Source organism: Impatiens glandulifera, chromosome 9 (genome assembly GCF_907164915.1).
Source record: "Impatiens glandulifera chromosome 9, dImpGla2.1, whole genome shotgun sequence".
NCBI lineage: Eukaryota > Viridiplantae > Streptophyta > Magnoliopsida > Ericales > Balsaminaceae > Impatiens > Impatiens glandulifera.
In genome coordinates this window covers 19,264,616-19,336,704 of record NC_061870.1, presented here as the reverse complement: position 1 = coordinate 19,336,704, position 72,089 = coordinate 19,264,616, and the positions used below count along the sequence as shown (strand labels likewise).

The following is a 72,089-nucleotide window of genomic DNA, read 5'->3' as shown; positions in this document are numbered from 1 at the left end:
GGGATGACTAGTGGCGATGCAGCTTGTGCTCCAGCAGGTGAAGAGGTTTCCGTCTTCAGAGCTTGTTTAGTTTTGATATTCGTACTTCATCCTTGAGGCATGACTGGTACTATACACTCTGTCTTTTTCGGTTCTTCAATAACAACTTTCTTCCCTTCTCAGTACTGTTTTAGCCTTAGTATCTCAAGAGCGGCTTCTTAAGTTTTCTCGTCATCTGAGGCATACCATTATTCTACCAGCACCTCATCTTTGGGTCACGTGTCATAAGAGTGGCAGATACATTGGGCTCAATTGAGTTAGTGGGTCTACTAGTAGCCCCGAATAAAGGGTATGTTTGGCTAGTGGGTGGATTAAGTAACTGCCTCATATAGTCTAGTAGTAAAGACATCTTCTCATTGAGACTATCTACTTGGATCCCTGAGATAACGCCAGAGGTAGTTTACTCATCAACCCTTAGTCTAAGAGGAATAGTGGGTGATGCAGATTGCTATGTTGGTTCTGTATCAGACATTTTTCGGATGAAGCGTCTAGTGGTGAGATCTCATGTGCGACCCGTGGTGAAAATATTTAGTCTGTGGAACCATCAAGAAGAGTGAATTCAAAACAAGTAATGGGGACAAGCGGTGTCACCCTTATGCACGTATGTGTCCTAATCGTAATAGGCATCTAATTTCCGATTCATTTTAAAACGTGTTGTATTTCGATGTGAGATAAACGTTAATAACTCAAAAGGGAAAATAACATAAGAAACAATTTAGTTTAGGTCCTTCATTGTTCGTTTGCCCCTCCGTTTCTAGTTCTGCCTGCTTTTGTGTTATTTTCTTCATAAAATTCCCCAGATTGTTAGCCTTCTTGCTTTCCTCGCAGATACTTGAATCTCTAGTCTTTGCGGCTAACGATCTTATATTTGTGTAATAAATACTCAAAGACAACAACTCGTAATGTTATGCTCTTTTATTTTCAAACATATTTAAAACGTACTTTTGGACGCTTATCTCATCTATATGCATACATGTATTTAATATATATTAGACACATAATATGCTCTTCGACGTGGTTTTGTTGCTTGGGAACGACAAGTCAACGGCTTGGTAGAAATTGTTTTTTGGATTTTTATTCTAAAGTTAGAAATGGATTAAGAGAGATTTGTTCCACCGACAATGATACTATCCCAAAAAGAATCTCTCGATGTAAAAGGAGCTCTCAATTGGACGTACCCCTCACCACTATTTCAAAATCCCTCATTTTCAATCTTCAGAAATGCGACCGACGTTGGCGTTTCTTCTAGAAGCCATATTTTCGCCTACAACCATCCTCGTCCCTCCAAAATTTAACCATATGCACATCTTCTCCTTTCCATCATTTCCCTTAGACGGCGAAGTCAAAACCTATCCCATAGCTAGGCTGTTAAAGTTAAAACATAAACGGGGAAGAACAACTTTAAGGAAAATTCGAAATTGAATTCGACCTCCACAACCGACCTAACTTAGTATAAATAGTCTTTATATGTTAGGCTTTCAATCCATCAAAAAATAATCACATATTACGGTCTAAATCGAAGAATCGAGAATTCTGGCGAAACTAGTTTTTTGTAAAAAAAATTCTCCAGCCATCAAAGCTTCGATCCAGGCTTTGGGAAAACTTCTCACACACCACTAGAGTGTTCTCCAATTGCTGGTAAGCTTTCAGATCCACTGTAATTCAAATTGTGATTGAAAATTGATTTTTTTTTCAAGTTTGATCGGATTGATCATTTTTAAGGCTCAATTTCGTATTTTCTTTGTTTAGAATCACTCCCTAGATGATTTATAAACTTTCTGTTTGAAGAGATTTGATCAAATCAGCCTAAAACGATAAAAATAAAAAATTAGTTTGAAAATTTGGATTTTTGAATTTGATGTTCTTGAGCTTTTAAATTGAAATTTTGGTTCAATTATTTGTCTAACATGTTTGTAAATATATTTGGATGATTTACAAACCATAATATCAACATCTCGATCATGTTTGATCCAACTATTTTTTTTTTAAAATAGATTTGAATTTTGGTTTTAAAAGTTATTACAAATCTTGAATGCTATTCTTGTCTTAGTTGTGTTCGACTATGTTCATAATTTTAAAGCTGTTGGAACAAGAATTAGGCCATGAGATGACTTATTCAAAAGATCCTTAATTTGGCCCTATAAACAGTTTTAAGAAATTGATCCTTGTAAAGATCAATTGATTGGGATTAGGGTTAGGGGTTTTAATCCCCACAATCATATGAGTCATTTGCAACTTACCGTTCATGTTTTTATGAGTTGTATCAAAAGATATGGCACCTGCAATTTTTTACCAGTTCAATAACATTCGGTCCTCTTGGACCAAGGTAAAGGATGGAGGTCCTTAGCTTAGGACCGAGAACGAGGACTGAGGATCTTAACCGGGACCAAGAAAACTGACCGAGAAAACTAACCTGGGTCTGAGACCAAGGACCGATGTTCTTGAGTCAAGACCAAGAGCAATGACCGATGTTCTTGAGTTAGAATTAAACCCGAGGACTGGTGTTCTTAGCTGGGATCGAGAAATACGACCAGGTTTTCTAACTTAGGACCGAGCATTCCCTTTAGCCTGGGACCAATTTTTATAACCTAGGACCGAGGACCCCTTAACCTAGGACCAAAGAGCTAGACCGGTAAACTTAGCATGGGACTAACCCTCTCAGACTCACAACCGAGCAGTTCGAGTTCGAGACCGAGCCTCCTGAACCCATGACCGAGCCATTTAGATCCATGGACCCATGCTCCTGAGCCCTGATCCAGACAACCCGGGTCTAGACCAAGCCCGTCCGAGCCCAGATCGGAAAAAACGGACCCAAGCCCTAGGACTCCGGTCATAAGGCCTGTTTGGTTCCACTTTTCAAAATCCAAAGTTATTTTATAATTTTAGAACCCAATTCATTTTCAAATAATCATGACATTTAAATATTTTTGGGATATTTCCTAAATAAATATTTTGGCTAAGTCCCCGTTTGGATTTATTTTTAAATTCTAACACTTTTATGATATTTTCAGGTTTTTACTCAATCTTATATCAACGCAATCGTATTTACGCCCTTTTAAATAATTTTGTACAATTATTTATGTAATATAAACATATCCTTTTTTAGGACCTCTAAATTACTAATTAAAGGAAATAAATGTTATAAATAAATCTTTCAATAGTTAGACTTTTATTTAAAAAATAAAACCGTATTTTGACGGGCGCGGAGGACATAGCGTGAAAGCTCTTTCCCGAGCGTAACTTAGAAACAACTCCTTATAGAAACTCTAGTATAAAGTACGTTTATTCACGTATTTGCCGTCTTTGTTTTTAAAAAATAATCTTTTAAATTAAGTATGTTTGTGTTGGGTTTTGCAATAGCAAAGCTACGGATCTTCTTAGAAATCAAACCTGTAACAAATCAGTTTCCAAATTGTATATGACGAACAACAGATTTACCAAGAACTGAAATAGAACAAAGCAATAAACGACAACACAATATACGTGGTTCGGTCAAAATCGACCTACGTCCACGGGAGGGATAAGTTTCACTAAATCAAAGAAATGTCAATAGTATAAACTTACATGCCTTGCTCTCAAATGAAAGAAGTGATTACACTAGGAATGATTGGAATCCTCCACAATTAAAAGCTCCCCCAACCTCTCACTCTGGATCAGCCAAAGAACAAGAAGAAGTAGAAAAACCCTAGATTTGTTCACTCTCTCTCAACCTTACTGTGTTATGAGAAAAATTTCTAAAAAAAGTATTTATATTCTAACCCATTTTCATAACAGAAAACCCAGACCCGTTTACCTGGAATTTAAAACCCGCCCGCAATGGCAAGGAACACCTCAACAATTCTCCCCCTTCCGAGCCATGGGAGAATGTTGCTATAAATAGTCATCATCGTGACGTTCCTGCCAGAACTATTCTGGATTTGGCACAACATATCTCATGCTTGCCTCTTGGAAAGCCCTTTATCATCATATATGACCCGTTCTCATCTGTATGCACTTTCTCCAAGTATAACTCCTTCTTCTCGAGAACTTCACAGATCTAATGGTACCTTCTTTGGATGTGTTTTGAACGTGAATGGAAACTTGGATTCTTGCTCACATGTATAGCACTTTGTGAATCACTAAAAACCACAAACATGTCTTGTGTAATGCTTATTTCTTTCCGCAATTCTTTCATCCATCTCATTTCCTTACAACATTTAGTAATGGTAATATATTCATATTATGTAGTAGACAAAACAATACATTTCTGTAGACGAGACTGCCATGATACAGCTCCTCCTCCAAAAGTAAACAAATACCCTGAAGTTGATCTCATTGTGTCAATATCACCACTCATATCTGAATTAGAAAACCCTTCAACATGTGGCTTTCCAGTACCATAACACAAAGCGTATTTGGAGGTCCCTTGAAGATATCTCATTAGCCACTTAACCGCTTTCCATTGTGTCTTACCGAGATTTGAAAGGAAATGACTAACTACTCCAACCGCATGAGCTATATCCGGTATTGTACAGACCATTGTATACATCAGACTGCCTATTGCTGAAGCATATGGAACACTGCACATTTCTTGTTTTTCCTCTTCATCCTTGGGAGACATTGTCTTGTTTATTTTCAAGTGTGTGGCCAATGGACAAGCAACTGGATTTGCCTTGTCCATACAGAATCGTTGTAGAATCTTCTTAATATATCTCTCTTGAGACAGTCATATCATTTTCTTCACCCGATCACGAATGACCTGCATTCCAAGAATTTGACTTGCTTGACCCAAGTCTTTCATCTCAAAAGACTTAGCCAAATCTTTTTTCAACTTGGCAATCTTGAGCTTGTCTTTTCCTACAATCAGAATGTCATCAACATATAGGAGAAATATAATAAAATCATTAGAAGCAAACTTTTTCTCAAAGACACAGTGATCTGTATACGTCTTCATGTACCCATGGATGGTCATAAACGACTCAAACTTAAGATACCACTTCCTTGGTGCTTGCTTCAAATCGTAGAGACTTTTGACAAGTCTGTACACCTTGCTTTCCTCACCTTTCTTATTGTAACCTTCAGGTTGCTCCATATAAACATCTTCATCCAAATCACCATGGAGAAATGCAGTCTTGACATCAAGTTGTTCAACATCAAGATCCATACAAGCAGCTAAACCTAATACCACCCGGATAGAAGTCATCTTCACTACCGGTGAGAAAATCTCATCATAATCGATTCCATGCCTCTAGCCAAAACCTTTGACAACCAGCCTAGCCTTGTATCTTGGCTTGCTATCATCACCTTCTTGTTTGATCTTGTACACTCATTTATTTTGTAATACTTTTCTGTTCTTTGGTCTTTTAATAAGTTCATATGTGTCATTTTTCAGGAATGACTTCATCTCTTCATTCATGGCAGCTAGCCATTCTTTCTTATGAGTATCCTCAAGAGCCTACTTATAGCATATAGGCTTCCCACAATCAGTTAAAAGGACATACTTAGTAGCACGGTACTTAGAACTTGATCTTTTTTCCCTAGTAAACCTCCTCAGTACCTCTGTTTGTTGATTCTGTTGATTTCCATCTTCTTGTTGAACTTCAAAATCAGCCTCAATATTATCACCAAGATTAGTTGTTGTATCATTTCCATAGCCTATAGCTTGACCCTGAGGAACATCTTCATCACTATCCGAGTCTGAAGCTACATGTGGCCTTGTCTCCTCAACATCATGAGACAACTCAAGACCAGAAAGACCACGTATGTATGCATCAAGTTTTTCACCATCTTCAAAATTCTCAATAGTCTGATCTTCAAGGAATATGTTAGGGTCTACAAATCAAGGTCTCGGTCCTAGAATATTTCCAACACCCTTTTCTCGGTCCTAGTGTGCACATGGGCCAGTTTATGTTTTTTGTTTAATAATTATGTTTTGTTTCTCTTCTCTAATATTTCTCTCAAACCGAATTCTGTTATTTCTAAAGTTGTTGTAACAAGTTTGTAACCGAATACTCTTGGGTAATTCACCCACTATAAATGCTGATGCCCAACTCACTTTTTGGCCTATGAATGATAGCTTGTGAAAGTTGTTACTCTAAATTATTCTCTCGTTATTGGACCTCTATCTTGGACTACTAGGTGTATTCTAGTAGTATTCTCTTCTCACATTTGGTTCTTCTCTCCTTAACCTCGAATTCTCTTCTCACATTATATCTGTTGCGCTTGATTACAGAATTCCATACTCGTTCCCATTAATCAAGAACACGTTTCTTAAATTAAAGAACTCATAAGGCTAAGTTATAGTCTCAAGCTTAACATATTGGTATTAGAGCTGATCGATTCTCGGAATGGTAGAAACTCGTCAGCAGTCAGAAATGGATGCGCTTAAGGCCCTTATTGAAAATCTGTCCCAACAAACAGTTGCGATGCAAGCTGCTATAGACCAAAGATTAGATGCGGCTGAAGAACGAATGGCAGCCTTTGAGAGCGGAGCATTTGAAAATATGCAAGAACCCCGCCACAGACCTTACGATGATAATTCTTGCCACGGTCCTTCCCCGTTTAGGCCTCAACACCCTGGCCATAATCGTGACACACACTATGCTCCTCCAACCTAGCTAACCAAGGTCGATTTTCCTCGGTTTAATGGGTCGGATGTGGAGGGCTAACTAATATCCGCCGAGCAATTCTTCAAGGTGGACAAAACTAGGGATGCCACGAAACTAGAAATTGCACTCATTCACTTTTCTGGCGAAGCAAGAATGTGGTATGGACCTTATCTCCAGAATCGCAACCATATGGAGGCCTTATCTTGGGACGTGTTCAAGAGAGACCTTATGACGCAATTCGGGCCCTCTATACACGACACTCCAATGAGACAACTGATGAATTTAAAATAGGTTGGGTCGGTTCAAGAATATAATATGCGATACATATCGATCTCTCAAAAACTCTACAACATGCCAAGGGAATACGTCATAGATTGCTACTTGTCCGGTCTAAGTGAGGAAATTGCAAACTACATCAGGTAACGATTTCCCGACTCTCTAAACGAAGCCATGTCCATAGATAAGGTCCAAGAAGCAATGTATCGGTCCCTAATGTGCAGTGGGAACCTGTACAGCGCTGAAGCACCGTTGCTGCCCAAGTCATCCAATATTAACACATCCTGGTCGAGCACCAATACCGACATCAAGATTCATCATATGGGTCCTCTTCAAGTGCAAACCAGGGCCATATTAAACAATTAGACCCGGTCTCAATGGATGAAAAGCGAAAGAAGGGTCTATGCTACACTTGCAATGAAAAATGGCAACCAAACCATAGGTATAAATCAAAGTTATTCATGGTATCGGCCAATCATCAAGAAGACCAAGAACCCGTTCAAGAACCTGTTTTTGATGATCTAATTTTGTTGCTCGGGGTAGTGGAAGAACCAGCCATATCCTTACATGCATTGACCGATTCTAAAGCTTTTCAACCTCTCTAGATTCTTCGAAAAGTCGAGAACCTGCCGGTAGTGATCTTGATCGATACAAGCAGCACCCACAATTTTATCAATAGCAGGATTTTGGAGAAAATAGACCACAAAAGCATAGCAACCCATGTGCAATCGATTAGAGTGGTTGATAGATCCAATATTTTATGCTCTAGCATTTGCAAAGATTTGAAATGGTCGATAGAAGGCAATGACTATCAAACGGAAATGAAGGTAATTTCCATGGACGGATATGATATTGTGTTGGGCATTGAATGGTTGATTACTTTAGGTCCCTCATCTTGGAACTTCGAAAAGCTGACCCTCTCTTATGAGAAGGAAGGCAGAACCACGGTCCTAAAGGGAATTCCTCGGTCGCAGGTCACTTTAATGCATGGTAACCAGCTGGAAAAACTTTGGAAGAACGTAGTGTTGCTGCCAAAGTGCAAATAAATAGTCAGCATGAAGGCCAAACTCTTTCCCTCGCGGCAATGACCTTGGAAGATATTTCTGAAGATCTCCAACAACTATTTAAGTGTTCAAAGCTCTATTCCAGCAACCTAAAGACCGACCACAAGATAGGAGAATAGTTAGAATCTATGGCTCTTTTGTTGCCCCTATGATGCTGGTTCGGGAAAAAGACTTGGCTTGTATTTTTGAAGACACTTTAGAGTATAATCGAAGCTGGAAGAAATTATTTTTGCACCAGGCGTTGAAGACATTGAAACAACAAAGGTCAGCTCTAAACAACGTAAAACTCGACCTTGGGTGCACAGAAATTTCTTACATGGGCGGAATGGCGAGTGACCCGACAATGCAAAAGACTACAAGGACCCGACCAGCTCCACTATTGAAATGAGTCGGCCGAAATTTTTTTAAGAAGTCCAGTCCTATGCTGCGACCCTTGCTGAACTTGTTGAAGTCCGACCGAAGCAATAGTCTTATTTGAAATTTTGAGGATGCGCATTAGAGGCTCACCAGGCCACGGTCTTTTTTGTCGAGGGCGACGAACTTTAAAGGGGGAGATAATGTTAGGGTCTACAAATCAATGCCTCGGTCCTAGAATATTTCCAGCACCCTTTTCTTGGTCTTAGTGTGCACATAGGCCAGTTTATGTTTTTTGTTTAATAATTTTGTTTTGTTTCTCTTCTCTTATATTTCTCTCAAACCGAATTCTGTTATTTCTAAAGTTGTTGTAACAAGTTTGTAACCAAATACTCTTGGGTAATTCAGTCGCTATAAATGTCAATGACCACCCCACTTTTTGGCCTATGAATGAAAGCTTGTGAAAGTTATTACTCTAAATTATTCTCTCGGTCTTGGACCTTTACCTTGGACTACTATGTGTATTCTAGTAGTATTCTCTTCTCACATTTGGTTCTTTTCTCCTTAACCTCGAATTCTCTTCTCATATTATATCCGCTGCGCTTGATTACAGAATTCCATACTCGGTCTCATCAATCAAGAACACGTTTCTTGAATTAAATAACTCATAAGGCTAAGTTATAGTCTCAAGATTAACAGAATACCACATCTCGGCTTCTCAAAACCTTCTTGTCAACTGGGTCATAACACTTGTATTCCCATTTTTTCATCACCATACCCCAAAAATATGCATTGCCTAGTTTTTGCATCTAGCTTAGACCTCTCATCTTTTGGAACATGCACAAAAGCTCTACAACCAAAAACACGTAAATAGTCGTAATTAACATCTTTACCTGACCAGACGCTTTCTGCACACTTATTATTCAATGGCTTGGAGGGAGAACGGTTGATCACATACACTGTAGTGCTCATGGCTTCAGCCCAGAAATTCTTAGCCAACTTTACATGGGAGAGCATACTCCTCATCTGTTCTAGTATTGTTCTTTTCATCCTCTCTGCCACACCATTTTGTTGTGGAGTCTTGGGCGTAGTCTGTTCATGTCGAATACCCTACTCTTTGCAATAATCATCAAATGAGCCTATGTACTCTCCCCCGTTATCTGACCGCACCCTCATCAGTTTTCTTCATGTCTCTCTTTCAACCAGCTTGTGAAAGACCTCAAACTTTACTGCAACATCATCCTTAGACTTTATAGCATAGGCCCAAACCTTTCTAGATGCATCATCTATAAAGGTTACAAAATAGGAAGCATCACATATGGATTTAATCTTCATAGGACCATAAACATCTGTATGGACCAGTTCAAGGACATTCTTTTTCAGTTCCACTTTCGACTTACTGAAGGAGACTCTATTCTACTTACCCTTCAAGCAATGCTCACAATTTTCAAGATGAGCATCCTTGAGATTCAGCAACTCATTCCTCTTGATCAAAATATTCAGCCCATTTTCACTAATGTGACCTAGTCTCTTGTGCCACAACTTAGAGGATGACTCAATCAAAACAGAATATATTGCATCATAGACAATTTTCAAATTTGTCTTGTATAAGGAACAACATTTCTTACCTCGTGCAACTACCAATGAACCCTTGCTTAGCTTCTATATTCCACCACTGAAAACATTATGGTAGCCTCCATCATCGAGCTTACCTACTGAAATCAAATTTATTCTCAAATTAGGAACATGTCTTATATCTCTCAATGTCAAGAAACAGCTCATGTTTATCTCGATTCTAACATCACCAAGACCAACTATCTTAGACACACCACTGTTACCCATGCGAACCTCACCATAATCACCATCTTTGTAGGAATGGAAGTAACCTTTGTGTGGAGTAATATGGAATGAGGCACCTGTGTCAACAATCCATGCTGTTTCATTTGAAGATGTTCTAAGACAGAAGTCTTGATAGTTAGAAGCATATGTCAGTTCACCATCTGAAGCATAAGCAGATGTATGTGCACTTTGTTCTTTCTTTTCTCTGGGCTTCACCGTAGCCTTCGCTTTATCATTTTTAAATTTCTAGCACTTGTTTTTCCAATGACCCATTTTGCCACAGTAATGGAAAGCACCATCCTTCTTTAGAGCTCTAGACTTGCTTCTAGACTTGCCCCTGCTCGAACCACTTCTTATCCTTTGATCTTCTTCTATCAGTCACCAACATATCAGACTTAGAGGGTTTATCCCCCTTTCGATTCTCCTCATCAAGTAAGAAACTGGTGACAAATGCCATGTTGACTTTACCATTTGGTGTTGAGTTGTTGAGAGTGATAATAAGTGTCTCCCAACTTGCAGGCAAAGATCCAAGGACTAAAAGTGTTTGCACCTCATCATAAAAGTTTATCTTCATACTACTCAGCTGATTCAAAATATTTTGAAATTCATTCAAGTGCTCAGCAATTGATTTATTATCAATGTATTTTAGATTCACCAATCTTCGTACCAGTGTTGCTTTATTCCCTGTTGACCTCCCAACATAGAGAGCTTCAAGTTTTCTCCACACACCATACGCCGTAGTCTCGTTCTCAACATGGTGCACAACATTTACACCAACCCAGGAACGAAAAAAGATGCATGTCTTTCTATCTGTCTTTTTCCAATCAGCTTCTTTTGTAGTCTCAGGTCTAACACCTTCATTTTCAATTGCTTCATTCAAATCATCTGAAACTAATAGATCATTAATCATCAATTTCCATTGCATGTAGTTTGTACCATTCAGACTTACCATATCAGGTCTAGATTTCTCCATTATTATTGCCTTAACAACTGACAAAAACCCCAGCAAAGAAACCAGTTGATCTCCTCTATGAACTTCGTCAAGTAACTAGCAGAGCACTCTACTCCAATGTTAAAACAGATAATCAATCAATACTGTTATGATACCACTGTTGGGTTTTGCAACAACAAAACTATAGATCTTCTTAGAAATTAAACCTATAATAAATCAATTTCCAAATCGTTGATGACGAACAACAGATTTACCAAGAACTGAAATAGAACAAAGCAATAAACGACAACACAATATACGTGGTTCGGTCAAAATCGACCTACGTCCACGGGAGGGATAAGTTTCACTAAATCAAAGAAATATCAATAGTATAAACTTACATGCCCTGCTCTCAAATGAAAGAAGTGATTACACTAGGAATGATTAGAATCCTTCACAATCAAAAGCTCCCCCAACCTCTCACTCTAGATCAGCCAAAGAACAAGAAGAAGTAGAAAAATCCTAGATCTCTTCACTCTCTCTCAACCTTACTGTGTTATGAGAAAAATACCCAAAAAAAAATTTATACTCTAACCCGTTTTCATAATAGAAAACCCTGACCCGTTTACCCGGAATTTAAAACCCGCCCGCAATGACAAGGAACACCTCAACAGTTTGATTAAATTAAACTGGGTTTTAATTAAATTATTATTTGATCCCCATATTATTAAATTTTGAATAAAATTAATTATTTCATATGATTAATTTATAAGGCTCCTAGGTATTTTCAAATATCATTTAAAATAATGTTTTCTTTTAAAAAGATGTCTAACACGCAAATCAAGGTTGAAACACATCGTACCTTGAGTCACATCAAGTCTTCTCGTATTGTCATGTGTCGTCCAAACACGTGCTAAGCTACGAGGGACCACGCTCGGAGTTACAGGTGTAGCAAAAAATTATTGAAACATTGTACCATAATAATATTTTCATAATATTTTCGGTATATAAAAACTTATAACGGTACTTTATCGAAATTTTTGTTTACTGAAATCACGGTATATCAAAATTTCGGTTTCAATAACTTCATATTTTACCGTACATCGATCATGTTTTCACCCAATTCATAATATTTGTTTCTTTTCATTGGTTTTTTTATTAATAAAATGATATCATTTCTTAAAGTTATAATAGACTATTTATCAATTTCCATAATCTAATTAAAGGGATAGAGAAAATAATAACACAATGAGAAAAAAACAAGAACATTCTCCAAAGAAGAGGACACAAATTACAGGAATCAAATGTCCCATTCATGGTCCAAATTAAAAGAAAACACAGATTAAACACCAAACCAGCTAACAAATAACCAAAAACTAAATAAAGAGATCAAAGTCTGGTACACAAAGTTTCCTATTAATCTAGGAATGTCTCCATAACATCATGATACATTCCTCCTCCATCCGAAGAACCCTTAAACTGATCCATCATTCCATTATTCGAATGATGATGATCCATCAAATTCGAAGAAGAAGCCGAACCCAAATTAAAATTCCTCTTAAACTTATCATTCTCCATTTTCCCCGAACCATCCAAGCTCAAGAACTCACTCAAATGATGATCATGTCTAGCCACCTCCGAACCATGATGATGATGATGATCCCCATCATGGTTAAACAACAGCTTCGCATCATCATTCCTACTAGTAAGTGCATTAAAGAAACTCAACCCATTTGGCCATTTAATATCGTCCACATTTTGATGATCCTGATCACCACCCATCATGTCTTGATGATGATCTGACGGCTGATGGTGGCCAAGAAACATGTGAGTAGGTCCTTCTCGGTTTTGGTATCCGAGTTGGTTGTGGAAAGTAGGAGAAGGTAAAGGGGGTGCCCGTGGGGTGCCCCAGTTGAAGAGAGCCGGCGATGGTGGACCTGCCGGAGAATGCTTGATCGGAAATGGAGAGGATAGAGATGATGAAGAAGGGTTTGTTGTTCTTGTTGATGAGAATAGTTGTGATAGATAGAATCCGGATTGGTAACCTAGTGATTCAAATGTGTGTCTCATTCTCAGCACGAAATGAAGATCTTCTGCTATCTGATTGATTATATAAACAACAATTACCAATGTGATTAGTAAAGTTTATGCATTTTTTAATTCTATGTTAAAACTCACGATCTTGCAGGATCCAAGTTGAAGGAGGCCATGTCCTGCTTGTATGACTGCAATTGTCTGTTAAGAAATTAAACACGTTTTGTTAGTGGGAATCTAACTCGAGAAACCAAATTTGAAGGGCATTTCTAAAATCAAACTAATGCAAATGACAACTAATTAGAATAGTATAAGAACATCTTTTATGGGTCTGCCCTCTATTTGAGTAGGTTCTAATGGTCTAGCACATTTCAACTTGATTTGTAACTAGTTTTTCACTTTAAACAACAAAAGAAAAAGAACATCACTACATCAAATAATAGGAAAAAAAACACATAATAACCTTTCTATGTTCAACACATATTACAACTTAATTTGTATTGATTCATTTTGTCACCAAAAAAAGTGTTATATTGAGATAGTGTCAATCATCAACCCCAAAAATATATATATATATATGATGACACTAGTTGAGGGAAAATAAACCAACTACAAATTAAGTTATTTTTATATAATAGAGTTCTTTTATATATATATATAAAAGAACTCTATTATATAAAAATAACTTAATTTGTAGTTGGTTTATTTTCCCTCAACTAGTGTCATCATAATATTGTGTCAAGTAACAAATAAAAAGTTGTTCACTTGAACAAACAAAAAGAACAACATAGCATAAATAATCCATGATAAAAATAGAATAAAAATATAATCAACTTTTCTTTGTTGGTCTGCCCTGAAATTGGGTTTGACTAGCTAACAAATCCTACCACTTGATTTGTAATTGGTTTATTTTATAGCGAAAAAGTCGGTTCAAATTCGATAACCGACTTTTCTATGTGATCTTAAAATTATGTCAATGTTAACTAACAAAAAAAGCTTTTCAATTTAGTAAAAAGAAATGGAACACCATGACAATGATAAAAACACAATAGACATTTTTTTTCAATTTGCCATGAATCCGGAGCTTGGTTTGTAATTAGTTTATTTTCACAAAAAAATGTAAAATAAAGATTGTGTCAATAGTCACAAATAAAAGAAAAATCAATTTAAACCCAAGAAAAATGAAAACTAGGATAAAAACATAATAATTTCTTCATTGTCCATTTGTGGTTGATTTGGTTCTTATAGGGTCCACACATATATTACATTACAACTTAATTTATAACTAGTTTATTTTCTCACAAAGAAACCAATATTTTGTGAACCCAATAAAAGTTTTTCACTTTAAACCCAAACAAAAAAGAAAAAGAAAAGAAGAACATAAGGACATGTTTGGAAGTAAAAGATTAAAGTGAGTTAACTAACCTGAATACCTGAGTCAAATTGATCAGTCCATTCAGGAGGAAGCTGCAAATTAAAACCTAAAAATAGTAAAAATAAATTCAAGAACAAGAGAAAAAGATAAATAATAAATTCTTACAGCATCAAAAGAACTCTGCCAATAATTAGAGATATTTGGTTCAGATTCAGTAGGTTCTTTAAAAACCCATTTATGACACTTATCTGAAGCTACTTTTCCCATCAACCTAATATAATCCAAAATCAAAAATAATTAAAACAATTAATTCAAAATTTATAAATTTATCAAGATCATATTATCTCTAATTAAAATACCTACCAAAAAAAAGTACCCACCCTTCTCCATAATTATATAATTGAATAGACATTTTACTGAATGCTTTCCTGACAGGATCTTCTCCATCAATCTCTTCCATACAATCTGCAACAACTCTTCCTTTGCAAAACCCATCTTCCCACATTAACATCCTTCAAGAAATCAAACCAAGAAATAATTTTTTTTTAAAAAAAAACAAAACCCATTCTTAATCCAACCAAGATATTCATAAAAACTCACATGCTTCCATTATCATCTCCAACTTTGCATCCATTACCTCCTCTGACTCTCCTGCAAACAAAGGTATAAAAAAGCTATCTTTTTCCATTGATGAATGAAATGGGTGGGTAAGAAATTAGAACATACGGGCGAGGACGAATTGTCCAGAAAACAGAGTAAGTCCAATCTGAGTTTAAACAGACAGTTCTAAGGGCCTCATGAAGGGCCATCATTCCAACTGCTTCTTTGCTTCTGTCTGATGATCCTGAGCCCACCATTTTTTCTCTAACCCTTGTAATGAAATTAACCTTAATCTTAGGCTGAATAATCTCTGGTTAATCTCTTTCCCATGTTTTTTTTTTCTTCTAGAAAAGTAATCGGATTGGGTGGAAAGAACAGTGAATGAGTGAGTGAGTGAGTTAGAGATGGAAAGGAAAAGGGGAGTATAGAAATCGAAATCCAGTGGGGACAGCTTTTATCCTTGTTTCTTTTCTCCCATTAAAGAAGAGACGCAAACAAACAGTGAAGAAATGGGGGACTGTTGGTGAAGGAAATACCTTTTTTATCCTTTGTCTTCATTGTTTTTGTGACCTTTTTTGGTTTGGTTGTCTTTCTTTTAACCTAACTTTGTACCATTTTTGTATTTGCTCTGTTTGGATCACAAGTTCATGAACCTAAATAGTAATATTTACTACCCTTGTTCGGTTTGGGCTTTTTCCATATTCGTTAACTAAGGATTTTTTTTTTTTTTTTTTTTTTTGGGTAAAAATAAGTTTTTTAGTTAAAATTTAAATTTCATACAAATAAATACAAATAAAGTAAAAGTATTTTAATTATTGATTTTATGGTTAAGAAAAAAAAAATCTCAAAACACCTATTCAACTAAAGCTCTTTGGGTTAAAAAATAATTACCCAACCACTTTCTCCCTATTTATAAATTAATCAAATTATATATAAAAAAAAATCCAAAATTCTCTTTTCAAAAAATGTGAAGACTAAAAAGTCATTAAAACTTAAAAGAGATGTGTTTTTGCTCTAAAAAAAACTTATATATTAATAATTTTTAATTTTTGTTTCACTAAATAATTTAATTTTTTATAGTCTTATCATAAATAATATTATTTAAACCAGCAATAAAACTAAAAGCAATATTTCTAGGACATATTTAATGTAAAAATATTTTTTTGAATTTAATATTATAAAATAATAATATTTTATTTGATGAGTTGAAATTTATTAAAAAAAACAATATTTTAATAAATTTTAAATTATTAAATTTTACCATTTATTTGCTTTTATAAATAAAATAAGGTAGCCCTTAGTCAACTATAGTAATAACAATGTGATAAAAATAATCAAATTTATATATAATAAAAGATATCAGGTTAGAAAATTGCTTTTATACTAAAATTAAATAGTAACTTTAATTTCTTTCTTATTTATCAAATTAATATATTTATTAATTAAAATACTAAAATATTATTTATTTTATATTATTATTTTTTATTTTATTTATATATATTAATACATTTGAAATCTTTTTTACTAAAAAAAATATCTTCTATTCATTCAAAATCAGACAAATTATTAATTGAGGAGTAATAGAGAAGAAAATTGGGAAGTAACAATGTATCACATCAATGTGGTTGACCGATAAAAGATAAAAATTGAGGGAAAAAAAAAGAAAAAAATTGTTATTTTTTCAGCCCATTGTCATTTCCTTCTCATTTCTTTTCTCAATTTTTATTTTCAATTATTTTTTTTTTATTAATTATCTAGAGGAGAAATAATGTTTATGATTAGTTTTAAGATGAAATCAAACAAAGACTAAGAAGGCGGCTTAAGAGAAATTCTGTTCTAAAAGTGGGCCCAGAAACGATACGGTCTGACCGGGCGGTCAAGGCGGACGGATTAATAAAATCACGATTAGCGATTAGATTGACGTACGGTTCGTTTCTTTAAGCCACACGCGCATATGTAAATACCATCCGTTGGATGTCTTTTCTACTGAGAATCAACGGTCATCATCATGCGCGTGCAAAACAAACTTAAAATATTAACGCACAACGAGGACAAAGGCAAAGGCCCGCAATTCGTGCGCTACTCCCTTTTCTTTATGAGAAACGATGCACCGACTCCCCTGCCACCCTCACGTGCACACGTGACCCTCCCTCCCTCCTCATCTCTCTCCTCTTTAGGATCTGTATTTCTTTTTAATATAATAATTATTGTATTATGTTCAAATTAAATTTAATTAAATTTAATTATATTAGTTTTAGGACTGAGGATTTATTTGTCGTAATAATTGATAATAATTTTTAAAAGGTATAATTTTATTTTTTACTTTAGTGAAAAAATTTAAAAGATATTGAGATATAATAATAAAAAAATTAAAATAAATAATATTATTTTTATATTTTAATTAATGAATTAATGAATAGAATAGTGTTTGTTGGATTTGAGTTACTAAAATAATTCAAGTTGTAGATTTAAGACTTGTTTGCTTTTTTGGGTTATTTTGATATAATATGAAATATAATAAAAGTTTGTTTGGATTCAGATTTTTTTAAAATAAATTTTTTTTTTTTTTTATAAAAATATTTAAATTGTATTAATATATAATAATAAAATAAATAATAATAATTTAAAATATAAATATTTTAAAATTTTAGTTATTAAATTAAGTAATTTAATATATATTAGAAAAGGAGTGAAATTATATTTATTATGTTTAGTTATTTAAATAATTCGGACTAAATGAACCTGAGTTTCAATTTTTAATTACAACTCAAAATGTCTATGATAATAAAAATAGTAATAACCTTATGTAAATAATAAAAATAAAACTTATAATATAACAATATTTTTTTTTGACAAATTAAGATTCAAGAATATATAGGGTAGAAAGTTAGTTTCACACTACCTATTATATATTTTTAATTAAAGCATTTTAATTAAATTTAATTTTCACATATATTCTTTTAAGAACAACTTTACACTATATTAACACTTTATATTATTTCTCAACTTATAATATGAATATAGTTAAAAGTTAAAACCAATTTATTTAATGTTTATTATAATTATGTAATTGTTTATTATAATTAAGTAATTGTTTAGAAAGAGATGAAAGACACAAATAAGTAAAGTTATAATTGAATTTATTTATTTAAATAAATAATAATTTATTTTTAAGTTGATAAATATAAATTAATTTTATTTCTTTAAACTAGTACAAGATAAAATAAAAATTACACTTAATCCACTAATAGTTATAACTCAATTTCTTAATTGTATGTTTGATTCTCACTTTTTTTTTTATATTAATAGAGAACAAAAAAAATCTAATATTTTTTTAACTCTATTCAAAAATTACACTTTGTTAAGATCATCTTTAACCCACCCTCAAACCCAAACCCATTTTGCATTTTTTCTTCCAACCCAACCTCAAATCCAAACTCAAAATGATGAAAACGTCATTTTATCTCTTTAAAATATCATATTTGGTATTACTATTATTTTTCAAAACTATAAATAAGTCCTCTTTAACTTTTAATATATAGTTAAACATTTTTTTTTAAATATACATTTATTTTATCTAAAATGTTTAATATAAAAAACACTATTGATATGAATTAATTTTATATATTCAGTTTTATAATATATAATTTATTTTATATTTTATAATTTAGTTTATATTTTTATATTATATTTTATAAATTAAATTTTATAAATTATAAATTTATAATTTTAAAATGTATTATTTTGTTGTGTATGAATTATTAATATATAATTATTTTTATTTTTTTTTATTAATAAATAAGAAAAGATTGAGGTTAAATATGTAAAGTTGATAAATATATATAATATTAATAAGGTTAAAAAGTTAGTGTAAAAAATGAATATTTTAATAATATTTTTTTGAGTTTGGAAATAGGTTTTGAATTAGAGATAAATTACTGTTTAAAAGTGGCATTTATTGTATTTTTGGTTTGGAAATAGATTTGTGAGTTGGAGATGGTCTAACTTATTTAGAATTATAAATTCTTAATATTCAAGTTTCAACTCAATTCAATGTAAATTGTTTTGTAAGTCCCTCTTTTACCATTTACACAAATACATTTTTTAAAAAATTTAAATAAAATAAATAATCAAACCAAACATGGTTTAATTTTTATTGCCAGTATAACTATATATATACTATCCCAACTTCATAATTTGTTTCACATCTCTCTTTATTTGTTTCTAAGTCAAACCATCAACAATTTGTGATCTCATTATATAAAACTAATAAAAAAAAAACTACTGTTTTCCATTTCAATTCATGATAAATAACATAATTAAAATAATAATAACTTTTCATTTCAATTCATGATAAATAATATAATTAATACAACTTTCACTATCAATATAAGATATACTAACAAATAACCATATTATTAAAAATAATAATATTTAATTTTAATTATATTTATGACTTCAAATCCAATTCTACAAAACTTATAATTATTATAATTGTAACTAAATTAAGTTATGACATCTCAGTCAAATTCAATAAAAAAAAATTTACTTTCAATTTAAAATAAATTAACAATTATATTATTATTATTATTACTATTATTAAAATAGTCCTATTATCAATTGATTGTGACTTAAAAACCATATTTTCAAACCAGCTAAGTTCTACCGACATGATAATGGCGACTTAATTTGTTTTTTTATGATAACACAATGTTTTAATAATAGTTTCTTGTCACACCCAAAACTTTAATTTTTCATGACAGTCTCGTGACATGATAATTTTTTTTATTTTAGTATTAGGTTATGATAAACAAATTTATATTATTATAATGTTACAAATTTTGAGGACCATAAAATTTTGGGTCCACATCCACGCCTAATTTCATATCATAACTATTTTGATATATGTCCTTCCCATCCAATATAAAATCTCACACGATTCCAATATGAATATTAGGGTAAAATAAATAAATTTAAACAAGAAAATTAATTCAAGTTAATTCTAAGTTAGCGCAAAATCACGAATCTATAATTACAAGTTCACAATCTTACTTGAATTCGATGTTTTTAGTATAAATCTAACTTAATCATTTTATCGACATTTTTTTAAATATTTATATCCGGTACAAATTTAAAACAATTGCTACGTCTTAAAACAATATTTCGTTTTCTATTTTTTTGATTGAATTGTATGAGATTCTTTTTTAAAAAACATATACCTAAATTTAGTTCGAAATGATTTTGTTAATCGGTTGAACAGGTTTAAGAAACTCATTTATTTGAGATCAAAAACTATACAATTTTATGGTATTTGAACTATTGGATTATAAAAAATAAAATAAAAAAGAAGAAGCAAAAGCTTTCATGGCTTCAATATATATATATATATATATATATATATATATATATATATATATATATATATATATATATATATATATATATATTCACCACACATGTTTGGTATTAAGTTCTTCAAATTTTATTAATAAATTTTTAGCTAAATATAAAACTATTCCAAACAGTCTCCGACAGCACTCTTTTTACCAAGAAAAGATTCTCAGCAAAAAATAAATAAATAAAGATTCTTTATGACTCATTTGGATTGAAGTTATTTAAATAAATTGAAATTATAAGCTAGTTAAATTCGGCTTATAAACGTGAATAAAAACGGTGATGGTTTAATAAACTATTACAATTTACAATAATTTTAGTAAATAAATGATTGTGTATAAATAAAATTAAATATACTTGAATATTTATCAAATAAGATGCATATATATAACTGATGCAAATAAAAAAACAAGTTTAAAACAATTAAACATATCAAACATATTTTAAATTACAATAAGTTAAATACCCACGAGAATCTAAAAAATATATCAGAACTAATAATCTAAATCAAACTAATCCTACAAAAAAGTAAAATCCAAATAAGATTTGCCTTGTTTTTTTTTTAATTTGAATTTGACGAAATGATCCGCCATTAAATGCATCGGTGACCCGCGCATTAATTTATTTGCGCAGAGATCACTTCAAAATATTAGGTCGAAATTACTCTGTTGCGTAACGCGAAGGACAAGATCGTCTCGCGAAGGAAAAACCTGTGAAAAATCCAGAATGATCGTGTCCTTCGCGTGACGATCGTGTCATTCGCGTGACGCGACAATGTAATTTCAAAGGCTTTCCTTTCGCGTGACGATTCTGTTTTTTGAGTTACGTGACGAGAGTAATTTCGTCAGAATATTTTGAAGTGGTCATTTCGGCAATTTACCAGTGCATTTAAGATGCTTTTTAAGGTCATTTCGTCAAATTTTCCGTTTGTTTAGAGATGAGTTATTTGAATAATCATTATATTTAAATAAACTAGCATGTATTATGTGCATTTGCACGAGTAATAATATAAAAAACCGTGAAAAAATACTACGGTAAAAATTTTATGAGCGGGTCAACCCACAATCCGACCAAGTATACATTTACTCTCACATATATCAAAATTAACCACAGCTCTCGACCCGACAATATGGACACTTTAAAAATTAAGCATCATTATATATATAGATTATCGGTCATTTTCTTACCTATATATTTTTATTTTCATTTTGATTGAGATTTAAAGTTAAAGTTAACTTTGTAAATAAATATGATTCATTACACTATTAAAAATTATAAGATTATTTTACCATTTTTAACATTATTTATGTTAAAAACAAATTTATATATAGACTCTGGCGCAATAGCACCGCTCATTTTAATTACTAAATATAGTAATTTCTATATATAACATTAAATGAATAAATTATTATAAAATTACCGACAGTTGCATTTGCCAATGTTGTAACAGGACTCTCACGTGACTCCCACTGTTTTGTTTTTGTTAATCTTTGAATAATTATTTTAAGGGGTTGTTTGGCTGACATAAATTGAATTATTAAAATGATTTCAAATCTCATCAGACAATTATTTCATTTCCTATTTAAAATATAAATGTTTTTTTACCATAAGAATTTTAAAATACACATATTGTATTAAATTAAATATTAAAGTTTGTATAATTAACTGAATATAATAATGCCATAATTATTTTAGGATAGAATAGTTTATATTAATTTATTTTTATTGCCAAAATAACAATTAAAATAATGAAACTCATTAAAAAAAAATTCAAATTATTATATCATTTATTACAAATTACAAAAACAAAAATTCAAAAAATAAACCATCATTACCCTCATTCAAAATAAATTTCTAACAATTAAACATCACATAAAAACATGAATAAAGGATAAAGGACTATTCATTTAGAAGATAATAATAAAATGTTAAAATTCGGTAAAATATTTTAATATATTAAGATATAACTCAAGAGAAATGATGGTAACAATGAAAGATCACATTCAACCATGAACATTTGAGAGATTAGACTATCGAACCCAACAAATTATACATACATTTTTTGTAATATTATATTTTTACTTTTTGAGTGTAGTTAGTGCCGCTACAAATTCTTTAACATTAAAACGCACATTATGCTAGTTTTATTTCATTTTCAACTTGCTTGATTTGATTTTCTCCATAGTATTTGAAACACATAAATAAATGACGTTATAAATCATTAACAAGTTTCTTGATGTTACATACAAACCATGCCTCAAATTTCATTTCATTGCTCTAAGTGTAGACACAAACTCAATACTCGAAATAATTTACTATATTTAATTTATCTCTTCTTCCTATTAAAGTCTTTTGCAATAAAATTTTCAAATTACTAAATTAGTGCCTGATAATCATCCTCATCCACCATCACAAAGCTCTCTTAGTCAACTCATGGGCCATTCGAATCATTTTGGGCCTCATTTGAACATGTAAGTTTTACTTTTGAGTCTTTGACTATACAAACAACAAGGAAAATATCTATATATTTGTTTACTATACAATTTTTGTATTTGTGATTGAATGAATAATGTTTGCCTTATTTATTTTATAAGATTACATATTTAAATGAAATAGTATAATTCTTGGTACATGGTCTAATTATCAAAAATAATTGACCAAAAATCATAAACCTAATATATATTACTATACCACATAAAAAAAAATATTTTTTACACATTATTTACCAAATAAAATTGTGAGCATATAAGAATGTCTTAGTTTGTCCATCTTGTATTACTAGAGTTCAAACTTGAAGGTATATATGGATTATCGAAAATTTTGTAGCAAAAATGTAATGAATGAGATAAAAAGGTGATTAAGATTGATTACTAAACCTAATTTAAAATATTTATTTATCCTCTTCTTTTTATTAATAATTTATCACTCTTCTCTTATTTATATATATATTTTTGTTTTTATCTATTAAGGTGTAATTATATATTTATATATTTAAATTAATTAATTAATTTATATATTTTTAAGAATAATAACTGGAAAAATTAATAAATCAATAAATATATATTACATTTAATATATATATATATATATATATATATATATATATATATATATATATATATATATATATATAAAAAGAGAGAATAAGTAGTTAAATATAAAAATTATTAATTGTTTTTTAATTTAATTAATTATTTTTTTATCTATTAATTTTTTACGTTAATAATTAATTAATTAATTTATGTATTTTAAAAAATAATAATAATAAGGAGAAGGAATAAATCAAATTAATAAAAATATAAAAATATATATTTAATATATATATATATATATAATTATATATATTGATAAACTGTTATTTTTCTTTTTTTTTTTTTTAATTTTTTATCTTATTTCTCTTTAAAAATATTTTTTTATTTTATTATAAAATTTATTAAAAATTTAATTCAACTATCACATAATATTAGGACATCTCTTTTTATATTATAGGGTTTTATTTTCATCTAGGTTAAATATTAGTAATTTGAGTTCTATTAATTTTGAATATTAGTAATTTATAATTTAAGTTAAATCATCTTAGTAATTAATAATTTATCTCAGAATATCTAATTGTAAATGAAGTAAATATTTATATTAATTTAAATAATAAAAAATTGAAGAAAGAAAAAATATTAAATGCTTTAGATGTAATGTACAATTTAAAATTAAAGAATTAATAATTTGAGTTATATTTTTAAGGTTATATGTGCATTGCGACATCATTACCGTCCTCATTATCTATAAATTTTTCCTCTATCATTATCATCTGTTTTGTTTACTTTCCTTCTAACAATATTGGAGACACTATATATGTGTCGAATATATCATAATTTTAAGAGGTATGATAGGGACATCATAAGGTTGTTAAAATCAAGAATTTACGTAAAATTATTAATAAGTTGTAAACTCATATAATCTAGAGTTTACTTAAAATCGTAAAAGTTTAATTTGAAAGAAATAATAGTTATATATTATTATTATTATTATTATTTATATATATATAATTATATATATTTAACTAAATTTAAAATTTTATATATTTAAATATAAAATTAATTAAAAATTAATAATAAATAAATAACACTATACAAAAAATTATACAAAAATTATGCTTACAAAATTAATTATGTTAATTTATTTATTTGAATAAATAATAATTTTATTTTTTAAATACAAATTTATTTTTTAATGTAAAATCATATTAAATCGTAAAATCCAAATTATTTATAAACTCATAAAATATTATTATTGTAAATTTAAAATTATAAGAGTTTATCTATTTAAGAGTTCACTTAAAATGAGACTAATTAACTTGAGTGAAATTGTAAAATATTAAAATTTTAAGAATTAACTCAAGATTTTAACGGTCTTGATACTCGCAACATACTCTATAATATTTCAAAGTAAGAATTTATTTAAAAAAAAAAATGAAAATGAAAATTTTATTCAAACCAATAAATACAAATGTCCCTCCCTTGATCTAGGTACATAGGAATAATACTAAATATGTGCATGGGTTCAAGAATTTGATATTGACAATTGAATAATTTCAGCAAAGAAATCTCAAAATCCATAACAAGATCTTCAATATACGGTTGTTGTATTTATTTAGTCAAAACAGAGGACCTTGAGAAAAAATAATTCAAATTCTTATTCTTGAGAACATTCTTCATGCATCAACTTTTTATATGGGCATTTTTATTGATTGACCTTAATTTGCAACTAGAGATTTACTTGGGAAAATTGGTAACATGGTAAATTAATTTTTGTAAAATTGGCTTTTGCCCCCTACAAAAGACCAATTTACCCCCTCATAAAAATCTTCTTATTTCCCTTGGTTTCCCCCTCATTTCATTTCTCTTATTTCTTTCTTCTTCTCCCCCGGCCTTTGGTATCCTTCCACTCTTCTTTTTCTCTTCTTCTCCCCCGACCAACGAAGTCGATCAACGAAGCAACTCCTCGATCAACGAAGCAACCCCGACTCCCCAATCAACGTAGGAAGCAAATCCTAGTGAACCCAACAACTCCCAATGCTGGAACGCCAACGACGACGTCTTCATCATTTCATGTGAGTTTTTCGTCGTTTTCCTCTTGCATTCATGCTGAGTATAAATGATTTTAGGGTTTAGGGTTTTAAGAGGTGAAGAATTATTTTGTGAATGCTGAATGGTTTGAAATTGATTTAGGGTTAGAATATGTATATTACGTCTACGCAAATGTATTTTGCGTATGTTGCGCAGACGCAAAATGTCTTATTTTCTTTATTAAGTATTTTCATTAGTCTAACATAATGTTTCTTTACAGATGACACCAACAAAAACTAAAACCAAAACCAAATCCGTTATTGAGAAGTTTCCTGGCTGTGTTTCATGGAAATCCGCCAGCACTTGCTTGTCAAAGATAAATGAGAGGTTTAATAACCTTGATCTTATGGATAGGGCTTTATAGACTCAATTCCAATATATATTGAAAGTCCCGACTATATTTTTCTTAGGAACAATAATCCATCAAATGTTGATGAGAAAAAGAAGCTCCAATTCGAAGGATATAAGGTTCCTGGTCAATGGTCAGGAGCTCTGCTGGGAAAGATTTCATGTGGTGGAAAACAGGCACGTTGAAAAATGTCCACCCATAGTTCGCAAATATTTTGGGGGCAAAATGATTGTTAGAGTGAATGAGGTTCAAGCAAGTTTCCTCCGATGCTATGATAAGGAGGATGCATGAAAGATGAGGCTCATAAACCTAATTTACCAGTATCTTTTCCGATCTGATAATAGGAGGAGGGTAAGTTTGGAAATCTTCAGCATAGTGGAGGATATGGAGATGTTCCTCCAATTTCCATGGGGAAATGTGTCATTCAGTGGAACCCTGAAGGGTATTGACAAAGACATAAAACATCTCTAGGAGGTATATCTGGCCAAGAGGGAAACCTACAAGGGAAAAACGAATGTGATGTCGCTTATACTATTCATGGGTTCGCACTAGCCTTCCAACTGTGGACCTATGAGGTTATCAAGACATTTGTCCCTAAATTTGCGGATAGGACCGTGCAGAAAGAGCCTATATGCCCAAGGATATTACTCTATACAACCTCCAGGAGTAACATCACCATTGTCTAAGAGGTATCCACTGCCCTCCTGAAGTGCAATGTGTTCACCAAGATTGATGAGTCTGAGGAGGAGAAGAGGAAGTACTGTGGGGGAGAACTTTAAAGATATGGGAGGCTACATTTATGATGAATTCTTTGAACTGAATGGTAGGAAGAGAAAGAATGAAGATGATAGTACTCCCAAAGATGAAAGGACTCCCAAACCGGCGCCCAAGAGGAGAAGACTACTTAAAATCACACTAGCCAAGAGGATCGAGAGGTCATTTAGTGACGAATCTAGCCAAGACACCTCTCGGTCTACTACTGATGAATCTAGCCAAGACATCACCTCTCGGTCTACTCGGCAAGTCCTTTCTACGATGACTCCTTAAACCAACCAAAACAATTCTCCATCTAGCCAAGATAATTGAGTGACTCAAGCCCAGACTGATGTCAAACTTTATGAGCTGACAAATGATTTAAAGAAGTTGACAAATGATGTAAATGAGCTTAAAACTGAAACAAAGTTTATATATATATATATAATTGTTACTCATATCAATTATATAAATATATATACTTAGATATCAACACCTTAAGTGGTGTGGTGATAAGTACTCTTGCTTGTCATGTCGGTGACCCGAGTTCAAATCTTACCAGATGCAAATTTATAATAATTGTAGTTTTATTATTTTAGGCATAGCTCAAAGTCAAAGGGAAGTGAGCAAACGTCTCAAAGTCAAAGAAAACGCAAGTATACGTCATCTAACTTCATCAGCATCCGTCTGAAGAGGTGGGAGCGTCTAACTAAATGAACGTTTGATTAGATGAGCGTATGACCTCTAGACAGCTGACAGCAAAGTGCTTCAGGACAGCTGACAACAAAGTGCTTCAGCAGATGACTACATATCTATAAATCAAATTCAACTGTTTCCTATATCTCAAAGTCAAAGGGAAGTGAGCAAACGTCTCAAAGTCAAAGAAAGCGTAAGTAGACGTTGTCTAGCTTCATCAGCATCCGTCTGAAGAGGTGGGAGCGTCTAAGTAGATGTACGTCTGATCAGATGAGCGTCTAAACTCTAGACAGTTGGTAGAAAAGTGCTCCAGCATCTGTCTACATATCTATAAATCAGATTCGATCGTTGCCTATATCTCAACAAATGAACGACTACCACGCACGCTTTTATTCAAATTGCCTACGTTGTACTATTCAGTACACCACGATCTCAAGAATATATTTTTGCTGTACTATCCAGTACATATGACGTACATCCAACAGAAAGAGGACACATGTCCATGAAGAAGATTTGACCGTTGCTACAATTCCGTATAATATGCATTAGAGAACAATGGTGAAGTTGCTGATTTTCGTTCTCTTGACTCTAAATTCTTGCTCTCTCAAGTCGATTAAGTTTATCAAGTCAATTAGATTTTCTCTCAATTACTTTGCACAAGTATATTCTATTGAGTGAACCTAGTATCATTTATAATTTATTGTAATTACCTTACGTGGGTAAGTTGAATAGAGAGTGTTATGTTCAACAATGTGTGTTCTAGGAGTTCTGAACAGGCAGTCAATTAAGTCTTGAGTTTTTAACTGGGTTTGTGCAGTTACTGTATAAATCAAAGTCTTCTAGTGAATATCCTCCCCGTTGAGGAAGAAGGGGTGACGTAGGAGTTTTATCTCCGGACATCGATAAAAAATCTATGTGTTATTTCATTTCGCTCCTTGCATTCATTTTTCATGGCGCTTCAAATATAGCAAACAATTCCGCACTTGAATCCGTTCAAATGCTTGCGAAGATTTGCGAAGAATATAAACATATCTTAATCCCTCATAGAATTAATATTGAATCAAAAGTTGAAAGTTGTTAACTATAGTCAGACCCCCGTCTCTATAGTCGACACCGATCCTAACAGATATGAAGCTCATCAAAGATGATCAACGTCTTATGATCAACCAAATAATCACATTATTTGGGAAATAAAAGAAAAAAAGAATGTTGATTCAACAGAGATGGAGTTGAAGTTGAAGAGGCTTGATGAGTTAAAGAAGAAGCAAGATGAGGAGTTGGAGAAGAATAGGCTTTTGGGAGTTGAAGAAGAAAGAAGATGATGATGAGTTTGAGAAGAATAAGCTTTTGAAGTTGAAGAAAAAAGAAGACGATGACGAGTTTGAGAAGAATAGACTTTTGGAGTTGAAGAAGAAATAAGATGACGAGTTTGAGAAGAATAGACTTTTGAAGTTGAAGAAGAAAGAAGATGACGATGAATTTGAGAAGAATTGGATTTTGGAGTTGAAGAAGAAAGAAGATGATGACGAGTTTAAGAAGAATAGGCTTTTGTAGTTGAAGAAGAAAGAAGATGATAAAGAGTTGGAGAAGAAAAAAGATGACGATGAGTTGAAGAAGAAAGAATTTGCTGATGAGTTGGAGAACAAAGAAGATGATGATGAGTTGAAGAGGAATGATGTGCTTGAGTTGAAGTGGTTGGAGACATTTGAGGAAGAGGAATTAGAAAAAAAGCAGGCTGAGTTGAAGAAAGACATTGAACAGAAAGATTTAGCCACGAAGAAGAAGAGGAAGGAGTTGGCCACAAAGAGGAAGAAAGAGTTGGCCAAGAAGAGGAAAGAGTTGGCCACGAAGAGGAAGAAAGAGTTGGCCAAGAAGAGGAAGGAGGAGTTGGAGAAGAAGAATAATGGTGATCAGGAGTTGGAGAAGAAGAAGGATTATGATGATTTGTTAGAAATGACTCCAACAAAATTTTCGGGAAAACGGTTTCGGAGAAAGAGGCAGAAGTCCACCATATTGGGGAACTACACAGACCCTAGTGGGAAAATTTTTAAACTCAATGATCTAGTAACAGTCAATCCTCTTTTAGATTATGACATTGAACAAATGGATGAGTTGAACAATTGGATGAAGCTGAAGGAGGTGAGATGAAGACTTGAAGGATGTGGTTACTTGCATAGTTGATCAAAAATTATTTGACAGATTGCTGAAGCCTCAAAATTGGCTTAATGATGATGTAAGTTTTGTTCAGTAATATACATTTTGTGTCTGCGCAAATGCATTTTACATTGGCAAGCAATTTGCATCTGCGCAAGTGCACTATGTGTCAGCGCAAATTGCATTTGCGCAGACGCAAAATACAATTTTGAGTTGGATGTCTGCTATAGTATGTATAATGTGCTTAATTAATTTTTTATATTGCGCATGAGATAGATGCAACATGTTTCCTTATTAGAAAAAGGGTTGCCCGATTTCCCAAGACTTATGATCCGATGAATTTCACAATATATGACTGTTATATTGCTTCGAAGTTTCAGTCTCATTATGCACAGTTAACTGCAAATCCAGGAAATTTTAAGTTCGACATGACCTTCCTGGAATATTTTATGGGTGATGTTGACAGATTCATGACTTGTTGGAATAACATAGATATCATATATATATATATATATATCCTTAAGAATTTATATACATGTTGTTAAACAATTTACCATTTGATTAGTTGTCATTTCTGGGTATTTAACATATCAATGTGTTTTAGTCTTGTTATAGAATGGACAGTCACCGGAGATGAAAGAACTGAAGAAACTGCTTGGCATGACTTAATAGTTATAACAGTCATATATGGGCAAAAAGAAATGAAGAAATTGATGTCTATTTTGACAGTCATATTTTCTTTCTTAAGTTTGAATGTGAATTCATGTATATTTTTCTAATGCTACAAGGACATTTTTGATTGAGTATATAATGTATAATGTAATCTATTTTTGATTGAAGAAATTGATGTCTATTTTGACAGTCATATTTGCAAGTGTACTAATTCTTTAGTAAAATACAATTGCAAACGCATAATGCAATTGCGCAAACGCAAATTGCAATTGCGCAGACGCAAAATGTATTTCGTCTGCGCAAATTGCATTTTCGTCTACGCAAATTGCAATTTGCGCATGGATCTCACTATTAATACAATTACTGATTCATACCTAATAATACAATTGCTGGTTCATAAATGACAACACCAGTAATACAATTATTGGTTCATAAATGACAACACTCGTAATACAATTGCTGGTTCATAAATGACAACACTTCAAATTCATTTCGCCATCACATACATAATATGAACATAAACACATGTCCTCAATTCATAGAAAAAAAGTATTGATGGGATATGAATAAGTAAATACTAGATTGAAATATAGTACAACAGTTTGATCAAGAAATATCGTTCTATCATGCCAAAGGTTGTGCACTAGATTGTGAAGGTTGTGTACTAATTGTGATTGTCTTGTAGTAGATGGTGCATGCATCACTACTGAGCATGTTACCCTGTTATGGCCTAGACCGCCACATGAGCCGCACTGTCTCTGTTTCTTATGAGGCTCACCTTGTGATGACATATGCTATATTGTTGGTCGTCCTTTCTTAACCTTAACAGGGGGTTTTAGACACACTCGTTCTTTGATATTATTGGGAATTACCCAAACATCTTGATTAAAAACTAGAAAATATGTCTCCGCATATGCCATGCACCACACTTCAATTGAGTAAAACCTGAAAAATAATATTTAAGTCATATAAATTCAACATGCGATAAATTGGTTACATTCTCTAACCTTGCGCAACACTTATAGGGAATCGATTTCCAGAAATGGGCAGCAGCCAGGACATGCATACAAGGAAGACCGGATACATCAAATACCCTACAAATACAAGTTCGATCCTTGAAGTCAACTTGAAAATTAAATTCACCATCATGCACTTGGAAATGAAATCGGTTAAGTGGATAATCGTTGTAGAATCTAGCATTCTCGGCTTGCTCACGTAGGAACTTTTCATAATACGGGGATAAATGTTCTGTGTGGTTGAAAGCTTTTTCTCTTTTTTGATGAAACCATTATTGTATTGTGAATTTTAAATAGTCAGCTAATGTTGTTATTAGATATTTTCTAACATTCCTAATTTGACTATTAAAACTCTCTACATAATTGCTTGTCATTCGATTGTATCGCAAACCGGGGAAAAATACATGACTCCATCTCTCCATTCCAATTTGTTCCAAATATTCAGCAATCTAAGGGTCTTTAGTCCTTATTATGTTAAAATACAGATGAAACATTGATTCGGTGTATGGGCGAGAAGCCAAATCAAACTCAACATGACAGTTATTAGTTATAAATTTGGTCATAATATTCATTTTGATATGGTATGTGCATGCACCGTGATGTGCTTCTAGAAAAACCATGGACAAGGCATTGAAAATACTTGGAGTCTATCGGATACGAAGACGAGATCCGGGACTAATCCAATTGCCACTCTTAGTTGCTGTATTAAATATGTCCAGGAGTTATTATTCTCCGAATCAATGTCGCCAAAGCAACAGGATATAGTTGCTCATTCGCATCAAATGCTATCGCAACCAATAGTTGACCTCCAGCCTTATGCTTACAAAATTGGTATCAACGCACAATACAGGATGACAACAGTTTATGAAACCCCTAATTGAGAGACCTAGGACATGAACATATACCTGAAGTGGCCTTGCTCATCCGTTTGGATGTCAGTTATGGTACTTGGGTTATTTTTATACATGAACATGTATGATGACAATTTACCATAGGAATACTCCACAATTCCTCGCACCGCCATTAAAGCCTTTTCCATGTACCTTCAAGCCTTACTATATGTCAGATTTAACCCATAGCTTGTCTGCATGTCTTTCATTATTTTCTTATGAATGTGGTCATGATGATGGTCCATGTACTTACGTTTAATGCACTCCCCAATTACCCATGATGGTTCTTGCCTCATATCCTATTGACTCGTTAAAATTGAGCATGTGTGTTCTTTTATAAATTTTCGAATCTCAAACATCTGCGAGAATATTCCTTTCGTAGAACGCAATCTCCATTTGCAGTTCTCAATCATACATTTCACAAACCAAAGATCTTTTTGTTGACTTCTCCACTTTTAGTACAAAATGATTAGCCATCTCATGTCTATGCAACCTCAATTGAATTTCTTTTTTGTTATAAAAAAACATACCCACTTCCAATCCGCTTTTAATGGTTAATTGAGAAGGTGTTTCAACCTCGAGTGGTTCATATGAACCAAGCCACTCAATATGGCTAATGTTTTTATGGTATGGGAAGTGCTTGGTTCCCAGGGTGAATGTTTTCCTAGTATTGTACTAGCCCTTAACTCGTACGCAAACATGGACCTTGTTCTCCTTCTTCTGCATGGTTTAACACATGTCATTTTGACTTGGGAAGACATTTTCCTACTCACATATGTCATTTTAGAAGCCATCTTGCTGCTCACATATGTCATTTTGACTTAGGAAGACATTTTGCTGCTCAAATATGTCATTTTTATGGTCAAATATTGGGAATACGTCACGATTATATTTTGGAACCACATTTCCTGGTATTTTGCTTTTTGAGTTAAAGGTAGTGACTTCTCTACTAAAGAGACACACAGTGGAGTGCAATGATGGGGGAGTGAAGTCGATATTTCTTTTTAATAGAACGCCACATCCCTATCTCGCTTGATAATAGCAGTAGGAACATTCATTATAACCATATTATACTTCACTTTGATCACTAAATCATATCTTAATTTGTCCACATCAATAACATCATAGATGATGTCAGCTAATTTGACATATGTAACATTTCGGGGTAGATTCACACTTTGACATGAACTTGAGACAAAAGAACTAACACCACCATCATCAATTTTCCACTCTCCATCACAGAGGACAAAAACACCCACAAATATATTGTCATCTACAATTGATAAAAAATCACAGAAGTGAGTGGAAGTTGCAGTTTGACTTTGCTGCCCAAAATGCATTTTGCGCTAGCGCAAGATGCAATTTGCGCAAGCGCAAGGTGCACTATGCGATCCCAATTGATTAATAACAACTGTTTTCAGCTATAACAATCAATATCAAATTTACCCATCGGCGTTTGTTGAAGATCTAGCTTTTTGGAGTCGGGGTCTATAGTTCAACGTAATGCTACAGTTTAGGGGATAGCAGAAAGGGAAGCAGAAGCAGACGTCCGACAATAGCAGAGACATGTGGACGGGAAACAGAAGCAGACTCGTTGCCGGGATTCCCAACGCTCGTTTCCTCGTTGCCTTGAGTGAGAAGAAGAGAGCAGAAGAGAAAGAAGAGAAAAGTTAATGAGGAGTCAATTTTATAAAAAATTAATTCCCCTGTTATTTCATCAAATTTCCCCTTTACTTGCTCTCTCATTTCTGTTTTTGCTTCAGGAATTTAAGTTTAAAGAGTTAAATGAAGTTGTTGACTATTACTCCCAAGGTAACCATGCATGGTATAGATAAAGATCCAATAAACTTAACTAGGAAATATTGATCCAGTAAACTTATGCAAATGGCAATCTTATACCGATATGTGAAGTACCATGCATGTTCAAGAGTTTGATAAAAGACTATTTGTATTGAGTTCCCAACATCATGTTCTTTGGCTAGCTGCAACAAGGCAATATATACCAGCATAACAATATTATTAGATGTGGAAATCCTAACTAGTATGCTCTATTCTCTTCATGTTTTTCACATGACCCTATCACAAAATGCGACGTTAATGTTTACTTTCCAGATGAAAGAAACATGACAAAACCTGTTAGAGAAGTTATCATGTAGTTGCAAAATATTCTCAATGATAACTATCCATGCATATTTTAACAATTCCATTCCTTCATAGTATTATTTTGATTTTTTTTTTCTAGTTATATTTTAATATGCAATTCCATTTCTTAATGTTCTGCAGACACTTTTAAGGGTTGTATATTGTAAATACTGGTCCTGAGTTTAAGTTGCTATGTATGAGTAGAGTGAAAGACATTTCTAGATCCTAAAACAGTTTCAAAGATTCATGTATATATCTATGATCAATAGATTTCAGTAATCATTCAATCAAATAAATGATTCATATTCTAAACAAGGCTGTACAATAAAAACAAAAATGCAATAGAACACAAATGTAAAATATGACCTTTATAATTGTCCAAAGGCAAAGTGGCACACCAGAGTTAAAAAAAAGTTTATAACTTGTTGTAAATCAGAATACATGGTCACTATTAATCTTCTAGCTAGCTACATACATAATTAAGAAGAAGTTAACATATTCACTACAAATCTACTATATATAATTAAGCATTGTGTGTCGACTATACCAAACAAGAAGTTGTTGGTCCCGAACCCAAAGCATTAACACATGAATCTCCAGCTGGCTCATCATCGTAGGTAAGATTTACATTTTCTGTCTTCAGCTTACTACAAGGCTCACTTTTGCTACATTCGAACCTCACTCCAACCTTGGTAGCCGAAGATCCATATATATTCTTATACAACACGTTGTTGATCTTTATCCCCGAGTTCTATTGTTACATAATTAATATTAATGTGACAAAACAAAAAACAAAAAATCAAAATAATGTTTTCAGAAAATGTGTAAATTAAATATATAATACCTGGCCAGGACAATTTATATTGTGGGGGCAGTAATTCTGGTTAATGATGATGGGATTTTGGACATTAGACATGAAGACATCTTGAAAAATGACATTTTTAACAAAACCATTGCTAGGTCTTCCCCATGTCTTTATTCTTAAACCATTTTGTGTTCCTGATAATATAACTGTCTTAACTGTCACATTCTCTACCCCTGGCTCTTTCACTTCCCATCCTAGACTTCCAATGCTACATCCAACAAAAAATGATCAATTATGATAAAATGTTGTACATTTTCCAAAATACTAAATAATAAACATACCTTATGCCATGGCCCGGGCCACAAACAATATTGTGTATCAAGATATCGGAGCTGCCTGGACCGATCGAGATACAATCATCTCCGGTCGCAATCTTCGTATGGAGTATACTTACTTTAGACGAAAGCTGGACATGAATACCGTCGGTATTAGGGCTGTTAGCAGGAGCTATGATCTTTAATCCTTTCATCTTCACATTATGGCACTTATTTAATACAATATGAAAAAATTGACTATTTATTGATGTTAATCCGTTTATTGTTATATCCTTGCATTCTTGAAAACCCATTGTCTGCAAAAAGACAATCAAAAGTTTCCTTAAATAAAGGGTTTCCTTAAAAAAAACAAAAAAACAAGTTTGATTTTTTTTTTTGTTGCATACCGTAAGTCCGACGGGGCAACTTATGGGTGAGTTGTGGGCGGCCTTACAATCCCATAAAGCAGAGCCTTTTCCGTCAAGAGTTCCTGATCCGACGATAGAAAGACGATGAACCCTTTGAAATTGAAGCCAATTTGAAGTAGTCACATTATTATTATTATAATCTGTGGGAGCTAAGAGCACACCATCTATCCGAATGACAATTCCGACGTACTGATCATTATTATTGGTATGGTTAAATCTCTTACGACATTTCTGGCCATAAAACTGAACCCTTTGAATAAAATACAGGCCGGGAGGAATATAAATAGTGGCCTTTTTTATTGAGGCGCATGCAGAGTCCCATGCGGCGAGGAAGGCTTTGGTGGAGTCGGTTTTGCCGTCGGGTTTTGCACCAAAATGCTTGACGATGTTAAGGTTGCTGGCTTTTGCGATTTGTTGATATTTTATGGAAAAGGTGAGTAGAAAGAGTAGTGAGTAAACTGAATGGTTCATTTTAAGGTGAGATGAAAGAGATTGAAAATAGGGTGGGAGAGAATGTGTTGTATGTGCGTGTGAAGGAGTGGGTTTGTGTGTGTGTGTGTGTGAGAGAGTGGGGTGATGCGTGTGAGAGAGAGTTTGTTTTATTGATTATGTAAATATATTTACTTTCGCTTAAATAATAAATTGAGGCTTTTTATTAAGAATTAATTATAATTTGGGATTTTTTCTTTTGAATTTTATAATTTGAGGTTTTTTATTAGAGGTCAATTGTAATTTGAAATCTTTTTTTTGAACCTCACAATTTAGGGCTCCTTATTGGGGTCAATTATAATTTGGGACCTCTTATTTCGAGCTGAGGCTCCGCATTGTTAGGTTTATATAAAATGGGGTTTCCTTAAAGGACATGAATTTTCGTCAAAAAAATATTATATGACCACGCTAGTATTATTGTTAATTTTTTAATTATAAAAGCCACGTAATACATTTTACGGATATTCATGTCCGTTAGGGCAAAACCCCATTTTGTACAAACTTGACAATGTGAAGCTCTATTTTGTGAGGTTCAAAAGAAGATGTCCCAAATTGCAATTGGTCTTAATAAGGAGCCCCAAATTGTGAAATTCGAAAGAGAAGTTCCAAATTACAATTGACTCCAATAATGAACCCCAAATTGTGAAGTTCAAAAAAAAAAAAAATTCCAAATTGCAATTATCCCCCAATAAGAAGTCCTAATTGGTTATTTCGGCCATTTACTTTTTACACTGCAAGTTTAATTATACTTTCATGTAATATAGCAAAACATTTTTTTGTTTAAGATAGTTTTATAATATTATAGTGTATAAAAATTGGTAAATTTTTAAGTTAAGATCATCTTTCTAAATTTCCTTGAGATTCTAATAATTTAGAGAGGCCAATTGTAATTTGGGACCTCTTTTTTTTGAACTTCATAATTTGGGGCTCATTATTAGAGTTAATTGTAATTTGGGACCTCTTCTTTCAAACCTTACAATTTGAGGCTCCTTATTAAGACAAATTGCAATTTGTAACATTTTCTTTCGAACCTCATAATTTAGGGCTCCTTATTGGGACCAATTACAATTTGGGACTTCTTATTTCGAGCCGAGGCTTCACATTGTTAGGTTTATACAAAATGGAGTTTCCTTAAAGGACATGGACTTTCGTCAAAAAAATATTACGTGGCCACGCTAGTATTATTGTTAATTTTTAATTATAAAAGCCACGTAATACAATTTTTTTTACGGATATTCATGTTCGTTAGGGCAAAACTCCATTTTGTACAAACTTAACAATATGGAGTCCTAATTTGTGAGGTTCGAAAGAAGATATCCCAAATTGCAATTGGTTTTAATAAGGAGCCCCAAATTGTGAAATTCGAAAGAAAAGTCTTAAATTACAATTGACTCCAATAATGAGCCCCAAATTGTGAAGTTCAAAAGAAGAGATTCCAAATTGCAATTATCCTCCAATAAGAAGTCCTAATTAGTTATTTCGGCCATTTACTTTTTATACTGCAAATTTAATTATACTTTCATATAATACAACAAAACATTTTCCGTTTAAGATAGTTTTATAATATTATAGTGTATAAAATGCATGTTATATTAAATGGTAAAATTTTAAGTTAAGACCATCTTTCTAAATTGTCTTGATATTCTAATAATTAAGAGAGGAAAAAAAATAATAAATTAGGGCTTTTTATTGGGGCCAATTATAATTTGGGTCCTCTTTTTTTGAACTTCATAATTTGGGGCTCATTATTAGAGTTAATTGTAATTTGGGACCTCTTCTTTCGAACCTAACAATTTGGAGCTCCTTATCGAGACAAATTGCAATTTGGAATATTTTCTTTCGAACCTCACAATTTAAGGCTCACATTGTAAGGTTTGTACAAAATGAGGGTTTGTCCTAAAAAATGTATTATGTAGCTTTTATAATTAAAAAATTAACATTGACATTTAATTCTAAATAATACTAACGTGGCAACCATTTTTTTACGAAAGTTCATGTTCTTTAGAGCAAAACCTCATTTTGTATAAATCTGACAATGCAGAGCCTTAAATTGTGAAGCTCAAAATAAGAAGTCCCAAATTATAATTGGCTCGGAGCCCTAAATTGAGAAGTTAAAAAAAAAGTTCCCAAATTACCATTAACATCCAATAAAAGTCTCAAATTGTAAGATTAAAAAAAAAATTCTCAACTTACAATTAACAATTAATAAAAAAAACGCAATTTATTATTTCAGCCATTTATTTACTATCGTGAAAGGAATTAAATAGGTAATATAAAATCAATGGTTGAAAAAACAACTTAATTAAAAGTTATATAAAGTGGGTGTGAGAGAGAGGGTTTGTACGTGTGAGAGGGTGGGATATGAAAGTGGGGCATTCATAATTAAAATGTAATACATACTGAAATAATAGAGCTTTAGGGTTAATTATAATTTGGGATGTCTTCTTTTAAACTTCATAATTTGAGACTTTTTATTAGGAGTCAATCTGAGACTTCTTCTTTTGAACCTCATACTTTAGAGCTCCTTATTGAAATTAATTATAATTTAAGACCTCTTATTTCGAGTTTCACAATTTGAGACTCCACATTATGAGGTTAATACAAAATGGGGTTTTGCCCTAAATGACATGGACTTTCGTCAAAAAAAAGATAACATGGTCACGTTAGTATTATTTAAAATAAAATGTTATTGTTAGTTTTTTAATTATAAAATCACGTAATACATTTTTTTACGGACATGAATGTCCGTTAGGGCAAAACCCCATTTTGTACAAATTTAACAATGTGGAGCCCTAAATTATGAATTTCGAATGAAAAGGTCCCAAATTGCAATTGGTCTCAATAAGAAGTCCTAAATTGTGGGGTTCAAAATAAGAGGTCCCAAATTACAATTGATTCCAATAATAAGCCCCAAATTGTGATGTTAAAAAAAAAAAGTCTCAAATTGCAATTGTCCCAATAAGGAGCCCTAATTTATCATTTCGGACTAAATATATAAGAACAACATTTAAAATATAAATTATAGTTTCATATAAATTTTCTTTCATAGATTTATTTTTAATTTTTTTTCCTCTCTAATCTCATCTAAATTTATTTATCATTTTTATTTAATTTTTTTATTTAATTTTATCTCTTATTATATAAAAATATATATTATCTCATAAATATATTTTATATTTATATATAATTTTTTTTTCTTCTAAATATAAAAATTTATATTATCTCTAAATCATTTTTATATTTATATGCATAATTTTATATATTTATTTAGTTTATTTTATTTATATATATATATATATATATATAATATATATATATATATATAATAATAACATTTAAAACATAATCACTTATTATTTTTTTAAATTATTTTTTAATTATTATTTTTTTTTTCATTTTTTCTCTTATCACATATAAATTTATTTATTTATTTTAATTAATTAATTTTTTACTTTATCTCTCGTTTTATATATATATATATATATATATATATATATATATATATATATATATATATATATATATATATATATATATATATATATATATATATATATATATATATATATATATATATATATATATATATATATATATATATATATATATATATATATATATATATATATATATATATATTATATTTTATTTCATCATAATTTATATAAATATATTTTTTTCTCATTAATAATATAAAAATATATATTATCTCATAAATATATTTTATATATATATATATATATATATATATATTTAAATAGTCATATAAAATATATTGTCTCATAAATAATTTTTATATTTATATACATAATGTTATATATATATATATATATATATATATATATATATATATATATATATATATATATATGTTAGGATCGGGATCGCCGAAGAAGACCGGGGGTCTGACTAAAGGCAAACGCTTACACAACACGCCGGTTAATATTAACTCGGTTAGAAGTTAATATCGATCTCTATACTACGCAAGTTGTCACAAACTCTTGAACCGAGTTCAAGTGCGAAATAGTTCGTTTCAACTTGAAGCAACACACTCACACGGATTGGACAACAACAAGGAAGTATGAGATAGAGAGGAAAAATAACACGAGATTTATGAATGTTTAGAGATAAAACTTCTACGTCACCTCTTCTTCTCGACCTCGAGAAGGATATTCACTAAGAATATTCAACACCCTTTACAACACGTCAAATAACCGAGACTTATTTAATGCTCGTTATTGACTTACAACTTTCACTTTTTACAGAATGAATAGAATACACTTTAGACATAATGTAAACAAGAACAATTTGAAGCTTTTCGGTTCTATAACTTGATATGCTACTTCTTGTGTTCGTTGTTCGCATTGTGTCTCTTGTCTCTTGTATTATGTGTATATCTTATATGTATTGCTGATCTTCTTCCTTCTCTTAAGTAGTGAGAATATGACAACGGTCATATTTCTCATACAATGGATATCAGCATGGTAATCCTTGATTCTGATTGGTCGGTCAATAAAGGACTGCATGACATTAAATGCGATTGACATTTGACACTTCCCAAGGAACAATACAACCAACCAGTTTTGTCTTCTCTTGACTTTTATCATTTGAGCGGTTTGTTAAGTACCTGCTCCTTGGGGACTGCTGTTGGACTTATACCAAAATAGGTACCTGATCACTTTTGACAGTCTTCTGCTTCCCAAAGTATATCATCAGACTTGTATCAAAAATGAAATATCACAGTCTGCATATTTGAAGGCTCCCTTCTGCCTATTCTCAAAGTGATTTGATTGCACCAGAATGGAAACTTCCAGCTGTTTCATATCTTTGATTTGATCCGTTAACTTTCTGCCCGTTATTTTTGTACGGATTGCTTCAAGATTGCACTTAGTATTGCGCCGACCGGATATCCTACCGGTTTGTAGTTTTAATATCGGTTGAACGATCTTTGAAGAATAAGTTTACCGATCCTTTAGCTGAGCGGTAAGTTCATTCGAACCGATATTCTACTTGATTCTATTGTAGATATAGTCGAAAAGATATAACTTAGAGTTCTAGTTTGTGCCGCCTCTGCAATATCGGTCGACCGATTAAGGTTGATTTAAGAATTCGACCGATCCCAGTATTTCCTGCACAAATAATGAATTTAGTTAAGTTCTTTGGATAGTTAATTACTCTAATTTATCTAACAATATATATATAAATAAAATAACGCTGAAAACATAATCACTTTATTTTTTTCATAAATTATTTTTAATTATTTTTTTAATTTTCTTTCTGATTACATATAAATTTATTTATTGTTTTTAATTAATTAATTTTTATTTTATTTTATAAATATATATATTTATATATATACTTTATTCTCTTTCATCAATAATTTATATAAATATTTTATTTTTTCATTAATTATATAAAAATATATATTATTTCATAAATATTATATATATATATTATATATATATATATATATATATATATTATATATATATATATATATATATATTATATATATATATATATATATTATATTCTCTTTCATCAATAATTTATATAAATATTTTATTTTTTCATTAATTATATAAAATATATATTATCTCATAAATATATTTTATATTTATATATATAAATATAAATATTTTTTCTAAATAATCATATAAAATATATATTGTCTCATAAATACATTTTAAATTTATATACATAATATTGTTTAAAACAAAATCACATTGATTTCTCATAAATCTATTCATACACTTTAATGTTACATATTTTATTTAATTTAATATATAAATAATATATATTTTAATGTTACATATTTTATTTAATTTAATATATAAATAATATATATATATATATATATATATATATATATATATATATTAAAACTTAATGATGCATAAATAATTATTAAACTTAAAGGATAGTATATGAAAAGTCATTTATATTTTTAGCTCAGTTTATTTTATAATAAATATAACAACATATTTAAATAATTTTTTTTATTATTTGTCACATATATATATAACTTTATATGTATTAATTATTTTATAATATATATAATTATATATTATATATATATATAACAACCTATTTAAATAAACAAAATTATTATTTGTCACATTTTTATATTAATACTTTTAATTCTCTTCATATTTATTAGATACATTATTATTTTAACTCTTTTTATTTTTCATTTAATTTATTTTTAATTTTTATAATTTTCTACAAAATAATTTTTTTTAATAAATATATATCAATAATTTATTTGAATTAGTTATATATATAATGTAATTTATATATATATATATATTAAAAATTAATGAATTCATAATTAATTATTAAACTTATAAAATAGTATATATGAAAAGTCATTTATCTTTTACTTCTCTATAAAATTTTATTTGTATTAATTATTTTTTAATATATATAGTTATATATTAAATATATAACAACATATTTAAATAAATAAAATTTATTATTTATCACTTTTATATATAGAGAAATTTGATGAAATGAATCTCAAAATAGGGAAAATTCCAAAAATAACCTAGCTCCAAAATATTTTGCAAAATTAATATTTTTTCTAATAAAAGACCAAATCGCCCTTAATATATTTTTCTTCTTCCCTTTTCTTCTTCGTTTCTTCTTTTCTTCTTCTCTTCTCTTATTTCTCCCTTCTTCTCCCCTAGTAACGACGTTATCCCCGACTCCTAAAGAAAAGCAACATCGGACAGACATTTCCCCTCCCGACGACGTCTTTAGTGCCGACGTCTACATCCTACACAGAACTGTAGCAAGGCTCTCCTTGACGACTCAATCAAGTTAGATCTCCAACAAACACCGAATCAATCAATGGGTATGTTATGATATTGATTTGTTTTATTTGGTATAGCTGAAAACACTTGTTATTAATCAATTGAGATCGCAAAGTGCAATTTGTGCCGACACAAAGTGCACTTTGCATCGGTGCAAGCTGCAGTTTACGCACTTTGCATCGGCACAAGCTGCACTTTACGCACTTTGCATAGGTGAAAACTTAACTTTTCCCATTTTGCATCGGTGCAAACTATACTTTGCGTTGGCGCAAAATGCACTTTGCGTCGGCGCAAACTTCAACACAATATACAGTTTGCAAACTGTTAGTATACTTTCCACTCACTTATGTAAATTTTTATCAATTGCAGATCATAATGTATTTGTTAGTACTTTTGTCCTCTATGATGGAGAGTGGAAAATTGATGATGTTGTTAGTTCTTTTGTCTCAAATTCTTGCGACTCTACCCCAAAATACTACATATGCCGAATTAGTTGACGTCGTCTATGATGCTATTGGTGTGGACAAATTGAGATATACTTTAGTGGTCAAAGTAAAGTATAATATGAGTATGCTAAATGCTCCTCCAGTTGTTATCAAGCGAGATAGTGATGTGATGTTCTATTTAAAAGAAATTTTGACTTCACTCCCCCAGTATCGCAGTCCACTGTGTGTCTCTTTAGTAGAGAAATCACTACCTAAAAACCCAACTGAAGAAAGCAAAATACTATGAGAGGTGGTTCTTGCTCGTGACGTATTCCCGATATTTGACTAGGATGTCTTCCAAAGTCAAAATGACATATTTGAGCAAGATGTCTTCTAAAGTCAAAATGACATATTATTAAACCACGTAGAAGAAGGAGAACAAGGCCCATGTTTGCGTCCAAGTCAGGGTGCTAGTGAATTGGTTTCTAGTACCAGAGTAGGTCATTCTCTCGCACCCCAGGAACCAATCACTTTCCATACTAGGAAAACATCCAGCCATACTGAGTGTCTTGGTTCATATGAACCAATTGAGGTTGAAACACCTTCTGAATTAACTATTGAAAGAGGATTGGAACTGGGTACGTTTTTTGAGAACAAAAAGAACTTCAATTGAGGTTGCATAGAAATGTGATGTCTAATTATTTTGAATTCAAAATGGATAAGTCAACAAAAGATCTTTTGTTTGTGAAATGTCTAGATGAGAACTGCAAGTGGAGATTGCGTGCTGCAAAAGGAAATTCTCTAATATATTTGAGATTCGGAAATTAGTAAAGGAACACACATGCTCAATTTTGACGATGCAAGAGAATGTGAGGCAAATACCATCATGGGTAATTGGGGAGTGCATTAAACGTAAGTACATGCACCATCACCACGACCACATGCCTAAGAAAATAATGGAAGAAAATAATGGAAGACAAGTTATGAGTTAAAACTGACATATAATAAGGCTTGTAAAGCGCCATCATACCTGTTTATGTTACAAAAGAATAACTCAAGTACCATAACTGACATCCAGGCGTATGTAAGTCAACTTCAGATATATGTTCATGTCCTTAGGCGTTTCAATTAGGGGTTTTAGAAGCTGTTGTCGTTCTGTATTGTTCGTCGATGTAAGTTTTCTTAAACACAAGTAGGAGGTCATCTATTAGTTGCAATAGCATTGAATGCGAATGAAAAACTATATCTCGTTGCTTTTGGCATCGTTGATTCGTAAAATAATAACTCCTGAACATATTTCATGCAACAACTAAGAGTGGCAATTGGATCAGTCCCGGTCTCGTCTTCATATCTGATAGACACCCAAGTATTGTTAATGCCTTGTCCACGGTTTTTCAGAAGCACATCACGGTGCATGCACATACCATATCAAAATAAATATTATGGCCAAATTTAAAACTGATAACTGCCACGTTGAGTTTGATTTGGCTTCTCGCACATACACCGTCACAAAGTTTCATCAGCATTTTGACAAGATCATGACTAAAGACCCTCGGATTTCTGACTATTTAGAACAAATTGGAATGGAGTGATGGAGTCGTGTCTTTTTCTCCGGTTCACGATACAATCAAATGACAAACAATTACGCCGAGAGCTTTAATAGTCAGAGCAGGAATGCTAGGAAATATCCCATAACAACATTAGCTGAGTAGTTAAGATTCACAATACAAGTATGGCTTCATCAAAGAAGAGAAAAAGCTTCCAACCACATAGAATGTTTATCTCCATATTATGAAAAGTTCTTACGTGAGCAAGCTGAGAAGGCTAGATTGTACAACATTAATTTGATTAACCGATTCTAGTTCCATGTGCATGACGGTGAATTTAATTTTCAAGTTGACTTTTAAGCTCGAACTTGCACTTGTAGGATATTTGATGTATCTTGTCTTCCTTGTACGCATGCTCTAGCTGCTGCCCGTTCTTAGAAATCGGTTCCATATGAGTGTTGTGCAAGGTTAGAGAATATAGCCAATTGATTGCATGTTAAATTTATCTTTAATTTATATGACTTTGTTAGGATCGGGGACGCCCTTGGAGGACCGGGGTGTTTTTCCGGTTTCGGGTAAGGGTGGCCGCTTACAACACACACACTTTTTGGTGATAGTCCGGTTAGAGACTAAAACCGCTCTTAACACTACACAGATTGTCACAGACTCTTGAATCGAGTTCAAGTGCGGAAATGTCCGTTTCAATCTGAAGCAACGAATACGATTCAGATGAAGTTTATGAGGAGTCGGTTTAAGGATATGAGTGACCGGTTTAAGGCGTATGATTAGTTTGAGGTTAGGTAAAGTAAATAAAAGCAAAGGAAAGAACACGAGACAAGGATTTGTTTATGGATGTTCGGAGCAAACCCTCCTACGTCACCCCTTCTTCTCAGATTTTGAGAAGGATCTCCACTAACTTTTATAGTTAGAACAATACCTCCGGTCGAGCCCAACTTCGCTACTCGCCGGTTACACCAAACTCACTCTTTGATGTAATACAACAACTCAACACAACAACACAAAAAAAAGCTTCCGGTTTTAGGCAAACCGGTTTTTGGAATATATGACTTTATCTCTCTAACTTAATAAATTTCTTAAAAAGATGTGATTGATATTTTTCGCTTGATCACTGCGTTAAATGAAGACGTCTCGTCTTCCTTTTATAGCTGAGAGGACACAACGGTCATATTTTCTCTCTCATGGTAATGATCAAGAGGCTTGCACGCCTTCCCTCTTGGACAGATCACTTTGGACACATGACAGACATGCGCTTTAGCCGGTTTGCATGTTGGACACATGGCAGACATGCACTTAGCCGATTTGCATTTTGGACACATGGCAGCTCTTAGCCGGCCGCCTGACAGCTACCTGCTGCCTGGAGATTGCTTCTGGATTTGGACAAACATGCCTGACAGCTACCTGCTACCTGGAGATTGCTTTTGGATTTGGATTACTCATTTAATAACCGGAGCTTGACAACATTTAATCAACCGGAACATTTATGACTGAGCGGCTCATTCAATAACCGGAACATTTATTACCAGAGCGGCTGCATTTAATCAACCGGAGCATTTATGACTGAAGCGGATGCATTTGATCAACCGGAACCGGAACATTTATGACTGAGCGACTGCATTTAATCAACCGGAACCGGAACATTTATGACTGAGCGGCTGCATTTAATCAACCGGAACATTTATGACTGAAGCGGATGCATTTGATCAACCGGAACCGGAACATTTATGACTGAGCGACTGTATTTAATCAACCGGAACATACAACATTTAATCAACCGGAACCGGAACATTTATGACTGAGCGGCTGCATTTAATCAACCGGAACATTTATGACTGAAGCGGCTGCATTAAGTGGTGTCGGTTGACCGGAGCCTTCTTTCATTAAATGCCTGTTGACCGATCTCCTAACTGAACTCCAGTTGACCAACCGGTTAACTGAACTTCTTGGCCGAACCGGTTGCTTTTACCACAAACCGAAGTCAAACAATATATATATTTCCAACCGAATGGATTTTGCTCAATTTCCCTGAAATAGCAAAACTTTTAATGACAGGCAGAGGCGTTTACCACTACGCTACAACAGCTTCTTGTTATATTTAAACCAATTAATATACTTGATATGACTTAGCGGTTTAACATATTTATTTAAACTTAATTTATCTATTCATTAACCTTTCATAAGTTCTAACAATTATTTTCTAACAATTTCTCCCTTTTTGATTATTTAGAATAAATATTCAAAAATCGTAATGTGTGGCCGGTTTAAAATTAATCTACTTAATTTTTCTATCAATTTCTCCCTTTTTGATTATTTAGAATAAATATTCAAAACTTGTAATGTGTGGCCGGTTTTTGAAAAAGCTTATATTTGTTTGACCGGTTTTAAAGAGCTTACACTTGTTTGGCCGGTTTTAAAGAACTTACATTTGTTTGGCCGGTTTTAAAGAACTTACACTTGTTTGGCCGGTTTTAAAGAACTTACACTTGTTTGGCCGGTTTTAAAGAACTTACACTTGTTTGGCCGGTTTTAAAGAACTTACACTTGTTTGGCCGGTTTTAAAGAGCTTACACTTGTTTGGCCGGTTTTAAAGAACTTACACTTGTTTGGCCGGTTTTAAAGAACTTACACTTGTTTGGCCGGTTTTAAAGAACTTACACTTGTTTGGCCGGTTTTAAAGAGCTTACATTTGTTTGGCCGGTTTTAAAGAGCTTACATTTGTTTGGCCGGTTTTTGGAAAAACGGTTTGGTTTAAGGAGAATTTTTTTTTTTTTTTTTTAAACAATTTTTCTTCAAATTTTGTAATCTAACAATTCTAAAATATTTCTAAGGGAAGAAAACTTAGACTCGAGAAGTGGCTTTATGAGGATGTTAGCCACTTCATTCTTATTCCCTTCATATGATGTGTTCGTCAACAGCCGGCTGTCCGGATGTCATGCTATCTCTTCCAAGCTTCTGTCTTGATTTACCTGCATTCATAGACAATAGAAAATCTGGTCCCCATTTTTCTTTGGGTCCGTGGCTTATTAGTCCCTTGGGAATCCAGACTTTAATAAGTCGGATAACTTTCCCGGTTATGGTTCTAATTACTTTTCCGGTACTTGACTTGACATCTCTATGTCTTAAGAGTGCCTTATTTTGTGGTGACTTTTGATTTATTTTATGTGGGTGTGTATCGGTTTGTTTACCTACTGGCCGTTTGGCTTTCCTTCTCTCAGGATGAAGCCATTTTTCCGAGTCAGTTGGACTTACATATTTTATTTCATTTTCCGGTTTTAGATCACATTCTTCCTCATTGTCGGTTGATGAACTCTTGACAAATCTTATGAAAGGAAGATTGTCTTTTGTGAGTTTCATCCCGTTGGAATGCTTGTGAGTGGCGGATTTGTTATAACCAATACCAAATTTACATTTGGGATGTCTTTGGTAATTAGACATCTGGCTTACCGCTTCACTAGATCTCTTCCAAGAAGCCGTGACATATTTGATTCTCTCATTTTCTTCGGTTAACGATTGGACTGTCTCCTTGAGCTTCTCATTCTCTAAGGATAGTCCAACCGGCTCGTAAGTCTCGGTTCCGCTTGGCTCACCAGCGGTACCACTTGACTTTCCGGTTTCATATTTTGTTTGGGTCGGTATTAAAACAGCCAATTTTTTGAACTCATCGACCATGTCATTGAGTGCAATAACTAAGTCTTCTTTAGTAAATTCTTCAGAAGAGAAATCAAATACCTCAGATTCTTTCTCAGCCGCGAAGCATGCATCAACTTTATCATCGCCGTCGCTGGATGATGAGTCGTCTGAATCGCTATCGGCCCACTTGCTATTGATTTCATAAGCTATCAGAGCCTTATGATCTTTCCGGTTCTCCTTTATTTGGTCGCTGCCCTCACACAGTTGGATCAACTTCTCCCAAATTTCTTTAGCAGAAGAGCACAGTTTGATCTTACTAAACATGTTTTTGTCCAACGACTTGAACAAAATGTTTTTGGCAACATTATCCAAGTTATTCATCTTCTTATCTTCCGTCGTCCATTTGTATCTTGGCTTATCAATCTTTATCGGGCCATCGGTGATAACATACCACATGTCGTCGTCTTGTGAGGCCAAATACACTTCCATCCGTATCTTCCAATCAACATATTCTTCGATGCAGAACATGGGGGGCTCGTTGATGAAAGACATGATGGTATTCGGTTGCTTGAGTGTTAAGAACCTCGCTCTGATACCACTTGTTAGGATCGGGGACGCCCTTGGAGGACCGGGGTGTTTTTCCGGTTTCGGGTAAGGGTGGCCGCTTACAACACACACACTTTTTGGTGATAGTCCGGTTAGAGACTAAAACCGCTCTTAACACTACACAGATTGTCACAGACTCTTGAATCGAGTTCAAGTGCGGAAATGTCCGTTTCAATCTGAAGCAACGAATACGATTCGGATGAAGTTTATGAGGAGTCGGTTTAAGGATATGAGTGACCGGTTTAAGGCGTATGATTAGTTTGAGGTTAGGTAAAGTAAATAAAAGCAAAGGAAAGAACACGAGACAAGGATTTGTTTATGGATGTTCGGAGCAAACCCTCCTACGTCACCCCTTCTTCTCAGATTATGAGAAGGATCTCCACTAACTTTTATAGTTAGAACAATACCTCCGGTCGAGCCCAACTTCGCTACTCGCCGGTTACACCAAACTCACTCTTTGATGTAATACAACAACTCAACACAACAACACAAAAAAAAGCTTCCGGTTTTAGGTAAACCGGTTTTTGGAATATATGACTTTATCTCTCTAACTTAATAAATTTCTTAAAAAGATGTGATTGATATTTTTCGCTTGATCACTGCGTTAAATGAAGACGTCTCGTCTTCCTTTTATAGCTGAGAGGACACAACGGTCATATTTTCTCTCTCATGGTAATGATCAAGAGGCTTGCACGCCTTCCCTCTTGGACAGATCAATTTGGACACATGACAGACATGCGCTTTAGCCGGTTTGCATGTTGGACACATGGCAGACATGCACTTAGCCGGTTTGCATTTTGGACACATGGCAGCTCTTAGCCGGCCGCCTGACAGCTACCTGGAGATTGCTTCTGGATTTGGACAAACATGCCTGACAGCTACCTGGAGATTGCTTCTGGATTTGGATTACTCATTTAATAACCGGAGCTTGACAACATTTAATCAACCGGAACATTTATGACTGAGCGGCTCATTCAATAACCGGAACATTTATTATCAGAGCGGCTGCATTTAATCAACCGGAGCATTTATGACTGGAGCGGATGCATTTGATCAACCGGAACCGGAACATTTATGACTGAACGACTGCATTTAATCAACCGGAACATTTATGACTGAGCGGCTGCATTTAATCAACCGGAACATTTATGACTGAAGCGGCTGCATTAAGTGGTGTCGGTTGACCGGAGCCTTCTTTCATTAAATGCCTGTTGACCGATCTCCTAACTGAACTCCAGTTGACCAACCGGTTAACTGAACTTCTTGGCCGAACCGGTTGCTTTTACCACAAACCGAAGTCAAACAATATATATATTTCCAACCGAATGGATTTTGCTCAATTTCCCTGAAATAGCAAAACTTTTAATATTATTTGCAGCCAGTGGGATTTGATCCCTGGTCACCTGTGTGACAGGTAGAGGCGTTTACCACTACGCTACAACAGCTTCTTGTTATATTTAAACCAATTAATATACTTGATATGACTTAGCGGTTTAACATATTTATTTAAACTTAATTTATCTATTCATTAACCTTTCATAAGTTCTAACAATTATTTTCTAACAATTTCTCCCTTTTTGATTATTTAGAATAAATATTCAAAAATCGTAATGTGTGGCCGGTTTAAAATTAATCTACTTAATTTTTCTATCAGATTTAAATTTTATTTTTCAGGTTTTACTCAACTGAAGTGTGGTGCAATGCATATGCGGAGATATTTATCCAATTAAAATGAAGGTGCTTGGGAAATTCCCGAAAATATCAAGGAATGAGTGTGCCTAAAACCCCCTATTAAGATTAATAAAGGACGACCAACAAAGCGTAGGTCATCACAAGATGAGCCTCGTAAGAAACAAAGACGATTCAACTAATGTGGCAGGCTAGGTCATAACATGGCAACATGCTCAACAGTGATGCATGCACCATCTATTGCAAGACCATCATAATCTAGTACACAACCTTTGGCATGATAGAATGATATTTCTTAATCAAATTGTGCTAGATTTTATTTATAATATTTTTTTACTCATTTAATTGAATTAAGAGAGTTTTAGGTATGTAACGATTAATTAAACAAATAAATTAAGAGAGTGTTAGGGTTGATGCTTGAATAATGTTTTGTTGAACTTTTCCTTTGTTTGAGTGATGCTTTTAGTCAAATTTAGTTTCAATTTGAATGAGTTGATTATATTTTGTTTAGAAGAATGATTGTTGGATATTAAATTTCCTTGTTCTACTACTATAAGGTATATAGGTTTCTTGATTGTTATCCCTTTTTTGGTGTTTTGTTTGTGGTGTGAAAAGTGTTGTGTTTTATATAGGAGTTTGAAAGTTATTTGTTTGAGTGTTGTTCTCTTATATTTTGTTTGTGATATTAAAATAGGCTTCTGGTTATGGGTGTCTTCTAATGGCTTATAAGGGATGGATGATATTTTGTTTGAAGGTTATGTGTTTATGCCTTCTAATGGATGGATGAAATATAAACTAATTGAGCATCTATAGACGAAACTATCCCCTTTCTGCACCATTCTTGCCACTTGATTAACTTTTCAGCAAAAAAAACAAGCCATTATATAAAGACTAGTTGGATTTGAAATGTAGTTTTCTTACACCAATTTTATACTCTCCACTATTGAACAAATCAATCTTCAAGTGATTATTCTTTTTTAAACAAGGGTTATTCCCTTGAGTAGGCTAGAAAGAGTTTTTTAAACAAGGGTTTAACTGAGAGTATTTAAACAAGAGTTTAACAGTGAGAGTAGGCTAGCAAAGTTTTGAGTCCATGCAAAGTATTGAGTCCGAAAACTGCACTTTGCGCCCATGCAAATTGCACTTTGAGTCCATGCAAGCTGCACTTTGAGTCCACGCAAATTGCACGTTGAGTCCACGTAAAATGCACTTTCAGTCCACGCATAGTGCACTTTGCGCTCACGCAAATTTTACGTTGAGTCCATGCATAGTGCACTTTGAGTCCACGCATAATGGTGCAATTGAGGCCATGCATAGTGCACTCTGAGTCCACGCAAATTGCGCCCACGCAAAGTACACTTTGTGCCCACGCAAAGTAGACTTTGCGCCCACTCAAAGTTAATATTATCACTTCATCAATTGATGAACATTATATATTTCTTCATCACTTTAATGTTATCTCAATCATTAAAAAAATGTCCTTGAATCATAGAAAAATATACATCAATTTGCATTCAAACTCAAGAAAGCAAACTATAAAAAGGCTTTCATACTCAAATCAATCAATCCATGCAAAATAGTCAAGCAGTTTCTTCAGTTCTTTTTGCCCACATATTGCTATTAACCATGTCAAGCAGTTTCTTCATTCTTTTTTCCCACATATGACTGTTAAGCCATGTCAAGCAGTTTCTTCAGTTCTTTTTGTCCACAGATGATCTTCGGTGACTGTCCACAGATGAACATTATATAACAATCCTGAAACACATTGACATGTTAAGACATGTTGTTAAACACCTAAAAACGAATGAAGAAATGACAAAGGATCAAATGGTGAACTGTTTAAGAACATGTATATACCTAAACCAAGACATGTAGTGCGATAAACCATTCTCCTCGTGTATCTTATGCCCGACTATTGCCAAACCGGAATCAAAATGGGAAACAACTTCAATAAAACCATGAAGGTTCATATCCTGAATAATGTCAAGTGCCTATAGAATAAGAAATGACCAATAAAATCACCGAAGCCAAACATAATCATGTCTAAGAATGAAGCAAATTCTTACATAGATAGGAGGAATGTGCTTTCAACTGAGAAGATCAAGTAGAAGGGTGTTTTTCAAAACTATATATTCAAATGTAAATATCCAATATCTACGGGTCTAGTATTTGGTGGAATAACCTTACTGCCTATTTCTTTATCTAAAAAGTCGTGTTTTTTGTGATCACATCTGATACATCCATTGAGGCAGTAAGGTACTCCATATACATAATTGTAAAAATACCACCGTCCCCACTCTTGACTGTCTTTGGGACTGTTGGGTGTGGTATTATAGAATATGACATATTTTCCAATTTGAACTGAGGATACCTGGCCTTGTCAACATGGGTCATTTCCTATTCAAGCATATATTGAAGAATTTCACATAGTGGTTTCATGAAATTATCATATTCATCCTTTTTGAAAATTCCTTGTTCGCAATCATATACATTGATGCACCATTCTTGTAAATGCACCTAACACAGGACCTAGTGCGTTTGCTTCAGGTTCATAGGATATATATGACGTCTACGGTATTCCAACACGTCATAAATCTGTCAACATCACCCATGAAATATTCCATAAAGACTATGTCGAAGTGGAAGTCTCCAAGATTCGCAACAAACACTTAATATTGACACTAAAACTTCGGAGCGAGATGACAGTCACATATAGTGAAATTCATCCGATTATAAGTCTTGGGGAATTCGACAACCCTTCTTCTAATAAGAAAATAAATGGCATATATCTCCTGCGCAATAGAAAAAATTAATTAAGCATAATATACATACTGACAACATGCATCCAACGCAAAGTGCAATTTGTACCGACACAATATGCAATTTGAGCTGACACAAACCAACACAAAGTGCATATTACTAAACAAAACTTACATCATCATGTAGCTATTGTTGAGGCTTGAGCAATCTGGCAAAGAATTCATGACCTGCTTTGCAAGTACTCACATCCTTCAACTTCTTCAGCTTCATCCAGCTGTTCAACTTCTTCATCTGTTCAATGTCATAATGTAAAAGAGGATTGACCGTTACCAGTTCATTGAGTTTAAACCGTTTCTCACTAGGGTCGATGTAGTTTCTCAATCGGGTTGACTTATTCTTCTTTCTCCGAAACTTCATTTCCCAAAATTTTGATGGAGTGAATTCTAACACATCATCATTCTTCTTCTTTTCTAACTCCGGATCATCATCCTTCTTCTTCTTCAACTCCTCCTACCTCTTCTTGACCAACTCCTTCTTCTTGGATAAATCCTTCTTCTCCTCCTCCTTCAACTTAGTCGCCTTCTTCTCCAACTCTTCTGCTTCCTGCGCCCACTTCAACTCAAAGCCTACACGTTGTTGTATCCCTTCACCACCTACACCCCATCCCACATGTTTCATTAAGGAAAAGGGTCAATCTAAGGCTAACACAAACGGAACTATACTAGACAACCTCAACCATCTACACCCTTTAGCCACAACTATCTCTCCATCTACACCCTACCCTCCCCTTCCCCAAAATCCAAACTTCTTAAACACATATTCTCCCAACCGCACATCTAGCCTCACCCTTTCACCAAATGCCACTCCCCACAACCCTTTAGACCCCCATACACTTATTATATAACCATTGTCGCCTTTCCTTACTCAAGAAGACGTAATAGATTATTAAAACTTCAAAGACCAACTCAAAATCACCCACTAGCTCCCATCAACCCTTAAATCTTCTTTAACACACCTCTATCTTCTACTCACACACTCAACTCTGCTCAGCAAGCCCAATATACCTTTTCATCTCCAATCCAACCCCTTTCTCCAACCTATCCTCCTCACCAGAACCCCTCCACGTGTCACATCCCCCCTCCCTCTCTCAACCCCTACCCATATTTATGTATATAATCCAAAGGAAGACCATAGTTTCAAATGAGAGCTTGAAAAGGATTATGCTTCCATAGTTGAATTTGGAAATCTTATTGGCTTGACGTGATGGACAATGGCTCCAATGCCTCAGACATCCTAAACCAAGCCTATAAGGAATGAAAAACACCTCCTCTTATGATATAAAGGTACTTAATCACATCATCCATGTGATAGAAGGAACAATTATATCTGACTTACCATTTTCCTCCAGTGAAGGTGCGGAGGCACAGTGCACTCATAACCTCTCTTGTTAATCATGTTAACCAAAATTATCTCGTGGAACGTTCAAGGGCTTAATAACCCTAGAAAAAGAAACTTTGTTTTTTATTCATCAATTCTTACAAATGTGACATTGTTGACATTCAAAAAACTCTCATCTTGGATCTTGAAGATACCATTCTCATCGTTCTTGTTAGAAGGAGTAATATTAAATGGGATATTGTTAATGCTCATGGACACTTAAGGGAATCCTTATAATTTGGAACGCATATTCTTTCACGTTGAAGAAACTATTATGGGTACTTTTTCTATTTTTCATTAAATTTCGTTGCCTCTTTAATGGTAATATATGGGCTTTTAGTGCTGTCTATGGACTAGTGGACTACAATAAAAAGCCATGTTTCATTAAGGAACTAGAGAAGTTGATATCTCTATGGGGACTTCCTTGATGCACCTTTGGAAATTTTAACTTAGTGAGGTCACCAAGTGAAAGGAGGAACTCGAACAGATTCACTCGAGATATAGATTTGTTAAACTCTTTCATTAATAACTCCTTTCTCATTGACCTCATTCTAGAAGGTGCAAAATTCACCCGTAGGAGTGATAGTAACAACAAAAGCATGTCCCGTATTGACAGATTTCTCTACAACTTTAATTGGGAGAAGATTTACCTCCCAAAGAATCAATGTGTCAAACACGTAGGCGTCTCTTTGATCATAAGCATATTATCCTTAAATGAGGCCTCATAGTCCAACCTAAATCATCCTTCAGATTTGAAAACTCTATTCTCTTCAATCACAACTTCGTGTTAAAAGCAAGAAAGTGGTGGGATGCTCAACAATTGATTATGGGTAGACCATTTTATATCCTTTCAAAAAAGTTTAAAAATCTTATTTTTTTATTAAGGAATGGAAGAAAGTCAACTTCAGCTCCCTCCGTTCTAATATTACTAATATTTTGAATGATATTGACTTTATAGACAAGTTAGAAGAGGACCATAGTCTCAGAGATGTAAAGGCCACTAGTAGGACCAATTTGACAGAAATGCTCGATTTCTTGCATAAATGGGAAGAAGACAATAGTAGACAAATATCTCGTTATCTTTGGCTCTAACACCAATTTTTTCCATAATTTTGCAAACTCTCGTACGAAGACAAACCAGATCTCTGTCATCAAGGTCAAAAGGGCTGAGATTGTTTACCCTGTCACCATTAAGGACTCTATTCTCACTTTCTACTAAGACTTTTTTTTTATAGAAAAGTATATGGAGAGACCAACTCTTGGAGGGGTGGAATACATGAAGATTAACAATGAGCAAAAAAAACTCTATTGAGAAAGACTTTACTATTGAGGAAATTTGGGAGGTCGTTGCTAGCTGGGATGGAGACAAGGCCTTAGAGACCGACGGATACACAATTTCTTTCATTACATAATTCTAGGATATTTTAAAAAATGACCTCCTCGATTCTTTTAAGCACTTTCATACAACGACCTCTTTTGAGAAGAGTTGGAATTCTAGTTTTATTATCCTCATTAAGAAGATTCAAGGGGTAAAGGAGCTTAAACATTTCAGACCTATCAGTCTCGTGTCTAGCTTCTACAAAATTAAAGGAAAAAACCTGGAGAATAGATTTAAGGCTACCTTGACAAATCTTATCTCTCCAAACCAAATAGTTTCCGTGCAAGGAAAACATATTACATACGCGACCCTCATCGCCAACGAATGCATCGATTCTATCCATTCCAGAAAGGAGAGGAGTTGCATCTATAAACTGAATATTGAGAAAAGCTTTTAATCACGTTAACTGGGCTTTTCTTTCTACTTATCCTTGGCAAGATGATGTTTGGAGCATAATAGAAGAGTTGGATTAAGACTTGCATTTCTGAGGTTATGTTCTTCGTTATCATCAATGATAATATCTATGGCTTCTTCTAAAGCTCAAAGGACCTTAAGTAGGGTGATCCACTTTCTCCCCTCTTGTTCACTATTGTTATGGATGTCCTTTCTAAACTTTTTGAGAAGTCAAGCAATGTGAGGCTTTTCACGAGTCTAAACCTTGGGACTTCGAGAAGACCGAACTTTTTATCTCATCTATTTTTTTTCTGATGACACTGTTTTCCTTGTGGTGGAACCTAGTGCAAATAATCTTATGGTGCTTAGAAAGATTTTGATTATTTAAGCTTGCTCGGACTCAAGATTAATAGGGACAAATCTCAGCTCTTTTTCATTGGCGATGTCCCGAACACTCAGGTTATGTCCGGTATACTCAATTTCAAAATCAGCTCCCTTCCATCGAAATATTTGGGCTTCCCTCTTGGAGCAAAATTGAGGTGCAAGGACATCTGGAATCCCGTTATTGAAAAAATAGAAACTAGGTTGGCTCTTTAGAAGATAATTTTTTTGTCTAAGGGTGGAAAATTAGTTCTCATAAAGATCTCTCTTTCTACCATCTTCAGTTACATGATATCACTCATTCCCATTCTTGTATTAGTGGCTAATAGTATTGAATTTATTATGAAAAACTTTCTTTAGGGTAATTCAAAGGCTTCTCACCTAGTTAGATGAGACACTTTGAAGGTGTCCATCATTGATGGTGGTCTTGGAATAAAGGACTTGTCTCTCTTCAACACCTCCTTTCTTTGTAAATAGTGGTGGAGGTTCAACAATGAAAGTGACAATCTTTGGGAAAACGCACTAATTTCCAAGTACGGTCTTCACGAACACGAATGGATGCTTCTTTCAAAGAGATCATACTGGGGAAGAAATCTGTGGGGACGCATTATAAAATCGTGGGAGTATCTCCATCCCATTTTAATTTTATTGGTAGGGTACTGTAAAATAATTGACTTTTTGAGTAACCCTTGACTCCCAACTCAAAAATTGGATGTTTCTTTTAGGGATCTCTTTGAACTCACAAAAAATTAGAGTAGCGGACCGCTTCAAACTCATCTCTAAAAATCTTGATTGATATATCCCTTTTAACGTAGACTCTCTAATAATAAAGAGGGAAGACTTTTTAGACTTATTGACTCACTTAAACATATTCACATCAATTTAGAGTTGGATGACAAGTTTATTTTGAAAGGATTCTCTTATTTCAAGGCTAGCACAATCTATCATGCAACTCTTCTCGGAGCTCCAACACGTTTCCCCTAGAAAGATGTGTGTAAAACTAAAACTCCTACTAGGATATCCTATTTTTCTTTAGAAGCACTTCATGGAGGAGTTTTCACTATTGTTAAGCTTCAAAAGAAAGGGATGCACTTAGCTAGTGTATGTTGTATTTGCGGGAAGAGTGAGAAAATCATTGATCACATCCTTCTCCAATGCGTTCTTGCAAGAGACATGTGGACCCTCTTACCGAGCTTGCACAACATTCAATGGGATGTGTCTCCCAAAGTTACTAACTTCTAAGAGAAATAGATCAATCTAATTTTGTTTTATTAATTTTTCTTTTCATTTTGAACTTTTTTTCATATTTTATTTGTAAGGATGTGTTTAAACAATTTTAATTTTAAATTTATGAGTCATTTTTATTAAAATATATATATAAAGTTGATCTTGCCAATTATTCCTAAGTGGAACTATTAATCCCAAATAACCAGCATCAAACAAGGCCTTAGAGCTAGAATTTGAATCCCACCCATTTAGTTGCATTTTTAAACCCTCCAAAATCGACAACTTGAAGGTATTTGGGTGTGTGGCTTAAATGCACCAACGGGATGGAAAGCTTGATCAAAGAGTAAATAAGTGTATGTTCGGTGGATACACTGAGGGAGTAAAGGGTTGAAAACTATTTTATAAGGATGGAGAGACGATCAAGTGCATCATTAGATGTGTCGTGGTCTTTAGGGAAATCGAGTCTATTATAGAGAAACATAGTTAGTCGAAGCTGGCAAAGTCATTAGAGAGAGGACCGACTTTGAGGTGGAGTTCCTAGGAGGGATTAATAAAGAATTAGTAGAAATGGGGGAGGCTAGTTAAGAGGATAAATAAACGATGATGTAGATGAGGAAGGTATGGATTCAGAAGAGAACCTTAAATCCTACCAGTTAGCGTGAGATAGAGACCGTAGGACAACCAAGCTTTGGAGAGATTTGGCAGGCTTTGCATTCCTTGTGGTAGATGAGGTAAAAATTTAGAGCCGAAATCGTTTAGAGAAGCGATGGAGAGTAGTGAGAGAACCGAATGGAAGTGTGCTATGGAGGAGGAGATGGCATCACTTGACAAAAATGAGACGTGGGAATTGGTGGACAAACTCAAGAATCAACGGGTGGATGGTTCAAACTGGGTGCTCAAGTGAAAAGAAGGTGTAGAGGGTAGTAAACCAAGGTTAAAGGCGATATTGGTAGCTAAGGGCTTCACACAAAATGAAGTGGTCGACTTTAACGAGATCTACTCCCCAGTAGTGAAGCACACGTCCATTCATGTGTTGCTTGCTCTAGTGAATTATTTTGACTTGTAGCTCGAGCAAATGGACGTGAAGACGACATTTCTTTATAGGAACTTGGAGGAGAGATCTTCATGACGCAACCTGAGGGGTTTGTCAAACCCATTGATGAAGGCAATGTATGTCTCCTTAAACGCTCGCTTTATGGTTTGAAACAATCCCCATGACAATGGTATTTGTGCTTTGATAAATTCATGGTTCATAACAATTCGTGAGGAGCAATTTCGATAGTTGTGTTTATGTCAAGTGAGTTGATTCTTGCGGGGTCTTCCTATTGTTATACGTGGATGATATGTTGATCGCATCAGGAAACAAGGAAGAGGTTTGCAATGTCAAGATTTTTCTAGGGAGTGAGTTCGAGTTGAAGGATATGGGACTAGCAAAGAAAATTTTGGGGATGATGATTGAGCGGGATTAGGAGAAAGGCTTGTTGTTCATGTCTTAAAGAGATTACCTTCGAAAAGTGGCCACCAAGTATGGGATGTCTAACACTAAGGCGATTTAAATTCCATTAGCTACTCATTTCAAGCTCTCATCGGAGATATCACCGAGTAGCAATGAGGAAACGATGAAAATGACAAACACCTCATATGTGAGTGTTATCAAGAGCCTAATGTATGCCATGGTATGTACGTGACCCGATTTTGCTTACACGGCCAGTCTTGTTAGTCATTTTATGGCGAACCCAGGGAAAGAACATTGGGATGCGATGAAGTGAGTTCTCCGTTACATTGGGGGATCCTTATATGTCGGACATTGTTTTAAACGGGCAGGTGTAGGTGTAGATAAGTTGAGAGGATATATTGATGTTGATTTTGTAGGTGACTTGGAAAATAGAGGGTCCCTAATGGGATATGTGTTTACCCTATTTGGATGTTTGATAAGTTGGAAGGCACAATTACATTCCGTAGTTTCCCTTTCAACAATGGAGGTCAAGTATATCTCTATGTCGGAGGGCGTTAAGTAGACACTTTGAGTGAAGGGTCTCGTGGGTGAATTTGGGGTGAAACACGATAAAATGGAGTTATTTTGCGATAACCAAAGTGCCATACACTTGTCTAAGAACTTGATGTTTCACGAGCACAAAAAACACATCAACATTTGACTTCACTACATTCGATATGTCATAATGAGTGGAGCGGTAGTTGGGGAGAAGATTCACATAAATGAAAATCTCGCAGATATGGCCATGAAGGTTGTCACGAGAATCAAGTTTTGGAAATATTTCTACTTGATTTACGTCACAAAGGTTGGAACGTAAGCGGAGAAATAAGAGAATTGGTTTTAGGGTGTTCTTGGTGATGAGGCTTATTCGTTTGACAATAGACATAGAGGCAATGTGAAGAATTTGTGGAATTGGACCTAGGGTTTTGATGTCAAATTTGGTGTACCTCAATGTTAGGCACAAAAAGGAGATGGAAGATATGTGCGATTATTTGTTGAATTCAAAAAGACATAAAATCACATAATGGTGAAGAAGTCAATTTAATTGTATTATTATAGAAATGTCAACTAAATCGACACGATATCATATCATGGTGGAGATGTCAAAGATATCACATGATCTTTACCCTAATTATTAATTATAATAATATATATATATATATATATATATATTGTAAATGAGAAGAGTAATGTGAGACTAAAATCTAGAACAAACAGAGAGAGTTAGAGTTCGTAATCCTTATTATAACTCTATTGAATTAATTCTCCGAAAGCAGGACATATGACATTGTTGGTCTGAACCTAGATAAGATTCTTGTATCGTTATTTCGTTTTTTTCTTACTTTTACGCTATTGTTTTGTATTCCACTACGGTTGCTATTATTCCGCTTTCATTCTTAGGGTGATAGTTTTCACCACAAGCTCAACCACTCGTCAGAAAAGAAAATTCATGAAATTTGAAAACATTAATTAACTGTTAAACCTAGATCCAAGACTCTAATATCAAATTTCATCAAGTGGGTTTCTTGTGATTAACTAAAATTCCATACTTAAATTCATTTAGTACTAATCAGCTGACAACGTAAACTATCAAGTATCAACAATCAATCAAGCAAATGCAACATGGAATCATGTGAATACTACACTACCGTAATTAAAACATGGTTAGTCTCATTTGTTAGTGTAAAAAAAACTATAAATAAAAAAATAAATTATCATTAAACAATTACTCCAATTTTAAAATCGGATGCTCTGACTTTTTTATTGCTTTGAAACCAGTTTCTTTTATCTATCAAATAGGGTGTTTTCATTTGAAGATACATTAAATTGGAATTTGAGACTCCTGATGCAAATAACTTGGAATTTGATCATTTGGGGCTGAATTCTAAGCATGTTTGATTCAGTTATTCTTATAATCAAACAAGCACTTACTCTTACATGTAACTCCTTTAGTTTCATTTTTTTGTTTTGTCTTAAATGTTGGAATGTATTCCAAAAACTTGTACAAGATCTTAAACATGTCCAAGACATACAATTTGGGGCTGAATTCTATGAATGTTTGGTGTTTTCATTTGAAGATACATTAAATTGGAATTTGAGACTCCTGATGCAAATAACTTGGAATTTGATCATTTGGGGCTGAATTCTAAGCATGTTTGATTCAGTTATTCTTATAATCAAACAAGCACTTACTCTTACATGTAATTCCTTTAGTTTCATTTTTTTGTTTTGTTTTAAATGTTGGAATGTATTCCAAAAACTTGTACAAGATCTTAAACATGTCCAAGACATACAATTATTCCAAAATTTTCATGCAAATAACTTGGAACTTGATCATTTGGGGCTGAATTCTATGAATGTTTGATTTAGTTTATTCTTACAATCAAACAAGTACTTACTCTTACATGTAATTCTTTTAGTTTCATTTTTGTTTTGTGTTAAATGTTGGAATGTATTCCAAGAACTTGTAAGAGAAAACATGTCCAAGAAAACAAAACTAAAAAAATAAAAAATAATTGACAGCTGTGGGATTTGAACCCACGCCCTTTCGGACCAGAGCCTAAATCTGGCGCCTTAGACCGCTCGGCCAAACTGTCTTATGTGATACACAAGTTTTATTTTTTATATTGTATTAAATTTAATCAAATGTTGAGGATAAAAATGATTTTAATTGAACGATTTAGGTAAAATTTTAAAATATCATTAATATTTTAATACAATATATAAAATAAAATATGAGTAATTTGGGTATTGTTCAATCTTAATATTCCAATTATTAGAAGAAAAAATATTTATTGAAGAGACCACACCTTTGAACAATAAGAAAAACACTTTTAATTAGAAATTAAACTGGGTTAAAACATCTAAAAATGATTTAATTAAAATATTAAAATTTTAATTAATTATTAAAAAAATAGTTGGTTTGGAATATCAATTATTTAAGAGTGATATACTCAAAAATATAATACAAAACTATGAGCTAATGGAGGCACTGAACCTTTTCCACCAAGCTTTGTAAGAGCGTGAGCTAGATGTCACTATGGATAAACTTAATATGTCTGGTCACATCATTGAAGAATCTTTCGAGAAAGACAATGATACATTATACTAATAGTTTTTGAGACTACACGAATCCAAACTCTTACACGTATACGATATAAATTTGTCGTCAATTAAGATACTACCATGGATAATGTTCTAACAAAAATAAAGATCTTAGAAGAGATACTCGACAAATATTCTCACAGTTTAAACTCATAGAGTCCACCTAACTCACAAAATGATATTAATGACACACTAAAGTCCTTCATATTCTTTCACTTAAAGAATGTTTTGAGACGAGTTAGTGATATAGAAATAAGTTTTTATTTTGAACAATATTTTACATGATTTTGATGGTTATTTTAATTCTTATTTTTAGGTATGTTTTTCACATGTTCTACCCAAAACATCATACAAATTGAGACATGGACAATTGACATGTCCCACTATCTATTTTGAAAAGATTCATGATTATCATATGTTAGATATGACATAACAAACTTTATGACATAACAAACTTTATTCACATGTAAAACATTAAATATTATCTTGTTCGGACGCTTTTTGAGTTTCGCATGAGGATGTCTCGTGTTCTATTCGACATATATGTCAATCCTCGAGAATGATTGAAATGTGTTTGTGAAAAGTTAGTTGTCGTTTATCATTATTCTTCACAAGTTTATATTTCTTAAACACCCTGATAAGACTGAGATCTCAAATTCGATTTTCACTGTCTATATCCTAATTTAAATGAGGTCATATAAATTAATGACACTTTTTCATCCAGACATATTGTTGGGATACCAAGAGATGAAGTATTCCTTAATGCAAGAATAATAACAATACCGAACAATTGCAAAAACGAAAGAAAGCAACTAAAGAACGCTTACACAATATTTATAGTGGTTCGACCAAAACAGACATACATCAAAATATACCTAATCTTACTAGTAAATTTGTTATGATATAATATGTATAACTAGCCATATGCATATTTAATATTTTAGTTTTTTTTATTATATATAAGTGGTAAATCCAATATTAGTCAAACATACCTCTAATTCCGAGTACACATGGAGCATGTGCAACAAAGTGGCACTCAGAAAATCCAATCCTAGACTCATAACATAAACCACATCTGAAAAATTTTCCATTGCTTCTTGTGGGTAGTAGTAATTTGAGAAGATGTGGATGATATTGGTAATTATTTTTGTAGAAGACAAGAAGATTAATGCAACAAATAATGACATTCTAGACAAACATAAACCTCTGAAGTACCACCCTACAAGGTTTGCTGATATAAATAACATCTAGAGAATTTCTTTTAAGAAATAGTATCATTCTGAATGAACTTACATGCTTACATAGGATGTTGATTCTGCCTAAAGAAGTATTTTAGATAAAATTAGACCGGTTAAATAGAACTTAACAAAAACAAACTTCCTGTGCAGGAGAACGGTTAAAGAATTCAAATTAGGCTCGGTTAAGTAATTCAACCAGTCAAGCAATACAAGCGGCCGAAGAAAGACAACAGCTAAAAAGAAGAAGGCTCCGGCTAAAGAAAAATCTGGAAGCAAGGCGGATAAGCAACCGACCGGATCGGCTAATCCGCAGTCCGACACTCTCAACACAGAAAATCCGGCATCCAGCTCTGGCCGAACCGCTTCACACCACACCGGAAAGGATCGGACTGGCAAAGGGAAAGAACCAATGGTCGAAGAACAATCGGCCAGAACTGATAATGTTGATGCCGGTTCGGGCAGACAACAAGAAGAAAATGAAACCACGGATGAACACATTCAGCAAATGGGCGAGGACCTCGTCAAACAAATCATGAAAGAAATTCACGATCAGGCTCACGCGGCAAGCGACGTCTACTTTCAATGGGCCCTGAACCGATAGGAAATTTTCTACACCAACATGCTACCGGAACATCCTGCTGACCGGAAATTCGAAAAGCTGGTTGAGATGGAAGCGGAAGTCATCAACCTCACAAAGGCTCAGAGCGTCTTGACCGCTCTTCGATGAAGTAAGATGGTCGAACCGTATGCCCGGTTATTGGGGCTCACCGAACACATCCAACTTCTTCAAAGAAAGCATATCTCAGGGACGACGGACTCTCAATTTGAGCTCTTGGTGTTGGACATGCTAGCGGTCAAAGAACAGGAACTGACCGAGGAGCTGGCACGGTTGGAAGTTGAACCCGAACACCAAGAGGCGTCGGTCTTCTCCAGATCTCAACCTGAGGATGAAGGCGGTCCGAATCCGGCCGAAGACGAGCATATCTCTCCTTTACCGGAACAGGAAATCAATAACACCGAACTCGGGATGGGTACACCGCCCACTGATCAGCACGTATCTCTTCAAACCGACAATGAATCGGTACCGGCTGTAACAGAAGAAAGGGTCAAGGACCTAATCGAGGAATTTGTCAATGTCGCCATTCTGCCGTGGTAAAAGAAGATAAAAGAAACTGCAACTAAATACATCGAGATGATTGAGTCCACCAATAAAGAGCTAGAAACCGCGGTTGGACGGATCACGTCCGTTGAGGACAAATACTGTCTTACCGACCATTTGTTCAGTGACACAACTAACAGAACTAAGGTATTAGAGGCCGCAACTAAGAAGTTGGAGACCGATATATCTCTTAACGGCCAAAAGGTCGGTTTGGCGGAACTAAACCAAATAACAACCGATCAAAGGCTGAACAAGATTGAAGGGGGTCTGTCCGGTGCCCAAGCCGGATCCATACTTGAGAAGGTGACAATGCTTGAAGAGAAGCATGCCAAGACCGAAGCCGATTTAAAGGCGGTCACCGAACAACTGGCGGAGATTATAGTGGCAAAGTTGGCAGCCGATAAAGCACTTGAGGAGGCAAATGAGCTCGCGGCTCAAAAGATTCAGGATGCCCTGGACGAGCAGGTCCGACTTCAAAAGGAAACGGCACTGGCGAATGCGAACCTGGCCGGACATATGCAAACATTAGAAAACATCGCACTGGCCGTGGAGATTCAGCAAAATGAAGACGTAGCTCGACTAATCGGTCAACAGTCAACATATAATGAGTTCGCCGAGGCTCATAAGAAGTTCAAAGCGGTTGCTTCCCCATCCGGTCCAGTTACAAGAAAAAGAAAGGCTCCTTCCAAGAGGGCGGCAATCTCAAAACTATTGGACAACGTTACTGAAGTAGTTATTGACCCTCCAAGCAACCCGGTTTCGCAAGAAAATGACAAACTCGAGGAAGAAACCGTACCGCTGACCAAAAGACCGCGAGGTCTTGAAGCGATTCCACTTAGATTGTTTGCTCCATCGGTTTCACCTTTCACCGGTACTTTAGGCGGTCAAGGATCCTCCTCCAGGCCTGTTCCAACGGTCAAGGGAAAGGCAACCGATGAAATGCTAGAAAAATACTTGCCCAAGAAAAAGAAATAGGGGCTTTCTTTACTTATATTACCTATGTCTACCTTAGTATAATTTTTTTTTTTTATATATATATATATATATATATATATATATATATATATATATATATATATATATATATATATATATATATATATATATATATATATATATATATATATATATATCAAGTATTTTTGGAAACCGGCCTACATTTTCATTTCTTACATGGTTTTGAATATTTTAAGTAAAATAATCAAAAAGGGAGAAATTTATAAGATAAAATTTCTTTTAAAAGACACAATTCTTCTCAAATTTTCCGGAAAATTTTTCTAAGCCTTTTCCCAAAAATCTGGCCAAATGAACTATTTAAAACAACCGTCCTACATTTTCATTTCTTACATGGTTTTGAATATTTTAAGTAAAATAATCAAAAAGGGAGAAATTGTTAGATAAAATTAGACCGGTTAAATAGAACTTAACAAAAACAAACTTCCTGTGCAGGAGAACGGTTAAAGAGTTCAAATTAGGCTCGGTTAAGTAATTCAACCGGTCAAGCAATACAACCGGCCAAGAACCTAACCGATCAAGAAGACAAGACCGGTCAAATAAGAAGGCCAAAATCGTTGGACATTCGGTTAACCTAAAAGCTATGAAAAAACGGAAATCATCCGGTTAACCTAAACAACTGACCGGTGCAAATAGATACTTTGAGTATCTGTTGAAGATGATACCAAAGGGACAGACCTTGGTATTGCCATATTCATACAAGTCTGAGGACAATCTGCAGGCTGCAGAAGACCGTCCGACAAGATCTTTTTCCACTCCGGGATAAATCAGAGGCGCAATCCTCCAGGTGCAGGCAGCTGTCCAACCGACAGTTGCCATATTGAGTAAAAGACAAACCTAGCCGGTTTGACCTATACACTGGAAGTCTAGACCGCCAGGTCTGAAACACTGAACCTCTACTCAACCAATCAGATTCAAAGAGATGAAATGTGACCGTTGACACATTTCACCTATAAAAGAAGGAGCTGAAGAGGAGTAAATGCAGTTACTAATTACACAAGCTACAAGAGAGAACATTCAAGAGTTTCACCAACCTAAGTTATAAGTGATCCTTATCTCTCTACATTAAAAGAGTTTAAGCGTGTATTTGAAGTGAGATTACCATTTCAGTGAGAATTGTACGAGTGTTTATCGAGCAGAAAATAAGTCTCGATCGGATTGTGTTTGTGTATTCCTTAGTGAATATCCTTCTCGCGGTTTCGAGAGGAAGGGGTGACGTAAGAGTTTATCTCCGAACATCCATAAAAACCTGTTTTGTTATTTACTTTCTGCCGGTCTTACATTCTAACCGATTCTACCTAAACCGACTTACTGAGTCCCAAAACCGACCCACCCAATTCCAAACCGACTTTATCCAAATCCGGTTCTACTTATCTTGTGTGTGTGCTGCTTCAACCTGAAATAAACCACTTCCGCACTTGAACTCGGTTCAAGGGTTTGTGACAGTTTGTGTAGTATTGAAACCCAGTGTTAATCTCTAACCGGATTAAACACCAACCGTTGAGTGAAGGCGCTAACCGGCCAGACCCCGGTTCCCCAGCCGCAACCTAGATCCTAACAAAGTAGCAATTAGTCATTAGACATCATCATTCAATAGGGTTGCTGACGGGTTAGGGTTTTGAGTTGGGTTTGGGATCTAGGTAGGAGTCTATTGGAGAAGGCACATTTAAATCGATATGAATCCCCAAACAATTATACTAACTTCATTCGAAACTGAAAAACATCTTATTCATCAATATAAGGCTAGATTTAAGATCTTAATTGAGAATAACCAATAACTTTTATAAATATATCATCTTGATTTTATATTTTTTAATAAAATAATTTGTTTAAAATTGTTATATATAATAATGTTTAAAGTCAATAAACACCACATTAATCCACGTCATCAGATGTATAATCCACGTCGTTAAGTATTTTCTCTCTCATCTCTCCTTCTTTTTTTCTTAATTAAATTTTGTTTTACATTACCATATATATATTATATATTTTATATATATAATATATGTATATATATTTCCTTATCATATATCATTTAAAAAAATAATCTATATTAATATTAATTCAAGATATAAACAAAAAAAAATTATTATAAATGCACCTACCTTCATAATTATATATATATATATATATATATAAACAACTTTTTTTTTTATAAATGCACTTACCTTAATAATTTTATATTTATTTGTTACCTTATATATATATTATGTTATATTTCATCATTAATTTTATATAAATAAATTTTATCTTTTATCATACATTTTTTCTCTCATCATATATATATATATATATATAATATTTTTAATAAATATTAAATATAAAATATATGAGCAGTGATAGGGAGGCCGATGTTGGGCCTCCGACCATACAACGAATCCTCCATGGCTGCCATGTGTGCTTTGCAAGGCTGTAAAAATATATATATAAAAAAGAAATGTAAGCGCACGAAACTATTTTCTCTCTTTTCTCTCTTACCAGGTTGTATCTTCTTTTTTCTCTATCCTCTCCCAGATAACCAATTTCTTGTAAACCCTAGAATAGATTCGGTTCTTCCGGAGAACCTTATCGATGGCGACCGGGATATAACTGGATATAAATACATTTCGACGGTGGCTGCTCCAGAGAAACATATCGACGGTGGTCGGATAACTCCATATGACTACTATGTTTTGATACTGTGTTTTTTCATCGTTATCTTTAATCGTTATCCTCAATTTATCTTCAGATCAATACAACTTTATATTGACATTGTTCGGGTAACTCTATATGACTACTACATTTTAATATTGTGTTTTTTCATCGTTATCTTTAATCGTTTTCCTCACTTTATCTTCAGATCAATACAACTTTATATTGACATTGTTATATTGAGCTCAATACATCTTTATATTGATCTCAATACACGAATATATTGAGCTCAATACACGGATATATTGAGCTCAATACACAGATATATTGTTCTAAATACACGGTTATATTTAGCTCAATACACATATATATTGATCTAAATACACTGTTATATTGAGCTAAATACACCTTTATATTGAACTCAATACACAAATATATACACATTTATATTGAGCTCATTACACCTTTATATTTATCTAAATACATAGATATATTAAGCTCAATACACAGTTATATTATTGTTCACAATCTTCTAATTTAATTCAAATCTGTTATTGTTCAGCTGCATGGATCATTTACAAGTTCCACACCAGCAACTACTCCTCCAACTGAGAAAGTGATTCACTCTCCGGTTAGAGTGAGGGCTCGAGGTAGGCTACCAACAAAACAGGAATTATCTACCATAGAAAAAGTAATTAACAGCTCCAAACATTCAACAAAGGTTAGTTTTACCTCATTGACTCGTTATATTGTGTTAGTTTCTTCGTTATATAGAGCTCATTGCCTAGTTATATTGATGTAATATATTTAGCTAATTGCCTTGTTAAATTTTGTTATAGAGAAAAATGCGGGATGAACTAACATATGCGCAACAATTCAATGACCCAGCTACTATACCACAAACAATAGTCTCCACTCAATTCTCTTTTACCACATTATTTCAGTGTTATATTGAGATCATTAACTCGTTATATAGAGCCTATTGCCTAGTTATATTGATGTATTCATTATATTTAGCTAATTGAATCGTTATATTGTACTTGTTACTTCGTTATATTGAGATCATTGACTCGTTATATTGTACTTGTTGCTTCGTTATATTGAGCTAATTGCCTCATTATATAGATCTCAAATAAATGATCTGACTATGATACCACAAACAATAAACTATAGAGCATAATTAAGCATTATATTAAGTTTTTTTAGCTTTACTGAGCATAAATATTTGAAGACACGTAAGGAAAGGAGAGAGCCGAAGCCAATGTCCTTGACAGCTTGCTTCTGGAGGTCCGACAGTCCATTCACGAGTTTACATAGGCCTTGAGGAGAAGTGCGAATGTTTGGAATCGTTGTTTTCGGCAATCTTCTTTTTGACAACTTCGAACTGAAAAAATGACAAAGGTGAACGCTCCATATAACTATTTATTACGATCCATATATCTACCTATTATGCTCCATACAACTACCTATTATGCTCCATACAACTACATATTATACTCCATATAACCACTTATTACGCTTCATATAACTACTAATTACGCTTTATATAACTACTTAGTACGCTTCATATAACTATATTTTACGCTCAATATAACTAGTTATTACGAAATATAACACGCAAAAGATAACTTTCCTTCCAAAATCTTGGTTGTCAACATCGTTGGTTTTCCTCTTTCGTGTCTTTGGGATGGTCTTCCTCTTTCGTGCATTTGGAGTCGTTACAACAGTGGTTCCATCAAATAGAACAATGTCGGAATTAGGGGGGGGACGGTAGATGGGATGTTGATATCGGTAAGAGAATCCATTGATCTTAGAGAATAGACAACAAGAAGCGATTTGATATTAGAGAATACGTACGGCGAGAATACAAGAGGAGGCGAGGTGGGTGAAATATTAGGAGGCGAGGGTCTTCTACAGCAAGACGGAGAACAAGTGGCGGCAAGAAGAGAATGATGGAAAGAGTTGAGCGCTTCCACGGCGAGATAGGAAATACCTCACGGCTCGAGTAGGGTTTATACAAGAGGGAGAGAGAAGAGAGAGTAATGAGAGAGAAGCAATGATTAGACTGACAGTTCGACTAGGGTTTACACAGGAGGGAGCGAGAAGAGAGAGTAACGAGAGAGAAGCAATTTAATTCAATCTAGGGCAGGCGAAGAGTCACAGATTAAAGTTATTTAATATTTTTTTTTAAAATTGAAAAAATCCAGCGTGGCAATGCCACATAGATTCGCTTTATGATCTGAGCCCCACCCTCGGCCCCCAAATCATTATTCAAAAAATATATACATACACAAAATAATAAAATTATTTTAATAGTCATAAGTGGTCTAGCGATTTAAGTGTTCACATTTATGCTTAAGACTAGGGTTTGAATCTCAAAACATACAAATTTATATTTTCAAAAATGTATTTTTGACTATAATATATGGTGACGCATCTTTTAAACAAATGATAGACATATGAAAGTGTAAGGTCGGAATTATTGGTTGGTTTGGCGAGCATTTAAAAGTGTGAGGTCACGAGATGAAGGTCGAGTGGTAGGTGGTTTGTCGAGTGTGAGGTCGGAATTAGTGGTTTGTTTGACGAGCATTTAAAAGTGTGAGGTCACGAGATTGAGGTCGGGTGGTGGAAGGTTTATCGAGTGTGAGGTCGAAATTAGTGGTTGGTTTGGCAAACACTTGAAAGTGTGAGGTCACGAGATGGAGGTCAGGTGGTGGATGGTTTGTCGAGTGTGTGAGATCGGAATTAGTGATTGGTTTGGCGAACATTTAAAGTGTGAGGTCACGAAAGGAAGGTTGGGTGGTGGGTAGTTTTTCG

The 72,089-nt window shown here is 33.6% G+C and overlaps 2 protein-coding genes and 1 non-coding gene across 3 annotated transcripts; all 3 read right to left on the bottom strand.

Moving 5' to 3' along the window:
• Nucleotides 1-12,339: 12,339 nt before the first annotated feature.
• LOC124915322 (protein RICE SALT SENSITIVE 3-like) lies at nucleotides 12,340-15,491 on the bottom strand. Its single transcript, XM_047456016.1, has 7 exons — nucleotides 15,226-15,491; nucleotides 15,100-15,150; nucleotides 14,880-15,011; nucleotides 14,665-14,770; nucleotides 14,550-14,591; nucleotides 13,269-13,325; nucleotides 12,340-13,190 (listed from the first exon to the last, which is right to left on the bottom strand). Exons 1-7 carry the CDS (start codon nucleotides 15,354-15,356, stop codon nucleotides 12,507-12,509), a joined length of 1,203 nt encoding a protein of 400 aa, XP_047311972.1. The 5' UTR covers nucleotides 15,357-15,491; the 3' UTR covers nucleotides 12,340-12,506.
• A 19,305-nt stretch (nucleotides 15,492-34,796) lies between these two features.
• On the bottom strand, nucleotides 34,797-36,306 carry LOC124916784 (polygalacturonase-like). Its single transcript, XM_047457548.1, has 4 exons — nucleotides 35,815-36,306; nucleotides 35,435-35,724; nucleotides 35,133-35,361; nucleotides 34,797-35,039 (listed from the first exon to the last, which is right to left on the bottom strand). The coding sequence occupies exons 1-4, from the start codon at nucleotides 36,304-36,306 to the stop codon at nucleotides 34,830-34,832; spliced, it is 1,221 nt and encodes a 406-aa protein (XP_047313504.1). The 3' UTR covers nucleotides 34,797-34,829.
• Nucleotides 36,307-62,642: 26,336 nt separating this feature from the next.
• On the bottom strand, nucleotides 62,643-62,722 carry TRNAL-UAG. Its single transcript has one exon. It is a non-coding gene; the product is annotated as a tRNA-Leu (tRNA).
• Between the last annotated feature and the right edge of the window lie 9,367 nt (nucleotides 62,723-72,089).

Bases quoted from the DNA above. Each gene is read 5' to 3' on its own strand.
- LOC124915322 (XM_047456016.1), bottom strand. From the start codon at position 15,356: ATGGTGGGCTCAGGATCATCAGACAGAAGCAAAGAAGCAGTTGGAATG. The intron at 15,012-15,099 runs GTGAGTTTTTAT...GATTTCTTGAAG, and splicing joins GGAGATGATAATGGAAGCAT to GATGTTAATGTGGGAAGATG. The intron at 14,771-14,879 runs GTGGGTACTTTT...GGATTATATTAG, and splicing joins TTATATAATTATGGAGAAGG to GTTGATGGGAAAAGTAGCTT.
- LOC124916784 (XM_047457548.1), bottom strand. From the start codon at position 36,306: ATGAACCATTCAGTTTACTCACTACTCTTTCTACTCACCTTTTCCATA. The intron at 35,725-35,814 runs GTATGCAACAAA...GTCTTTTTGCAG, and splicing joins GTTGCCCCGTCGGACTTACG to ACAATGGGTTTTCAAGAATG. The intron at 35,040-35,132 runs GTATTATATATT...ATGTAACAATAG, and splicing joins ATATAAATTGTCCTGGCCAG to AACTCGGGGATAAAGATCAA.